Source organism: Rhagoletis zephyria, unplaced genomic scaffold, assembly GCF_001687245.7.
Source record: "Rhagoletis zephyria isolate East Lansing unplaced genomic scaffold, Rhagoletis_zephyria_1.1 Rzeph_scaffold_01005, whole genome shotgun sequence".
Classification (NCBI taxonomy): domain Eukaryota; kingdom Metazoa; phylum Arthropoda; class Insecta; order Diptera; family Tephritidae; genus Rhagoletis; species Rhagoletis zephyria.
The window spans coordinates 77570-132803 of NW_016158089.1; the positions used below are offsets into that span (position 1 = coordinate 77570).

At 36.6% G+C, this 55234-nt stretch overlaps 6 protein-coding genes across 15 annotated transcripts in view; 3 read left to right on the forward strand and 3 right to left on the reverse strand.

The window, feature by feature from the left end:
• The window catches only part of LOC108362409 (mediator of RNA polymerase II transcription subunit 15), a 21543-nt gene extending 19035 nt beyond the window's left edge, over positions 1-2508 (reverse strand). The window contains exon 1 of the mRNA XM_017615370.1: positions 2122-2508. The gene's annotated coding sequence lies outside the window, so the exon portion shown is untranslated. The remainder of the gene's footprint in view (positions 1-2121) is intronic.
• Positions 2509-4464: 1956 nt separating this feature from the next.
• Positions 4465-22393, forward strand: Chc (clathrin heavy chain). 10 transcript variants are annotated; one of them, XM_017615357.1, is made up of 9 exons: positions 4477-4614; positions 5988-6346; positions 12288-12495; positions 12562-12897; positions 13056-14878; positions 15045-17190; positions 17558-17724; positions 21677-21763; positions 21908-22393. In XM_017615357.1, exons 2-9 carry the CDS (start codon positions 6305-6307, stop codon positions 22127-22129), a joined length of 5031 nt encoding a protein of 1676 aa, XP_017470846.1. In that variant the 5' UTR covers positions 4477-4614; positions 5988-6304; the 3' UTR covers positions 22130-22393. The 10 variants fall into 10 exon arrangements, with proteins under 10 accessions (XP_017470840.1, XP_017470843.1, XP_017470846.1 ...); XM_017615351.1 differs by having other exon boundaries at positions 4465-4555; positions 12288-12897; XM_017615354.1 differs by having other exon boundaries at positions 4467-4555; positions 5991-6346; positions 12288-12897.
• A 6328-nt stretch (positions 22394-28721) lies between these two features.
• On the forward strand, positions 28722-30013 carry LOC108362415 (kinetochore protein Nuf2-like). The gene is made up of 4 exons (XM_017615375.1): positions 28722-28871; positions 28940-29394; positions 29476-29763; positions 29837-30013. The coding sequence occupies exons 1-4, from the start codon at positions 28759-28761 to the stop codon at positions 29992-29994; spliced, it is 1014 nt and encodes a 337-aa protein (XP_017470864.1). The 5' UTR covers positions 28722-28758; the 3' UTR covers positions 29995-30013.
• An 871-nt stretch (positions 30014-30884) lies between these two features.
• LOC108362413 (Structural maintenance of chromosomes 6) lies at positions 30885-39394 on the reverse strand. Its single transcript, XM_017615372.1, has 25 exons — positions 38978-39394; positions 38677-38905; positions 38224-38497; positions 37999-38125; positions 37631-37708; positions 37397-37569; positions 37117-37317; positions 36826-37019; positions 36424-36749; positions 36035-36351; positions 35757-35973; positions 35503-35673; positions 34808-34912; positions 34385-34720; positions 34336-34343; positions 34045-34238; positions 33643-33968; positions 33254-33570; positions 32976-33192; positions 32722-32892; positions 32027-32131; positions 31604-31939; positions 31298-31525; positions 31106-31236; positions 30885-30995 (listed from the first exon to the last, which is right to left on the reverse strand). Exons 1-25 carry the CDS (start codon positions 39200-39202, stop codon positions 30971-30973), a joined length of 5031 nt encoding a protein of 1676 aa, XP_017470861.1. The 5' UTR covers positions 39203-39394; the 3' UTR covers positions 30885-30970.
• Positions 39395-40744: 1350 nt separating this feature from the next.
• LOC108362412 (putative ATP-dependent RNA helicase DHX57) lies at positions 40745-45690 on the reverse strand. Its single transcript, XM_017615371.1, has 8 exons — positions 45505-45690; positions 44648-45429; positions 44038-44591; positions 43244-43970; positions 42898-43102; positions 42079-42835; positions 41821-42019; positions 40745-41757 (listed from the first exon to the last, which is right to left on the reverse strand). Exons 1-8 carry the CDS (start codon positions 45561-45563, stop codon positions 41192-41194), a joined length of 3849 nt encoding a protein of 1282 aa, XP_017470860.1. The 5' UTR covers positions 45564-45690; the 3' UTR covers positions 40745-41191.
• A 3350-nt stretch (positions 45691-49040) lies between these two features.
• On the forward strand, positions 49041-50040 carry LOC108362414 (uncharacterized). The gene is made up of 4 exons (XM_017615374.1): positions 49041-49133; positions 49189-49366; positions 49430-49608; positions 49705-50040. The coding sequence occupies exons 1-4, from the start codon at positions 49056-49058 to the stop codon at positions 50038-50040; spliced, it is 771 nt and encodes a 256-aa protein (XP_017470863.1). The 5' UTR covers positions 49041-49055.
• Positions 50041-55234: the final 5194 nt, after the last annotated feature.

The window sequence follows — 55234 nt, forward strand, 5'->3', positions numbered from 1 at the left end:
GATCGCAAAACTATCTTCAGAAGACTGCTGATAATCTGATAACACCAAATTTTTTATTTTACTATTTTTTATTTCTAGCGATTTATTATGGGTCCCTCCCCCCCCCTTTGCATGTTTTGAGGTTTTTAGGGGTCCTATAAAAAATAGTTTATTTAATGGTTAAATAAAAAATGGATATTATTTATTATTGAAAGTCTCGTGGGGAGAAACAAAGTTTTCCGATCGAAAAAATATTGGTTTTCAAGAATTCTGTACTATTTCTACGAAAACTTGTTATTTCATATACATACATAAAATACATTACAAACTTTGCGCACTTTGAGCAAAATGTTTTTTGATTACAAAATAAAAAAAAGGGAATAATTTTGTTCGGTATAAAACATTAAAATTACAACTTGCTTTTTTTTGGATCACCTTAATGTACACATGTACATAGATCAGGGTGATTTCGGTTACGTGGACGCCAGAGTCGTGGGAAGGGAAGATTCGAAGTCTGCTACTTCGGAAAAGGTTTCCAAGTTTTTTTATGTTTTAATAAACATTAAGAAATGTTCTGCCAGGCATACTATTTGAATTCAGAAATTTGGTATGTATGTACTTTAGACTGCATCACTCCCCATACAAAAAAAAATCGGTACAATTTTTCCATTGGAGTCATAAAACCTATTATATTTTAAGACGTCCACAAAAATATTTCGGAAAAATATTAAGATTTAAGTGAGCTGGACCGATTTGAAAATATCTCCAAAAATGGAGTTTTTTATGAATAAAAATAGTTTTGTCATCTGAAGGGACTTTTTTTAAAAAGTTATTTAAGAAACTATTTTTATTCATAAAAAACTCCATTTTTGGAGGTATTTTCAAATCGGTCCAGCTCACTTATATCTTAAAATTTTTCCGAAATATTTTGGTGGACGTCTTTAAATATAATAAATTTTGTAATCCTGGCGGAAAAACCGCAACATTTTTTGTTGATGCAGTCTAATGTACTTATGTACATACATACATATAAAAGTAGTATGTACACTGCCCTGCAAAAGTTTGGACTCACCTGGAAAAATGGTTTTGGTTTGTATGGACGGGTCGCTGCCAAAAAAACGTTGTTGCGACCGGGAAACGTTCGTAAACGACTCAAATGGGCAAAATAACATAAAAATTGGTCCATATAACAATAGAAACAGCTGATGGCATGATGTTTAATGTAATTCACATTAACAAAATAATTGTTTGTGGTGCTTTTAGACTTGCAATTGACAAAATAAACCCATTTAAATATATAATAAGATGGAAAATACTAGTTCTCAAAGAAAATTGCATCGGAAAATAACAAATAAATCAGCTGTTCATAAAACTAGCAACTTCTTGCTGGTTTTGCGTTTTCGTACTTTCTTGCATATTTCACTCATTGGGAGTAAATATTGACTTACTCTCCGAAATTTGGTTACTGGCAAGTTACTGGATATTTTTTGCTGGATAATACGAAAACACAGCTAATGTTTTTTAGTTTAGCAGCATAGACACCCAAACGCTAAATGCATGAAGAACTACAATCAGCAACAACCACTAAGTTGGCCGACAGGAGAAAAGAAGCAAAAACAAGTCAAGCATATAAAAATAGCTCAACAACAAGCCAAAGCCATTAAGGAGTTTGTATTGCGCAAATACAGGAAAAAACGAAGAAAAACATTGAATACAAAGAGAAACCAGAGAAGAGAAACTAGCAAAGGAATAAATTTGTGGTACTGCAGAAAACACAACAAATAACCAAACAAAATCAGAACCCCAAGTGCATTGCAGGAGACATCTACGCGCAGATATACGCATGGTTGTGTGGCCGTAAATATGTATTTTAGCAGGAAGATACAACAACAACCAACGCCAGCAAGTCAACAAGCAACCAGCGAAGCACAAAATTAAAGGAAAACCGCAAATAGAATTCTGCAAAACTATTAAAACAAAATGGGGAAATTTTGCAACGAATGCTGGCAAAACTTATGAAAGCTGAAGCCATTTATGCGAAACTATAATCTTGAAATATACTTATGAACGTTTAAGGGGCGATATTATATAAAATTTTATATGGATGCAAATGCACGCTAGCCAAATAAATTTTGTACTCACCTGAATTCATAAAATAAAATTACGTCCTTTTTATGGCCATTTGTGTTTGCACATTAGCTCTACCACAAATAATTGCATAAAACACAAGTTTATTCGTTTTTCGGTTTAATTAAATACACTTTTTATCTGATGCTGCTCTGCTCTTTGTAATTTCAGCAATTACATATTTATTGATTTTTCTCACTCACTATGGCGCTGCAACGTTGTTCGCTTTGGCACACACTAAATACATTTAAAATTTTATTCACGAATTTGTTGCGTCCCTTCGCCGCTGTACACTTTTCTCGCCTGTTTTTTTGCACAATTACAATTGTTTACAGCCTCGTTTGCTGGCTTTTTGGCAGATATGTTTGTCCGCACGCGCGGGATCACTGACTGCAGCCAACTTCACTATTGATTACACTGTAAAAAGCCATTATACAAGAATTAATCTCTAATTAAAATAAAGTAGAAAGATGAAACAAAATAGAAACGTTGATTAAGTACTGATAAATAAAGGGGGGAAAATATAGTATCGCGTTATCCTAACGAAGTGCGCGCTCACTGTTAAATGTTTGATAAATAGCCGATTTGGAGTGGCTAAAAGGCCCTACACACGGATCGATTTATCGGCCAACCAGTTGGCCAACCGCTAAAAGTTGGTGGTATATAAGCCGTGTGTAGGAAATTTGGTGAAAAAGGGTATAATTTGTGAAAAGTGTTGCGGTAGCAATAGCAAATACTTAAAAATGAGAAGCATTGCTAGCATAGCTCGGTGCTGTTGTGTTGGTCACAGCTCAAAAATTCTTACTCAAATGAAATCGACCAACTGGTTGGTGCGTTTGTAGGGAATTTCGTTAAGTAGGTTGGGCAACTAGTTGGCCGATAAATCAATGCGTGTGTAGGGCTTTCAAAGCGAAATTTCGTCTTGTTTCACAAACTGCTTGTGTGGATAAAGAGCGAAGTACAGCACACAATCGGCTTGTCAAACATACTCGTCCAATTTCGCCCTACATCATGCAAAAACATGACTCGATCAAGCAAAGAACTTAATTTTTTTTTCCTCTCTCGCTGAAAATTCCGTTGCGAATGAGGAGATTTTACGCAAGAGGCAAGGCGAATTCATATAAGGTTATTGATTTCGATACATATTGTGCACTTCAGCCATTCTTCACTTAATGAAGAAGAGGGAGAGCAATTTGAACACTCCCACTTTCTCACTCATTCATAAAATTATGATATCTGCCCTACAAGAATTGTGTGATGGAAACTAACACATTCTCATTTATCTTACTAACACATTTGCAAATTTTGCGTTGGTTAAAAAGAGACCACTAAATAAGGCCATAAGTTGGAGGAAGACGGAAGATCACATGTACACAAATGTTTACATCACGTTTTCCATATTGCTCTTCAAAAGCTGACAGAAGTACTTGATTGAGATCTCCATCACCAGTGATTAGCACATGCTCAATCAAAGGACTATCACTGTTCTTGTAGGGTGTGTACCGAGGCAAATCAAAGCAGCTGTTCCAGCAACACCACCAAGGCGAATTTATACAAGGTGGTGTTGATGGCGAATTTAGATTTTCGCCGCGGTACTTCCTAACGTCAAAATGATGTGTTTGTTGTAAACAAGGCGAATTCATATTACAACAAACACATCCAAAGCGAATTTATACAAGGTGGTACCGCTGGCGAATTTAGATTACAATATCAACAACCACATGTATTTTGTATTGCGGGTGTTATGTCAAATCTCAATTCGCCCCAAAATTTACATGTATTTTGTTTTTGTTTTTGATGGGTGTGCTGTCAAATCAGTAAAAGCAAAAACAAAATACATGTAAGGCGAAGTAATCAGCTGATTTTACAACACCACCTTGTATAAATTCGCCTTGAAACACATCAATTTGATATTAAGTACCGCGGCGAAAATATAAATTCGCCATCAGCACCACCTTGTATAAATTCGCCTTGAGCACCACCTTTTATAACTTCGCCTTGACAAGCGGTTTGATCATACGACAACATGGCGACCAAGGCGAGTTAATATGAGGTGAGAGCAGGAGTCCATGTATTTTGTTTTTGCTCTGGCGGCATAAATTGTCAAAATCTTTATTAGTATGTGTGGGAATTCAAACAAAATTTTTAAATTTGATATTAGACGCCTCCTTATATAAATTCGCCTTGATGGCGACCAGAAAATACAAAACACCCCTGTACATTCACAACACAAATTGCTTGAAGCCAAGATATTTCGCTTGATTTGTCAAGCTTGTATAGTGTATTTCGCTCTTAAAAGTATTCGATAAATCGAACAGTACTTTCTATGAATTCACCACGGCAAATCGTTCAAGCGAATTTGACATCAGTCAAAAGAAATTTTCTTGTCATTTTCGCTTTTCGGTGGTGGAGAAATCAATATGGTTAAACGCGTTTAAGTGCAATTTAAGTGAGTTTTAAATGCGAATTTAGCCAAATAACAATTAAAGAACATTACAATAATAAATGGTAATTGTGTGACATATGTAATTCTAGATAAAATAAGTGTAAATGTGCAGCGAAATCTAATTTCATTTGAGCACTGAAAAGTGGTTGGTCAAAAAGGAAAAGTGGAAATTTTTTCAATGTTGGCTAGAGAAAGGGTAGCCGACGCAAAAGGCAGGGGATCACAGTAGAGAACGAGACAATGCAGATAACTCTACAATGAAAAATTTGACTATCATTTGAAGTAGTTAAATATACATACTAACTTGCCATCTCGTTCTGCCTGTCGTGTAGAGGTATTCAATAATTAGTTCTGGTGCCTACGGTTGTTTCCTTTACTGACGCGGTGGGCGGTTGTTGACTGGCTATGATAGCATTACATAGTTTTTCGCCGTATTTTAGCTTACATATTCATGTTTTGTTTATGTGGCATACGTGGTACTTTTTACAGAGCATCCTGGCTATAGATTAAACTTATTTTTCCAAGAGGTTTTCATTAATCAAAAGAGATTTCAATAGAAAGAGATTTATGTGCATATTTTATTCATAGTTATGGAATATGTATATGCATTAATAATGTTTGAATTAGCTAGTTAAAGCCTAAAATTGTAAAATTGGTAATACAACTGGCCTAAAAAGTACATGGCCAAAAGTCAGCGATTAGGTCATTTTCCCCATAGCTCTAAATTTGAATTCACCACACTGCATTCCATATTCGCCATTTTTGCTGTCAGTGGTGCGCTTCTTGTTTTGCTTGTTTTTGTGTTGCTGTCAAACGGCAAAAAACGACGACGACGTCGACGAACAGCAACCGAGTACGAGTGCGAAGTAGCAGCAGCCGCTAATTTTCTTCATTGTTTTTTCAAGTATTGACTTTAGCAGAATTTACAACTTTGCATTGACTTTTTGCTATAATGAAGTGACGTTTAGGTTAAAAAAAATATTCATAAATAAATCCGTGGCATAGAAAATTCGTAAAATTAATTTGCTGCCTCTGCTGACTTCTACGCAGACCTTTTAGGAGGCGGTGACATCGCTATGTGAAGCAAGAGTTTTTACGATCTACCCACTTTCGGCCAGTCGCGTAGTTTTCCTAATTTATGACTAAAATATGTACATAGAGCCGTTAAAATTAATAGGACGATTATTTTGAACAAAATTTCAGTGTTTCATAATGAAAGCATGCTGGGCAAGCATTGTAAACTAAGGTGTGCTTTGTAACACCGAAAAGTGAACTCGAGGGTTTGATTAAATATTGAAATAGTAATTCTTTATAAAAATTGCACATACTTCTGCATTAGATTTGGAAGCTCTAAAAATGGTTGCGCAGCTTGCTGTTAAATTTTTTTCTAACATTCATTGTTTTTTCTTATTTTTCGTTTTCATTGCAACATCAGCAGCATAAGGTTCACTTAAGAGAAGAAATAATTAAATAAAGTAAATAAGTGCTAAAAACTAGCAGACAAAAATTATTATATGAAAAGCGGCCGAACGAACGAATCAAATAGGGAAATAAAAGACGCATTGCTCGTGATTCACTTGAAGAATCTGTATATTTAAAAGAAAACCCTTAAAAAAATAATCACGATTGCAACGAGTCACGCACTGTGATCCGGAAGCAACAAGAGAAGCAGTCAACCACAACTTAAGCTTGATTGCATCGTTGTTGCAGAGAAAATTTGTTTAGTGTGTTGAAAGTGTTGCAGAATCGAAAATGACGCAAGTTTTGCCAATACGCTTCCAGGAGCATTTACAGGTAAGTGCCTACTCAAAATTGTAAAATGATTAATTTGTTTGTACGTACGTGGTAGGTGATCAAGGAATGCGTTTTTATACAATTGTATTCGAGAATTTATCTGTATGTCTATCTTTTTTTAGGTACGAGAAGAACTTATAAAATTATAAATATGCATGTAGGTATGTATTTTAGGGGCACTGGAATGTGCCCGATTTCAAAATTTATACTATTCAGATCTTTAATAGAACCAGGCCAAGCTGCTACCATAGCCGCGCCGCGCCTTTGGTTGGATTCTATTAGTAGCTTGCCCATATCAGAAAAACATCTGCAGTTTTTTATTAACTCGTGAGAGACATTAGCTGTTGGAAGATCTTTCGCGTAAAACGTTTTCAGTTGCTTCACTGGCGACACCCCCATTTAAATTGTTTTAAGTAGCGCTGTAAAGCCGAAATCAGTTTCATTATCAGGCTACATGGCTATAAAAAGCTCAACACACAGTTTGTACAAACACACAGATTTCTACATACATATGTAGGTACATGCATATGTTTGCATGTGCATACATACATATTTAATTCCATAAAAAATCAACTTTAAGGTTTTTTATTCACAGCTTTCCTAGCAGCCGCATAAATGCACTCCGCACACCAAATCGCAGCTTCATTTTCATTAAATTACTGTGCTGGCATGCGCATACATATACTTTGTACAAAGCATAAAAATAAAATGAATTTGTGTCCAAGATTTTACTACAAGCTAGCTACTATTAGATAAAAAGAATTTAAGCGCATTGTAGATTGAGCGGAATAAAACAAAAAGCCAATTCGTCCCCGAGTGTGGCGGTGACTGGTGCGACCGGCCGCCGGCTTAATGCCTGCCGTTCATCCGCTTGCCTGCGACATTCCTACGCGTTGCTGCGCTACGTAGAGCCACTGCTGACATTCAATAAATTTATGCGCTGACGAATGTACATATACATATACATATGTATGTTTGGGTATGTGCCTGCGTGTATGCTTTTAGCACTCGTACAGTGTAAAAATGTGACTCATCAGATGCTGGCATTTGGTTGGGCGAACATATAGTAGCTTGAGCTTGAATTATCGTCGTATTCCATTTACATATTAGACTCTGGTTAAACCACTTTTTCTTTTATTTGTTTCATGGGCGATTTACTGAGTTTTTAGAGATTTTAGGTTGCAGTTTGATATCATCTTTCTTTCATATACATATTTACATCCAGTGGGTTGGCTGGATCTCTTAGATTTTTCCTTTCAAACTCAAAAAAACCCATACTTTCTACTGTCGGCATGCTCGTGTATTGAATATTTTACAACATTTATAATTATCTAATCTCTAATTTAATATTTTCTGTTTTAGTTATTCCTACGTCATCAATGGGCAAGCACTTCTCAAAAGTGGCTGCGACATAATACAGCCGACGTCGCCGGCTACTTGCTTTAAATTACATCAAAATTTCTTCAACTTTTGCTGCGGCTAAGTATGCGATTTACCTTTCAGCTTCTAAACCGGTTGGTTACCTTTTCTTTACGCCTCAGAGGACTTGTTGGTGAATGTACTCATGTCAGAGATGTTGTGGCAGACTGACTCATAGTTATACATACATATGTACAAACATGTACTTGGGTTTTTTGTTGTTTCTTCTGCCTTATTTGAAGTCATTTAACACTTTGTTTCCATTTGTTGCCTTAATTTTTTCCAGGCGGATTATAGTTAAGTATTTTTTTTTCGTTTTATCTTCTTTCTTAATTTTTTATTTTTTTTTTACTTATCTTGCCTTTCAACTCTTTTGCTGTCTGCCCGGCAGCAAAACATAGCCTTTGCCAGCTCATAAATAATATTGACCATTGCGGTTTGGATTTCTTCATTTTCTTTCATTGTTTCATAATTAAATTATTAGGTGCGCTCGAGAAATGAGAACACAGTTATTATGTGCGTGTACATTTGTATATAAGATTCATACAGGCATTTTCACATAGCTGTATAAATATATAGTATGTACATTAGGGTGGTCCAAAAATACATGTGCTATGCTTTTTAGTTGACCTACTGCGTTCAACAAGCAAACAACTATTCAATGGGAGTGTCTATTCGAGTAAGTATGCATAACGCTTACTTAAAATTCTAAACTGAATGTCGCTTCGTTATTAAATTACTAATCTATGTATGCAGTTCCACACTGTTTACCGTTAAATCTACTGGTTATACACGTACTCCCAATTGCGTTTGTATATTTTCACTACACTAAATTGGTTTCCCTTTTGTACAGTCGTACATTTATTCGCTCTACTCCACTGCACAATAACAATAATCACATTTTTCTGCTCCATTATTACCGCTGTTACCATGCACTATGTTTTTCACTATATGATAATGCGATCTGATTTTCTTGGTAGTTAAATTTGTGATGGTTAAATGTTTGGGTGATTTCATAAAACACGAGTCCCTTTGAAATTGAAGAATAGCATTGCAGCTATATACAAATGTATGTATGTACAATGATACTTGCCATTTTATTTTCTAACTACTATCTCCTACGGACGACTGGAAATATTTCAATAAGAAAATTTTCAATTTACAAAATGACTTCTTCGGGGTCATTAAGAACTTTCATTCACTAATTGAAAACTACTAGTGGTTCCTTTTCGAGAGTATTTCAAATGAATAATTGTATGTAAATACATATACATATTGGCCATATCTATAGCACCCCCATTCCAAACTGATATTATTTGCCACTTGTGTTTAATTATTAATTTTTAAGAGCTTTCGATTAAAATACAGTTCATTTACTAACAAAACCCATATAAACCCAAGTTATAAAATTTTTGAAAAGACTACAAAAAAATGCAACAAATTTTCACCTAAATTTCAAACTTTTTTCTCAGAAGTGTTAAATTTTGTTTCGGTACTCAGTTTTATAGCAAATTGAATTTTAGTCTAACAATGTGCAAGTTTCAAGTGGTTCATTTTTTAGAGTTATTTTTGTCGCATTTGCTTCCATATATGTAACTAATAAACACAATTTATTTGTATATGGAAGAAAACCGCAACACCTTCGGCGAAAAAATTCTTAAAAATCAACGGTAATTTTAAGCCACTTGAAACTTGCACATTGTTAGACTAAAATTGTATAGGCTATAAAACTGTGAACTCAAAACAATTTTAAGACTTCTGAGAAAAATTTTTGAAATTTTAGTGAATATTTGTGGAATTTTTTTGTATTTTTCTACAAAGTTATAAATTTGGGTTTATGTGGGTTTTGTTAGAGAATGAACCATATTTTAATTAAAAATTCCTAAAAATAAATAAATAAACATGAGTGGGAAACAATATCCCTTTGAAATGGGGGTGCTATTGTATTGGCCAATACTGTATGTATGTATGTATTTATGTATGTACATATGTATTTATATCCAAAAGCCGCTGATTGGTTGAACGCCACATTACTTTCTTAGCACTTTTTTATGCTATGCAATTTGTCGTCTTTCTAGAAAAATATTCTTTTCAAAAGCAGTTTACAAGCGCAGACACACACACACTTCGCCAGGTTATTTAGGTCATCGCAATTTGTGGCGAAGAGTCAAATAAGTTCACAGCCATAAGTACCTAAGCTAAAAGCAGTGTTGATTTTTTTACACCACGCAAAAAAGGTTGAATGTTGAACGGTAGCATAAAAAAGTGAAAAATTAATGTTCATTTGAATGGCATTTCTGGTTGCTAGACAAAAAGTCAATACCATCATTTGGAGTGGTGTATGAGCCGGTTTAGTAGCGTAAATATTGAAAAAATGCCGGTTGAAAAATAGCGCACTTTAAAAATTTCCCAAATGGGAAATTTTCGTTTTCATTATTTTTCATCAAACCTTTGCTGCAAAATTAAGATAATGTAATAAAAATAAACCTATAGAATATTTTCCCTTAATGCTAATAGGTATTTATAAAACATTGCGTAAAATCGACAAGAGATATTTCCTAAAGTGAAATTTTGATTTTCTTACTAAGTGTGGACTAAATCAAACTGCTTAATGCAGGTATTCGAATATCTGTTTCTATCAAAAGAACTTCAGTATATTACAGAATTATTTCAAAATTAAAATTTTAAACATATTCTTCGTCGTAATCTAAATTCGTATGCCTTCGAAATCTATTTCCAATGAAAATTCCCATTAACTCGTTTCATGCTTATCATTCTAGCATTTATAATGAAACAAAGAAACATGCAATAAAGCATTTCTGCAGAAGACATCATCCATCAGCTGCATTGCGCTATCGCAAATCAGAGAGCTACAAATCGAGTATAGCGAGAGCGCTAAACAGCAGAGCAACTGCGTATTATCTTGCTTACGCGCCAGACGGAAGTCGGCAAGAAAAACAAGGCAGTATTTACATACATCTCCTCATCCGGCGTTTGGCCTCTTACCGATGGCATTGGCATCGCAAATATCTACGTGAAAATGGCATAAAATGCATATACTTTGAGCTGTTCGGGAGCAGCTGACTTTTTTAAATTGGCAGTTTATTGCACTTGCAGAATACAATTTTTAATGTCTTCATCGCTTGTCTGCTGCGCTCATCACATCGCCTGCGGCAGATTAAGCCAAAAGAGATGGAGAGAGGAGCGATTCCATCGTATGGCTTTGGCGCAGTTTGGCCAAAAATGGTCTACGCTTTTTTCTTTTCCCTGATCGTTTTTCGTTAGGTTTTGATTTTATTTATTTATTTTTACTTGAACTTGTGCTTCCTTTGTGTCTGCCTTAATCAACATTTTCGGCGCCGCAATTCAGCACATGTCGCCTGAGGGTGCGGTCGCGGCATGGTGAGCTCGCTGACGGTGTAAACAAATATTGACCTTGAACTTAAAAATATTTGCTGTGTTATTTATAAAAAAGAGCTTAAGAGATATCAGGAATGATCAATGATTATTATTTTATTTTTTGATAATTAATTTATATAAACTGCTATCTATGGAAAGAAGAAAAAAAATGCACCAAATTAATATTTTTTTCAAGTATTCAAAAATCTTTTGGCCACTTTAAACTTGGACATTGTTAGACTAAAATTGAATTTGCAATAAAACTGCGCACCCAAAAAAAAATTAACATTTCTGAATAAAAAAGTTTGAAATTTAGGTGAAAATTTGCTGAATTTTTTGTAGTCTTTTACAAAGTTTAAAACTTGGGTTTATATGGGTTTTTTAGAGAATGAACTGTATTTTAATTGAAAATTCTTAAAAATTAATAATTAAGCATAAGTGGCAATCAATATCACTTTGAAAAGGGGGTGCTATAGATATTGCCAATACTGTATATATGTATTTTTATAAACTTTTCAAATATGATTTTGCCAAAACTTTGATTTTATTTTGAAAATGTGAGCAAATTTCCTTGATCACCAAAAAACCTACACACTTACCTACATATGTATGTACACTAAGCCGTCCGTATTACAACATATGAAAGAAAAAAAGTTGAACGTGTGTCAGCATTATTTAAATATTTATGTCGAAAAAAATGTGTGTAAATTTTGGGTTTTAAAAACCTTTTTGATTTATACCTTTACTCATTAAAAATAAAAATCTATGGATAGTATTTCCAAAATGAGTGAAGGTATAAATCAAAACGGTATTTTGAACCAAAATTTTTTAATGGTAAATTATAGGCCTAAGCGAGACCTTTTCGGCTACTTACACATTTTAAAAACCGGATATCAAATAAGAAAGTTATAGCAAAAAACGCTATTTAGCTTTTTTTAGCGGGTGCCTATAAAAAAAATTTTACACCCAAAATTTGTTCTCGATAAATTATTAAAATAAAACTGACACACGCTAAACGTTTTCTCGTGATACGCGTTAATGTACATCGTCTGATAAAACAACCATCCTTTCTGATCCATACCTATAAAATATTAATTTTTGTCTTTCTAAAAATTTCGTTCAGCTCACAAATGTCGGCATCAATCTCAATTCGATATCGTTCAGCACTCTCACCATGGAGTCGGACAAATTCATTTGTGTGCGCGAAAAGGTCAACGATACCGCGCAAGTGGTCATCATCGACATGAACGATGTCAGCAATCCGACCAGGCGTCCCATCTCCGCCGATTCGGCAATCATGAATCCAGCCAGCAAAGTTATTGCGCTCAAAGGTAATTTCAAAGTTGCTACATTTTTCCAGATTTCTGACAATTCGCTAAAAAATTCACTCTTTGTAGCTCAAAAGACCTTGCAAATCTTCAATATTGAAATGAAATCGAAAATGAAGGCGCACACCATGACCGAGGACGTGGTCTTTTGGAAGTGGATCTCCTTGAACACTTTGGCGCTGGTCACCGAAACCTCCGTCTATCATTGGTCCATGGAGGGCGATTCTACACCGCAGAAAATGTTTGATCGTCATTCATCGTTGAATGGTTGTCAAATTATCAATTATCGTTGCAATCCATCGCAACAATGGTTGTTGTTGGTAGGCATTTCGGCATTGCCGAATCGTGTCGCCGGAGCTATGCAGCTATACTCGGTGGAACGCAAGGTGTCGCAAGCTATTGAAGGTGAGTTGGTAGTTAACAAAAATATCAATAAGAGTAAAAAAATTTAAATTAAACATGTATTGTGTATTTCAAATAGTTTTTTTTTTAGCATTTCATGCGTGCTATTACTTTGTCTTACTGAAAATTCCTACTGTGATTTATTCCCCCATCATGTACAGGTCATGCCGCCTCATTCGCCAGCTTCAAGATGGAGGGCAACAAGGAACCCTCAACACTTTTCTGTTTCGCTGTGCGCACCGCTAGCGGTGGCAAGCTGCACATTATCGAAGTTGGAGCCCCACCAGCCGGCAATCAGCCCTTCCCCAAGAAATCGGTTGATGTTTTCTTCCCGCCCGAGGCACAAAGCGATTTCCCGGTCGCCATGCAAGTTTCCGCCAAATATGATGCCATTTATTTGATCACCAAATATGGCTATATCCATCTGTATGACATGGAAACGGCCACGTGCATCTACATGAATCGTATCTCGGCGGATACGATCTTTGTGACAGCACCGCACGAGGCCAGCGGCGGCATTATCGGAGTTAATCGCAAGGGACAAGTGCTCTCGGTGACCGTTGATGAGGAGCAAATCATACCGTATATCAATACGGTATTACAGAATCCGGATTTGGCACTGCGCATGGCTGTGCGCAATAATCTATCGGGCGCTGAGGACCTCTTTGTGCGTAAATTCAATAAGCTCTTCACTGCTGGCCAGTACGCGGAGGCAGCCAAGGTTGCTGCACTGGCACCCAAGGGCATTTTGCGTACACCACAGACTATACAACGTTTCCAGCAGGTGCAGTCGCCCGCTGGCTCAACGACGCCACCGCTATTGCAATACTTTGGCATACTGCTGGATCAGGGTAAGCTGAACAAGTACGAATCGCTGGAGTTGTGCCGACCGGTACTGGTGCAGGGTAAGAAGCAGTTATGTGAAAAGTGGTTGAAGGAGGAGAAGCTCGAATGCAGCGAGGAGCTGGGCGATTTGGTGAAAACATCTGATTTGACGCTGGCGCTTTCGATCTATTTGCGCGCCAATGTGCCCAACAAGGTTATTCAGTGTTTTGCCGAAACGGGTCAATTCCAAAAGATTGTTTTGTACGCCAAGAAGGTCAACTACACGCCGGATTATATTTTCCTTTTGCGTTCAGTGATGCGCACCAACCCCGAACAGGGCGCTGGTTTCGCTTCAATGCTGGTGGCCGAAGAGGAGGAGCCGCTTGCGGACATTAACCAAATTGTGGATATCTTTATGGAGCATTCGATGGTGCAGCAGTGCACAGCCTTCCTCTTGGACGCACTCAAGCACAATCGCGCGAATGAAGGTGCTTTGCAGACGCGTTTGCTTGAAATGAACTTGATTTCGGCGCCGCAAGTGGCCGATGCCATACTTGGCAACGCCATGTTCACGCACTACGATCGCGCGCACATCGCCCAGCTGTGCGAGAAGGCAGGTCTGCTGCAGCGTGCATTGGAGCACTATACCGACTTGTATGATATCAAGCGCGCCGTGGTACATACACATCTGTTGAATGCCGACTGGCTAGTCAGCTACTTTGGTACGCTGTCCGTGGAGGATTCGCTGGAGTGCCTGAAAGCTATGTTGACCGCGAATATACGTCAGAACTTGCAGATCTGCGTTCAAATCGCCACCAAATACCACGAACAATTAACCACCAAGGCGCTGATCGATCTCTTCGAGAGTTTCAAGTCTTACGAGGGGCTCTTCTACTTCCTCGGCTCGATCGTCAACTATTCGCAGGATCCGGAGGTGCACTTCAAGTACATACAGGCCGCTTGCAAAACCAACCAAATCAAGGAAGTGGAGCGTATATGTCGCGAATCGAACTGTTACAATGCCGAGCGCGTCAAGAATTTCCTCAAGGAAGCCAAATTGACCGATCAGTTGCCGCTGATAATCGTTTGCGATCGCTTCGATTTCGTGCACGATCTGGTGCTCTACCTATACCGCAACAATCTGCAGAAGTACATTGAANATATGTCGCGAATCGAACTGTTACAATGCCGAGCGCGTCAAGAATTTCCTGAAGGAAGCCAAATTGACCGATCAGTTGCCGCTGATAATCGTTTGCGATCGCTTCGATTTCGTGCACGATCTGGTGCTCTACCTGTACCGCAACAATCTGCAGAAGTACATTGAGATTTATGTGCAAAAGGTGAATCCATCACGTTTGCCTGTCGTCGTGGGTGGCCTCTTGGATGTCGATTGCTCCGAGGATATTATCAAAAATTTGATACTTGTCGTAAAGGGCCAGTTCTCGACCGATGAGCTAGTGGCCGAGGTGGAGAAACGCAATCGTTTGAAATTGCTTTTGCCGTGGTTGGAGTCGCGCGTGCATGACGGTTGTGTCGAGCCTGCTACGCACAATGCCCTGGCCAAGATCTACATTGATTCGAATAACAATCCCGAACGTTTCCTCAAGGAGAACCAGTACTACGATAGCCGCGTTGTTGGTCGCTATTGTGAGAAACGCGATCCCCACTTGGCATGTGTGGCCTATGAGCGTGGGCAGTGCGATCGCGAATTGATTGCTGTGTGTAATGAAAATTCGCTGTTCAAGAGTGAGGCGCGCTACCTGGTGCGTCGTCGCGATGCCGCACTCTGGGTGGAGGTGCTGTCCGAGTCTAATCCCTACAAGCGCCAACTCATTGACCAGGTCGTTCAGACGGCGCTCTCTGAGACACAGGATCCCGACGATATCTCGGTGACGGTAAAAGCCTTTATGACTGCCGATTTGCCCAATGAGTTGATTGAATTGCTCGAGAAGATCATACTCGATTCGTCCGTGTTCTCCGATCATCGCAACTTGCAGAATTTGTTGATCTTGACCGCCATCAAGGCGGATCATACACGCGTCATGGACTACATCAATCGTCTGGACAACTACGATGCACCCGATATTGCGAATATCGCTATTTCGAATCAATTGTACGAGGAGGCGTTCGCCATCTTCAAGAAATTCGATGTCAATACCTCTGCTATACAAGTACTCATCGAGCAAGTGAACAATTTGGAACGGGCCAACGAATTCGCCGAGCGCTGTAATGAGCCGGCCGTGTGGTCGCAACTCGCCAAAGCACAATTGCAACAGGGGCTCGTCAAGGAAGCCATTGACTCTTACATAAAAGCGGACGATCCGAGCGCGTACATGGATGTGGTCGACGTCGCCTCGAAGGCCGACTCCTGGGATGACCTGGTGCGCTATCTGCAGATGGCGCGCAAAAAGGCTCGCGAATCGTACATCGAAAGCGAGTTGATCTATGCCTACGCACGCACCGGCCGTCTAGCCGATCTGGAAGAGTTTATTTCGGGTCCGAATCATGCAGATATACAGAAGATCGGCGATCGTTGCTTCAACGACGGCATGTACGATGCAGCTAAGCTATTGTACAACAACGTGAGCAACTTTGCGCGTCTCGCCATCACTTTGGTCTATTTGAAGGAGTTCCAGGGCGCCGTAGACTCGGCTCGCAAGGCCAATTCGACACGCACCTGGAAGGAGGTGTGCTTCGCTTGTGTCGATGCCGAAGAATTCCGTCTGGCGCAAATGTGTGGCCTGCACATCGTCGTGCACGCCGACGAATTGGAAGATTTGATCAATTACTATCAAGATCGCGGCTATTTTGAGGAGCTCATTGCGTTGTTAGAGTCCGCTTTGGGACTGGAACGCGCACACATGGGCATGTTCACCGAACTGGCTATACTCTACTCGAAATTCAAGCCGTCTAAGATGCGTGAGCATCTGGAGCTATTTTGGTCGCGCGTCAACATCCCAAAAGTGTTACGCGCTGCCGAATCGGCACATCTTTGGTCCGAACTGGTATTCCTCTACGACAAGTATGAAGAGTACGATAATGCAGTGCTTGCTATGATGGCACATCCGACGGAGGCTTGGCGCGAGGGTCACTTCAAGGATATCATCACCAAAGTGGCCAACATCGAACTCTACTACAAAGCTATACAATTTTACTTGGATTACAAACCACTGTTGTTGAACGATATGCTGTTGGTATTGGCACCGCGTATGGATCATACACGTGCTGTAAGCTTTTTCTCGAAGACCGGTCACCTACAGCTGGTGAAACCCTATTTACGTTCGGTACAGTCGCTCAATAACAAAGCGATCAATGAAGCGCTCAACGGGCTGCTCATCGAGGAGGAAGACTATCAGGGTCTGCGTAATTCTATCGATGGATTCGACAACTTCGACACAATCGCATTGGCACAAAAGCTGGAGAAGCACGAATTGACCGAATTCCGACGCATTGCTGCCTACTTGTACAAAGGTGAGTGTGTGTTAAGCTTGGTAAGTGCGAGGGTAATTTTTGAAAGAGGAATTAACCGTCGGAGGGTTGGTAAAAGCGCAAAGGGAAAATCGACTTCAAGTTCGAAATTTTGTCCGTTTTGAAAGGTAAAAAAAAGAGAAACCGCCAAGAAACTTGCGTGTGAAAAATGCTGCAGAGAATGGTTACGTATAGTCGGAAATCCAGAAAATGTTAAAAAATGAAAGGAACTGATTTATTACTTGAAGTCACCAAAAACAGTTTTCAGTGCTCAGTTTTTCAGTTTGTTTCAAATATTTACTTTAGAAAAATATTTTTTTTAATCACAGTTGCTTTAAATTTCCATTTCCTTTCGTTACAATTATTCTAGGCAACAACCGCTGGAAGCAGAGTGTCGAATTGTGCAAAAAGGATAAACTCTACAAGGACGCCATGGAGTATGCGGCCGAATCGGGCAAACAAGAGATTGCTGAAGAGCTTTTGGGTTGGTTCCTCGAACGCAATGCCCACGACTGCTTCGCTGCCTGTTTATTCCAAGTGAGTAGAAAAACCTAAAATAACAAGGGGATTGAGAGTAGGATTGAGAAAAAAATGAATAAAAAAATGAGAGACGAGGAATTGGACAGGAAAGGTTTGGAAAAATAGAGAAGTAGGTATAGAACACTGTGTCCTGATTCACAGTTTTAACTGTAAATTACAGATTTTAGACAAGCTTACAGTAGTTAAAATTACCTCATAGTACAAATTACAGCTTTTTCGAAATTTACGATTTGAACGAATAAATTAAAATTTCCCTCTCGGTTTTTTGTAAGCAAATTTGTAAGATAAAAGACGACGATGAAGTAGCATTGTTTCCCAAATCAATTTGAATAAAATATACTACAAATTCCAGCACTCTCTGGTATTTTAAAAACTTAACCTTTTTTAAATTATGCAGGAGGTACAAATTTGAGGTATCGAATCAAATGTTAAAAAAAAACAGCAATTTACGCTAAATAATGAAATTGAGGCTCATTAAAACAAAATGTGATTTTAATATTCCGTTTTATATTATTTTATTTCAAATTAATAGTTTTTGTTATGTAATATATAAAATTAAAAAAAGCCTAAATTTTTAAAAAACTTCGTTTATGAAGGTTACAGTTTTTTGGTCGAAAATACATTTATTTCCGGAAATTAAAGTTTTTTCAATAAAAAGAAAAAATAACGGGAGGTCAAGCTAATATTGAGAGACATGTAGAGAAGAGAGGTAGAGAAAGTTGAGAAGAGGAGAAATTGAGAGAGATTAATTTGAAGAGAGCAGAATTTGAGGGGAGAGAGAGGGAAAATTGCGAAGCCAGAAAGACCCTGCGGGAAAAGGTAATGTTAGGGAATGCATAAAGTAATGGATAGCCCCTATAACCCATGCACGAAAAGATGCAAGAATGTAATGTGTCGCATGTTGCTATAGAATCTATAAATAGAATTTATAAATTTAAAAAAATAAAAAATTGAAAAAGTTCTATGGCACTAGGTTTTAAGCTCGTGATCAACGACACGGCAGTCGAACACGCATACATACATTCGACTGCAGCAACAGTTTTGATAACGTGAAAAAACATACTTGAGTTAGTTCTCAAATTTTTTGTTTTTTTCATTTTTTGTTCTTGTTTTTTTTTTCGAAATTGCACATCATCCGCTCGCCGACATTGCTCGCTTTTCGTTCAAACGTAGTTGTTAAGATTTTCTTGAGAGAAAAAAGTTAATGCATTCCCTTTTCCCCCTCGGTATAATTGAGAAGAGGGAGAGAAAAAAAGAAAATCAATAGAAACCGAGGAAATGGAAATAAATCCTTAAAATAACAAATTAAATGATTAGAAACTCAAAAAGAAAATATGCAGCTAGAGTGAGATATAGATAAATAATATTCAAAGAGGAAAGATTAAGAGAAAATAGATAGCTCTGTTCACGTAAAAAAAAATATATCCGGTAACATGCCAGTTAATTTCCAAGAATCACTCTCAATGAGAGATCTATCCGAAAAAGTACGAAAACGCTAACCTTGCAAGTAGTTACTACTTTTAAAATGTTTTAATTGAATCGCCCAATGTAGTCAACTTTACNGAGGAATTAACCGTCGGAGGGTTGGTAAAAGCGCAAAGGGAAAATCGACTTCAAGTTCGAAATTTTGTCCGTTTTGAAAGGTAAAAAAAAAAAGAGAAACCGCCAAGAAACTTGCGTGTGAAAAATGCTGCAGAGAATGGTTACGTATAGTCGGAAATTCAGAAAATGTTAAAAAATGGAGGGAACTTATTTATTACTTGAAGTCTCCACAAATATGTTTTGATTTCAAATATTTACTTTAGAAAAATAATTTTTTTTAATCACAGTTACTTAATCATTTAAATTTCCATTTCCTTTCGTTACAATTCTTCTAGGCAACAACCGCTGGAAGCAGAGTGTCGAATTGTGCAAAAAGGATAAACTCTACAAGGACGCCATGGAGTATGCGGCCGAATCGGGCAAACAAGAGATTGCTGAAGAGCTTTTGGGTTGGTTCCTCGAACGCAATGCCCACGACTGCTTCGCTGCCTGTTTATTCCAAGTGAGTACAAAAACCTAAAGTAACAAGGGGATTGAGAGTGGGATTGAGAAAAAAAAAGGAATACAAAAATGAGAGACGAGGAATTGGACAGGAAAGGTTTGGAAAAATAGAGAGAAGTAGGTATAGAACACTGTGGCCTGATTCACAGTTTTAACTGTAAATTACAGTTTTTAGACAAGCTTACAGTTGTTAAAATTACCTCATAGTACAAATTGCAGCTTTTTCGAAATTTACGATTTGAACGAATAAATTAAAATTTCCCTCTCGGTTTTTTGTAAGCAAATTTGTAAGATAAAAGACGACGATGAAGGAGCATTGTTTCCCAAATCAATTTGAATAAAATATACTACAAATTCCAGCACTCTCTAGTATTTTAAAAACTTAACCTTTTTTTTAATTATGCAGGAATTTGAGGTATCGAATCAAATGTTCAAAAAAAAAAACAGCAATTTACGCTAAATAATGAAATTGAGGCTCATTAAAACAAAATGTGATTTTAATATTCCGTTTTATGTTATTTTATTTCAAATTAATAGTTTTTGTTATGTAATATATAAAATTTAAAAAAGCCTAAATTTTTAAAAAACTTCGTTTATGAAGGTTACAGTTTTTTGGTCGAGAATACATTTATTTCCGGAAATTAAAGTTTTTTCAATAAAAAGAAAAAATAACGGGAGATCAAGCTAATATTGAGAGACATGTAGAGAAGAGAGGTAGAGAAAGTTGAGAAGAGGAGAAATTGAGAGAGATTAATTTGAAGAGAGCAGAATTTGAGGGGAGAGAGAGGGAAAATTGGGAAGCCAGAAAGACCCTGCGGGAAAAGGTAATGTTAGGGAATGCATAAAGTAATGGATAGCCCCTATAACCCATGCACGAAAAGATGCAAGAATTTCCCTACAGCGTTGTCATACGAAAGTAATGAGTCGCATGTTGCTATAGAATCTATAAATAGAATTTATAAATTTAAAAAAATAAAAAATTGAAAAAGTTCTATGGCACTAGGTTTTAAGCCCGTGATCAACGACACGGCAGTCGAACACGCATACATTCGGCTGCAGCAACAGTTTTGATAACGTGAAAAAACATACTTGAGTTAATTCTAAAATTTTTTGTTTTTTCATTTTTTGTTTTTGTTTTTTTTTCGAAATTGCACATCATCCGCTCGCCGACATTGCTCGCTTTTCGTTCAACCGTAGTTGTTAAAATTTTCTTTGNTTTTTTTTTCGAAATTGCACATCATCCGCTCGCCGACATTGCTCGCTTTTCGTTCAAACGTAGTTGTTAAGATTTTCTTGAGAGAAAAAAGTTAATGCATTCCCTTTTCCCCCTCGGTATAATTGAGAAGAGGGAGAGAAAAAAAGAAAATCAATAGAAACCGAGGAAATGGAAATAAATCCTTAAAATAACAAATTAAATGATTAGAAACTCAAAAAGAAAATATGCAGCTAGAGTGAGATATAGATAAATAATATTCAAAGAGGAAAGATTAAGAGAAAAAAAAATATATCCGGTAACATGCCAGTTAATTTCCAAGAATCACTCTCAATGAGAGATCTATCCGAAAAAGTACGAAAACGCTAACCTTGCAAGTAGTTACTACTTTTAAAATGTTTTAATTGAATCGCCCAATGTAGTCAACTTTACTACAACAAATATTCCCAAAAAATATAAAGTAAAGCAAAAACAATTTGTTTTTGTTTTGCATGCTAAATTATGGGAACAGTTTATTCACACGGCATTAGCGATAGGGCTGATGGTAAAATGGGATATGCAGCGCAATAGGCAGAGTGCATACGACAAGAGAAAGAAAAATGATAAAAAAAAAACAAATTTAGGCAAACTGAAAGATATGAGTGCCAGCAAGAGGTTTATTAATTCATTTTATTTATGCTTGCTTTTTTGCAGTGCTACGACTTGCTGCGGCCTGATGTTATACTGGAGCTGGCATGGAAACACAATATTATGGACTTTGCTATGCCGTATTTGATACAAGTGAGTACCTCTTTATAAGAGAATTCCACTAATTTTCATATCGGTGTTTTAAACATATTTGAGTACTGAAATTTTTAAAGGAATAGATTTTACGCGCCCCATATTACAACAAACTAAACCTAAACCCCTTCCCTTTCCTTACAGGTAATACGCGAATACACCACAAAAGTCGACAAGCTGGAACAAACCGAAGCGCAACGCGAAAAGGAGGACGAAACAGTCGAACACAAGAACATCATCACAATGGAGCCACAATTGATGATAACCGCTGGACCGGCTATGGGTATACCTCCACAATATGCCCAAAATTATGCGGCGGCGCCTGGCTATGCGCCAAATATGGCATATCCCGGCTATGGAATGTAGGCAATAACTACAAAACACACTTACACGAACACACCACTACACTACAACTTTTGAAAGCGAAATTTAAAAACTACAACAACATTTTCGAACATTACCAATCGCGTTGTAAGAGTATGCGCACACACACACGCCTGTGCGCCTGCAAAAAACGTAAATACATACATATGTACATATGTACGGCATGCAAGTCTTAAAAAACGAAAAACGCGAGCATAAAATGTCCCACATAAATGTAGCTGTAGTTACAACATTAAAATAAAAATANTGTAATTTTAGACCACGACTTACGAATTTTGATGTTCGAATTTTATTTTTTTTTTCAGAAATTTCACTTGCGAGTTCTGACATTCGATTTACAATTTATCGAAATCTAATTTCGAAGTTCGAAATTAGTCACTTCACTTCCGAGTGAATTTCTGCTCCATTCAATTTGAATTCTAAGTGACTTTGGTTGGAATTCATTCGGAAGTGAATTGCAGTACCTGAATTCAGAAATTCCAAAATTTTCCAAACAAATTTCAATTCATATGCTCGAATTTTCGATGAAAATTATGGTGTTGGAAAATATTAAGTTATCAGTATTCGAATTCGTGTTTCAAAGTATCAACACTTTCGTTTCCAGGATTTGTTCATAGAAAAAATTCAGATTCCGATACTTGCATTCGAAAGCCACTCCGAAATTTTAAAATGAACTGTAGCCCGTTTCTGTAACTTTTCTCTACCGATTATTTCTCTACTGGTAGAGAAAATACGTCACTCTCACCTACTAATTAGCAGTAGAGAACAGGGCGGCGAATTCATATCTCAATTCGCCTTGGTAGAGAATTGTTACAGAAACGAGCTACTGATATGAAGTATTTTGAATTTTTAAGCGAAACATTTTTTTTAGGAGTTTGAAATTCGAATTCGAAAATTTTCGATGTCGATTTTTTTAGAACTTTTTATCTTTTCTAATTTTTCATTTGAATCTGCATTTGTCTCGCGAATTTTGATTTTCGAATTTTTGGTGAAAAAAATGAGATAGAAAAGTATTCGAATAAAATTTCCCAAGTTCTATACATGAATAAATTTAGATCGCCATACTTGTCTTCGAAAATAACTTCAATACTTAAAAATCCTCGTTGGACAATCAGAAACATATCGAGCCCTAACCGCCAAAAAAGATGTAAGCGACAATTTTTTTTTGATGCAGAAATACATCTGGACCATTTCGTATCAAAAAGAAAATTTTGAAAAAATGTTCACAACTTTTTGGCGGCTAAGACTTGATATGAGCGAGAAAACACTGTAATTTATTTTTATAAGTTGAAATTTTGGAAGTTGATTAGGCCAAATTCAATTGGCGATCTTTTCACCTAAATCGAAAAGTTAATTTCAACCAAAGTTAATTTCGATTTATAATGGGGAAAAATACTTAATTCGAAGTTAGTTTTTCTCTCAAATTTCAGAATCTGAACTAGGCAGCTAAAATCAGTTAACCACATGATGTGAAAAATATTTTTTTTCCAAAATTTAAATTTTTGTATGCTTAACTTCGAAATTTAATTAATTTTGAACTCAGCTAGCTGGGGTTTTGATTTTTTTTTTTGGTAACGATGCTAAGTGTAATTGTGTTTAAAACTATAAAAGTGTTGAATTCAGAGTTTGTTTAATTCTTCGAAACTGAGTTTCAAAAATACTGATACATATATGCATGTAAATTTTCGTACATCTATTTTCGAATTTTAAATTTGAAAAACAAAAAACACATGAACTTGCTACTCGAATTTTTTTATATTTGCGTTATTTTTTATGAAAATTCGAGTTCCATAAATTTGGACCCAAGTTCGAAATTTCAGAATTGCTTTAATTAAAAAAGTTCTAAACATCTTTCTGTTAAAAATGTTTACTTTGAGTTTTTGTAGTTACATTTTTCGAAGTTAAAAATTTCGAAAGTTTTTTGAAGTATATTTTGCAATTATTTTGATAATTTGTACACTTCAAGTAAACGCTTTCACATCAAACACCTTTAGCCTCAATCATAATGATGATCATCATCACCAACATGAACTTTAACTGGATATTTAAAAAAATAATAACTTCTCTCTTTTTACAGTTACAAGTAAAACTAATGACATAACCATACAAACAACAAAATAATTACATATGTACATATGTAATCTTTGAATCCATTTGATATTTGGTCATCCCTGTGCCGCTCATTGGAATTTCATAGTGAAAGCTTACAGCTGAATGAACAAATAATTTAAAAAAATATGTTAAAAATGTTTAATGAAAAATCAATAAGTGCAACTAAATTAAAATAAAAAATAGCTTCTTGTTGTTTTAAATTGATGTTTAAATTAGTAAAAATTTATGGTTCGAAATTTTCTTCAATAAAATCGAGTGCGAAGTGTTTGTTATTTGCAGTCTACATATACATACAGCGCGTTTCATAATTATACGACCGTATATAACTCCAAGTTTTAAACTTTGTAAAAAAAAATAAAAAATTTAAAAATGTTCATCAAAAATTCACTTTTTTGTTCAGAATTTTTAGAAAATTTTTGGGTAGTCAATTTTTGAATACTGCAAATTTTTTCTCAAAATTGTAATTAAAAAGTGTGAAATTTTAATGAAACTTTGTGATTGTTTTTTTAACCGACTTCGTTGGGAGACTATTAATTCGTCGGAATATTTTTTGTATTTTACCGCATAGCTTCAGAGATAGTGCCATACTAATTTAGTTTAGATCCGATCATTGGATTATGAAATTAACGGTACTCTTCAATTTTTATATGACAACTGAAATCGGTTTGGTTCTTTGCTTAAAAATTGCTCGTAATTTTTGTAGAAAGTTCGAAGCTTGGATTTATATACAGCCTTATCGCCAACTCCATGTGAACGAATAGTTCTCATAATTTCAGCCAAAACAAAAACGTATTGGGAAAAAAGGTTTTTCGATTTCGATTTTTGGGAATATTTGTACACGTGAAATTCGCAATAAAGCCGATGGGTTTTTATGTAAAAAAATTTTAAGAAACTAATTGAAATTACATAATAAAAAAAAAAAAATAAATAGTCAAAACTAGTCAATATGTGGGGGTCGTATAATTATGAGAATCAGAGGATACATATGCACATGTGTATATATATTTTTTTTAATTTTTAGGGTATTTCAAATTATTTATAAAAAAATATATTAGGTATACTTCTGTTAGGAATTTTAGTTCTTAATTTTAAACTCATACGAAAATGCAGCAGCTAAATATGTACTACGAATTTGCAAAGTACGTAAAGAATTTAGTTTTTGAACACTTTTTTATTTTTATTTTATTTAAAAGAAAAGTTAAAAATTTTATTTCAAATTAAAATTATAGTTAATAATTTGAGCTTAGCGCTTCGATACAATACACTGTATGAAAGAGCCTGCCCTACCTTTTTAAAACTTTTGACTGGCATTTTTATCTGAAAGAAAGCTTTTGAATTTAAAATAAATATTCAATAAAAATATGCGATTAAGTAAAAACAACGTATTTGAGGTTATATACTACAGTTAGCCAACGAAAGGCGTTCGAAAATTTTTTAATTCAAGTCTTTTGAGAATAGGGTTGCCATATGTGCTTAAATTGAAGTTCTTAAAAATTTAGATCAAAGTGCACATAAGGTACGTTAATCGAGAGTTATTTAAGAACAAGGATTTAATAAAAAAACTGAGATTTTATGAAATATTTTGTACTAATTTTTGGTGGCCGAAAGCAAANAAAAAATAAAGTTAAATTTAAGAAAAGTAAATTTTAACGTTTTCTTTTTCCTGTAATATACATATGTACATGCATACGAATATATACATTTTAAAATATTGTTATTTACTGTCTATATTCAATATCTAAACATATTATAGTTCCCTGCCATTTGTAAACAAATTTAAAAAAAACAGCATGTAATAAAAATATGCAGTTACAATGAGGAAATCAATAGACAAGTGCGTGAAACTGGCTCGACAACAAAATAAAATAAAGAAAAACAAAAAATTTAAATACAACGTAAAAGAGTAAAGTATTAGTTACAACATAAGCAAAAATTATGAATATTAAGAAACGTAAAGTTTATTACAAGTAAAACCTAAAACTAAAATAATTTAATAAAATAAAAACTATACAACTAAATCCTAGTATTTGAAAATGCAGACAATTACGAGTATATACATACTACGTCGGAATTTTTAGAATGACATTCTATAAAATATCATTCATATAATTTTGTTGCATGGATAAGTGCATTTAAAGCGACTTTCAGTAATTTTACTCCCACAACAAATTAAATGAAATAGCGTAAAGGTTAACAGTTCTAATATTCACTGGTTCTCTTACGTATTATTTTTTGTTGTTATTAAATTAAAAATGCAAAATGTAACAAAAAAACGTTCACATTATTATTAAACAAATAAATTTAATAAAAACACACAATTAAAATTTAAGTAATATGTAAAAAATTTAGTGCATATTTAATTTTTAATATTTTCTGAAATTATGTTTTTTATTATTTTTGCTTTCAGTAAGTGGGCCAATTATGTGAAGGGCTTTAATTATTATACATAACTGCACACATACATTCACATAAATATATACTAAATGCAGTAATTAAAATATAATAAAAAAAAAACATGAAAAATAACATTTGCTTTTTTTTGTGTTTGGCTTTAATGCTTAAAAAATAACAGTAAGTGCGAAAAAATCCTGTTTTTAATACCACGAAGAATTAATTTAAAAATTTATTAGTTTTAATTTCAGAGTATCATTTAACATTTTTCCTTTAGAATTCCGCTATGCCGTTTTGGTAGACCTGCAAAAGAGTACTTTGATCTTAATTTGAGCTGAAATTGCCTACAGGTCCCCTAAATTCAACATGTTTCACATACCGAAACATGAGTCCACTTTTTGAAATGGCATTTGATGTCGAAAGGAAAGGACTTTTTTGTTCAGCTAAATAAACAAAGCTTATAAATAACCGTCATCGCACTCATGGAAAGGCCAGGCAACTGACTGCTTGTTGCCAAAGCAACAGCAAGAAAATTGAATTAACAAGCAATCAGAAATAAACTATTTCAACACGCCATATATTTTATTGCTGCAATTTAAAAAATTAAATTTAAAAATTTATCTATTACTATCAATTCAGTGGTTGGAAAATGCCACGTCTCAAGCCAACGACAAAAATCGATGTCATTGGTAATTTGGNAAAAAAACAGCATGTAATAAAAATATGCAGTTACAATGAGGAAATCAATAGACAAGTGCGTGAAACTGGCTCGACAACAAAATAAAATAAAGAAAAAACAAAAAATTTAAATACAACGTAAAAGAGGAAGTATTAGTTACAAAATAAGCAAAAATTATGAATATTAAGAAACGTAAAGTTTATTACAAGTAAAACCTAAAACTAAAATAATTTAATAAAATAAAAAACTATACAACTAAATCCTAGTATTTGAAAATGCAGACAATTACGAGTATATACATACTACGTCGGAATTTTTAGAATGACATTCTATAAAATATCGTTCATAAAATTTTGTTGCATGGATAAGTGCATTTAAAGCGACTTGCAGTAATTTTACTCCCACAACAAATTAAATGAAATAGCGTAAAGGTTAATAGTTGTAATATTCACTGGTTCTCTTACGTATTATTTTTTGTTGTTATTAAATTAACAAAAAAATGCTACAATTTGTCCTAAACAAAAAAACGTTCACATTATTATTGAACAAATAAATTTAATAAAAACACACAATTAAAATTTAAGTGAGATGTAAAAAATTGAGTACATATTTAAAACAAACAACTTTTCTGAAATTATGTTTTTTATTATTTTTGCTTTCAGTAAGTGCGCCAATTATGTGAAGGGCTTTAATTATTATACATAACTGCACACATACATTCACATAAATATGTACTATATACAGTAATTAAAATATAATATAAAAAACATGAAAAAATAACATATGCTTTTTTTTGTGTTTGGCTTTAATGCTTAAAAAATAACAGTAAGTGCGAAAAAATCCTGTTTTTAATACCACGAAGAATTAATTAAAAAATTTATTAGTTTTATTTTCAGAGTATCATTATTAAACATTTTTCCTTTAGAATTCCGCTATACCTTGTAACGGTTATTCCAGACCAACGACTGTGTATAGCCGCGACCTTCTAATCGAGGTTTTCAGTACTACTTTACGTACATACATATAAGAGGTAAAAATTCTGAACCTCAGGTGGCATGTACCCGTTTTGGTAGACCTGCAAAGAGGTTTCTTTAATGTTGTCGCTTACTTTGATCATAATTTGAGCTGAAACTGCCTACAGGTCCCCTAAATTCACCATGTTTCACATTCCGAAACATGAGTCCAGTTTTTGAAATGGCATTTGATGTCGAAAGGAAAGGCCTTTTTTGTTCAGCTAAATAAACAAAGCTTATAAATAACCGTCATCGCAATCATGGAAAGGCCAGGCAACTGACTGCTTGTTGCCAAAGCAACAGCAAGAAAATTGAATTAACAAGCAGCAATCAGAAATAAACTATTTCAACACGCCATATATTTTATTGCTACAATTTAAAAATTTATCTATTACTATCAATTCAGTGGTTGGAAAATGCCACGTCTCAAGCCAACGACAAAAATCGATGTCATTGGTAATTTGGATTTGAGTCCAGAGAAGGCTGTTGGCGACTATATCGAATCAAAGCAACAGAATGCATATTTTGTGTGAGTACTATCTCCTCTAATTGTTTGCCCAATGCGTTTAATATTCTAACATATTAACCAACTAAAAGCAAACCGCCAAATTGGGATTCAGCAGGCGATTCCATTGAGCTGCTCTACATACGCAATGAGCGCGAACATTCGGTCATGTTGCGTCTGCAGGATGAAATGCTGGAGAATTCTAAACGCCAAGCAGCCAACAATGCCAGTCGCATACGCAAACTCTACAAGATACAAGCAAATTTGCGTAAACGCTTTATAGAAGTGAATAGTTTTATCAAAGATTGCGATGATAAGAAACGCGTTGCGGAGAAGAAAGTGGCCGAGGAGACAGCATTGCATGCGGAGCTGGCAGAAAATATACAAAAGTTTAAGCGCGCTATAGCGGAGCTAAATGAGTTTCGTGAAGTGCTCAAGGCCACTGTAGACGAGTTGGAGCCGTATGAGACTGTTATACAGGAAGTAGTGGAGAAGTCAGAGATATTTGATTCGGTGAAAGATTGCATGGATCGTTGTGATGCATTGAGTGCGTACTGCTTACCTGTTTCTCTATGTGGATAATAGGTATTTTTCTTTTTATTACTTAAATTTTTTGCTTTAACTGCAGTGTTGGCACAAGTAGAGATATCGCGCTTGGAGCAGGAGAAATTTCTTGAAATCGAAGAGATGCGCAAACGAATGGTAAATGTGACCAATGAGGCAGCGCTTACCGTACTGGGTTTGAAGAACGATTTGGCTGAGCTGGAGCGTTCATATAATACAGCGCGTAGCGAATGTCTGCACTGGGAGCGTATTTTGGCGAACGCCAAAGATTGTGTGGCAGCGAATGAGCTGAATAAGGATCGGGCATTGGATGGCATACGCGATATTTATCGGATGTTACGACGCCGACAAGGTGAGTGCTGAAATGATGGTAAGATTCGAATTAGTTAAGATTATTTTATTTAAATTTGTATTTCCATTTTTAGGTCGTGATCCGGTTTACCAACGCCACGAAGTTGAAAAAGAGTTGGATTTCATCAAAGACGAGATCGAGCTGCTGAAGGAAGTGGTAAAAGAATGCAATAAGACAGTTGCTGCCAGCGCTAAACCAGGATTTGTCGAGAAGGTCGAAGGAAAATGCTAATAGTTTAAATTTTATATGAAAACATAAAAATTAGAGATTCCAAAAATACTAACACCTAAATTCATAAAAAATAAATACTTTATATAAGGCTCTTTAAATCTACTTTATTCTATGAATAAGGCCATAAACTAAAAACATATCCTATGGAAAAAAATAAAAAAAAATTCATAAAAAACTATACCCGCAATGGGCGAAAAAATATTTAAAATTTTATTAGGTACGACATCGACTTCAACTATAATACGCAGAAAATTTATTTTCCAGTCGCATGTCACTTATTGAAAGTAATATCTTTTATTATGGCTAAATCATATAAACGTTAACATTAAACGATTTAACAAAACATATGAAAATTTATAAACACACTTCAATGTTAATACATGTTTTTCTTTAGAAAACTATACCCATTAATGTATATTAGGGTGGTCCTTGAAATACCAACATTTAAATTTTGTATAGAGCACAGCATTATTTTGTTCTACGTACAAAATAAAGCCATCTACCAATCTTTTAAAATTGAAAAATTTAAATTTTTATTAAATTGTAAAAATTTTGACTCTGACCAGCTGTAACTCAGGATACTGAAACTTGCTCATATAAATTCATAAATTCGCTGAGTTATAGCAGGTCAAAGTCAAAATTTTTATATTTTTTTTTCTTAATTTTGAAAATTTCGACGATGGCTTTGTGCGTATATATTTTAAGGACCACCGTAATGCATATATGCCATACATAAATGTTTAGAGTAATGTGCATAATGACACGTATATCTTCATATAAAACTTATATATAAATAAAACGAAAAAAAATTCACGTGTAGTTAATCGATCATTAGTTTTCGATACTAAATTAAATGATACTGGGTACTGCTAGCACAAACGAATAGATAGAAAGGAAATTATTGAAAAAACGGGGCGCTGCCTGAGCGCAAACGTATACTTGTTCGAAGGATGGAATGAGTTCAGTTTAATTGCTGTTAGTTACGAATCGGCTCTGCCAAACTGTGGATAAAAATATACTCAAATTTAGTATAGCATAAAGGACTTTGTTGCAACAACTATAAGCTTTTATAACTAAAAATATATTATTTTTTAATTAACCAAACACTTACCGATGTATTCTTATGAAATCAGTGGCTTCAATCGACATGTCTTGCGGTGTTAGAAATACAAATTGCCGATTTGCGCGCTTTTGTCCTTCATTTTTCAGCAAAAGGGTCATATATTCGCGGTTGACCTCATCCTTTGAAAGGAAAAAATAAAATTAAAAAACTCAAAAAAAATTAAGGTTTAGTGAAACATACCGCAAAAACATCATATTCGTCCAGAAAGAAGAACGGATGATCAACGCAAGCCCACAGCGAGATAAGGAAAGCCACTGTTGTGTATGAACGCTCGCCACCGGAAAGTGCACGCGTGTTGGTTACAGCATCTTCGATGTGATTATCACGCGGCACCACAGAAATTTCCATTGTTTGCTCCTTGTGATTGACCTCAATGGAGCCGGTAAAGCGACGCTTACTCAGCACGTTCTGTAGGAGGTGAGAATAACAGAAAAAAATTGTGAAGGTATTAAAAATAAACTGCCGCGACAAGAAGCAACTACTCACATTGAATGTATACTGCAACATTGTCACCATATGACCCTTGAAACTTTTAACAAAGTACATACGCTTCGATTGTGATTGGCGCAGTTGCTCAGCAACCAACTTAAATGTCTTCAACGTGCTCCGATCAACGGTTAATGTACGCTTCGAACGCTTAATTTCCTCCTCGAGCTTCTTGGGATCCTCTTTGATCGGTGCACCTTGCCTTAATTTAACTTCACTTATTTTAATATCATCGAGTATATCATCGGGTGCACGTTCAGTATCTATACGTTCACCACGCTTGTTCGCGACTTTCAATTGATTGTCTAATTCCTTTTGTTTGCGTTTTTTATTTGTCTGCAAAAAATATTTTTTTTTGTGTTTTCAAAGAAAGGTTTTCGATAGAAATTCAGTAACTTTCTAAGGCATTTGTTTCGAACTCACCTCTTCGGTTTGTACGCATTCATCGATGCGCCGCTTTTTATCTTCAAACTTTTGGTAATTGGTCGATAAGTTGCGCAAGCGCATTTGTAATTCATTAGATTCGTTCTGTAATTTTAAAGTGAGGAAATTAAGTTAGACGAGAAATAGAAGGGTGAAGCATGTGATTCCAAACCTAAGGGCCATTAACTTATCTATTTTAGGTAATGATTTAACGATAGACATTCCAGCAGTATTAGAGGAAATGGGCGGTACAATGAGTAAAACTTTAATGTGTCAAATTCCGTGCGATAGAAGTGCAGTATTTAATGCAGTAAATGTTGCTGAAACCCCAGTGAAGTTTACGATTTTGAAAAACTGTTCACGGTTTTTGACCAAAACGCATAATGCCCGTGTACGGCGTGTTGAAGTCTTTTTCTGTTGGAACTTTCCCTTCCCAATCAACAGTAAGTCTTCTAAAATTTGTGAAGCCGTTCTTCTTGCCACTGAACCGAACCGAAACCCCGGTTGAAAGCAACAGAAAAAAAATAAGGTTCGATGACCAAATCCAAAGCACAAAAATGGTTCGAACCCTAGAACTAAACCGACCAAATTTTTCATCCGTTTCACGTCTGTGCTAAGAATGTCTCACATTAACAAGACACAAGCAAAGAAGATTCTCCATTTTTCCCCAACAAACATTACTTTAATTTGCCTACCTCTTTTTCGCGTATTTTCGCCTGTATTTCATTCAGTTTGTCCATATGCTTCCGCAGCTCAATTTCAACGTTTTGTTTCTCATTCTCAGCTAGAGTGCACTCCCTTTTTTTCTGTTCCAATGTTTGCAAATATTTCTGCAGTTTCTCTTCATTTTCAGCAAGCTCTTTTTGCTTTGATAAAAAAAAAATGCAAAAAAATTATAAAACTATGTTTTTGAAACATTCGCATATGCACCACAAAACTGCCTGCTTACCAAAACACAGGATTCATTTGTGTCGGGATATTCATAATTTTCCAAATCGGCAATGCGTTGCTCCAACTGTGTGACCTCCACTGTATGCTTCTGCATTAGTGCCAGTTTCTCTTTGAGCTGTTGTATAGAGTTACGCAAATCGCGTTCTGATTCTGCAAATGAATCTTGGAATCCCAGCCGCTCATTTTCGATTCTACGATACTCTTGTTCAAGTTGCCTTAAAAAATATTGATATTAAAGAACTTGTTACAAAAAAAACTATGAAGATTTTTACACACCTGATACATTCGTCCACATTTACTTGTATGAAACGTGCAGGTCGGATCTTAAACGAGTACATACGAAACCTTGGATCGGGATAATACTCTAAAGCCGGCTCTGTTGCTACAATAATTTTACGCAAATTATGCGGCACCTGCTCCTGTTGCATGGTAAAATTCTCTGCAACATGTTTGGTGTCCGTCAACAGAATTGTCTCAATACTCAGCTGATCGATTAAACAATTCATAACCACTGGGTCCCGACACTTGATGACATCGTAAAGTAAATAGGTGCCTGGCGGTGGACGTACACGACCGGAACGCACATCGTGCACCTGGCGATTGAAGGAATAAATAAGACAAATAAGTAGCAATATAGATACGTTTCTAAATATCTGCTACCATACCTTATTTGAAAATTTAGCCGTTACAATTGTCACTTGCATATTCGGTAAACGTTGTCTTATAATCGAATTTAATAACACACGATCGGCTGTATTGTTCACTATGAATGCACGCAGCAAACCGCCAATTTGATTCTCAACCACATCACGATATTTCTGTTCCGGCACATCCAGATAACTGCCGATGGGACCACGCGGGCGATCGCTGAACTTACGTGCGCGGCAATGGCGCTCTATTTCATCCAAAAGTGCTTGCATCTCTTGTCCATAAATCGAATAGCGATTCTTTTTGTTCGCTTGTAAATTTGCAATATCGCGCTTAAGCTTATCTGTCGAAAGCGAGAAATAAAATGGCAATAAAAGTTAAAAATAAGTTTTGTTAGAAATATGTGCGCCACCACTCACCAATTCTGCGACCGCAATTGTCCATTTGGAGTTTAAAATTTCTACATTCTTCCTCCTTTTGCGATTTGTTCTCTACAAAAATTTCATGCTCCCGCTTAGCTGATATACTCATTGCCTTATTTTCGCGATGTGTTTTGCGTAAAGTCTCCAGTTCAGCTTCATTGCGACGCCGCAGTTCTTCAACACCCATTGATCTATTGTAATAATTTTAAAAAAGCAGAAATCATTTTTGTTTAATGAGAGTGAACAACTTTTTCGAACCGGATTGTAAATAAAAATACGCGTACTAACTTTGAACGCTGTNAAAAATAAACTGCCGCGACAAGAAGCAACTACTCACATTGAATGTATACTGCAACATTGTCACCATATGACCCTTGAAACTTTTAACAAAGTACATACGCTTCGATTGTGATTGGCGCAGTTGCTCAGCAACCAACTTAAATGTCTTCAACGTGCTCCGATCAACGGTTAATGTACGCTTCGAACGCTTAATTTCCTCCTCGAGCTTCTTGGGATCCTCTTTGATCGGTGCACCTTGCCTTAATTTAACTTCACTTATTTTAATATCATCGAGTATATCATCGGGTGCACGTTCAGTATCTATACGTTCACCACGCTTGTTCGCGACTTTCAATTGATTGTCTAATTCCTTTTGTTTGCGTTTTTTATTTGTCTGCAAAAAATATTTTTTTTTGTGTTTTCAAAGAAAGGTTTTCGATAGAAATTCAGTAACTTTCTAAGGCATTTGTTTCGAACTCACCTCTTCGGTTTGTACGCATTCATCGATGCGCCGCTTTTTATCTTCAAACTTTTGGTAATTGGTCGATAAGTTGCGCAAGCGCATTTGTAATTCATTAGATTCGTTCTGTAATTTTAAAGTGAGGAAATTAAGTTAGACGAGAAATAGAAGGGTGAAGCATGTGATTCCAAACCTAAGGGCCATTAACTTATCTATTTTAGGTAATGATTTAACGATAGACATTCCAGCAGTATTAGAGGAAATGGGCGGTACAATGAGTAAAACTTTAATGTGTCAAATTCCGTGCGATAGAAGTGCAGTATTTAATGCAGTAAATGTTGCTGAAACCCCAGTGAAGTTTACGATTTTGAAAAACTGTTCACGGTTTTTGACCAAAACGCATAATGCCCGTGTACGGCGTGTTGAAGTCTTTTTCTGTTGGAACTTTCCCTTCCCAATCAACAGTAAGTCTTCTAAAATTTGTGAAGCCGTTCTTCTTGCCACTGAACCGAACCGAAACCCCGGTTGAAAGCAACAGAAAAAAAATAAGGTTCGATGACCAAATCCAAAGCACAAAAATGGTTCGAACCCTAGAACTAAACCGACCAAATTTTTCATCCGTTTCACGTCTGTGCTAAGAATGTCTCACATTAACAAGACACAAGCAAAGAAGATTCTCCATTTTTCCCCAACAAACATTACTTTAATTTGCCTACCTCTTTTTCGCGTATTTTCGCCTGTATTTCATTCAGTTTGTCCATATGCTTCCGCAGCTCAATTTCAACGTTTTGTTTCTCATTCTCAGCTAGAGTGCACTCCCTTTTTTTCTGTTCCAATGTTTGCAAATATTTCTGCAGTTTCTCTTCATTTTCAGCAAGCTCTTTTTGCTTTGATAAAAAAAAAATGCAAAAAAATTATAAAACTATGTTTTTGAAACATTCGCATATGCACCACAAAACTGCCTGCTTACCAAAACACAGGATTCATTTGTGTCGGGATATTCATAATTTTCCAAATCGGCAATGCGTTGCTCCAACTGTGTGACCTCCACTGTATGCTTCTGCATTAGTGCCAGTTTCTCTTTGAGCTGTTGTATAGAGTTACGCAAATCGCGTTCTGATTCTGCAAATGAATCTTGGAATCCCAGCCGCTCATTTTCGATTCTACGATACTCTTGTTCAAGTTGCCTTAAAAAATATTGATATTAAAGAACTTGTTACAAAAAAAACTATGAAGATTTTTACACACCTGATACATTCGTCCACATTTACTTGTATGAAACGTGCAGGTCGGATCTTAAACGAGTACATACGAAACCTTGGATCGGGATAATACTCTAAAGCCGGCTCTGTTGCTACAATAATTTTACGCAAATTATGCGGCACCTGCTCCTGTTGCATGGTAAAATTCTCTGCAACATGTTTGGTGTCCGTCAACAGAATTGTCTCAATACTCAGCTGATCGATTAAACAATTCATAACCACTGGGTCCCGACACTTGATGACATCGTAAAGTAAATAGGTGCCTGGCGGTGGACGTACACGACCGGAACGCACATCGTGCACCTGGCGATTGAAGGAATAAATAAGACAAATAAGTAGCAATATAGATACGTTTCTAAATATCTGCTACCATACCTTATTTGAAAATTTAGCCGTTACAATTGTCACTTGCATATTCGGTAAACGTTGTCTTATAATCGAATTTAATAACACACGATCGGCTGTATTGTTCACTATGAATGCACGCAGCAAACCGCCAATTTGATTCTCAACCACATCACGATATTTCTGTTCCGGCACATCCAGATAACTGCCGATGGGACCACGCGGGCGATCGCTGAACTTACGTGCGCGGCAATGGCGCTCTATTTCATCCAAAAGTGCTTGCATCTCTTGTCCATAAATCGAATAGCGATTCTTTTTGTTCGCTTGTAAATTTGCAATATCGCGCTTAAGCTTATCTGTCGAAAGCGAGAAATAAAATGGCAATAAAAGTTAAAAATAAGTTTTGTTAGAAATATGTGCGCCACCACTCACCAATTCTGCGACCGCAATTGTCCATTTGGAGTTTAAAATTTCTACATTCTTCCTCCTTTTGCGATTTGTTCTCTACAAAAATTTCATGCTCCCGCTTAGCTGATATACTCATTGCCTTATTTTCGCGATGTGTTTTGCGTAAAGTCTCCAGTTCAGCTTCATTGCGACGCCGCAGTTCTTCAACACCCATTGATCTATTGTAATAATTTTAAAAAAGCAGAAATCATTTTTGTTTAATGAGAGTGAACAACTTTTTCGAACCGGATTGTAAATAAAAATACGCGTACTAACTTTGAACGCTGTGCGATATTTTGCTGCAAATCAACTATTATCGATTCCAAATGCGAAACACGCTTTTTATAATTCTCGACGTCATATTTCAAGCTATGACAATTGTTTGCCTTTTCTTTCAATCTCGCATTGATGCTTTGGCATTTTTCATTTTTTTCACTGTATTCTGCCCGGTTAAGATGGATTATTTCCATACAGCGGCTAAAATGGCAACATAAAAAAGATAATAAAAGAATGTTGCAGTTACTGCATAAAAGGGTAGGAAAATATGCAATCTCACTCTATCTCAGTTTTGCGTTCATTTTCAATTTCATTTTTGCGCAGAGATTGCTCTTCCAATTTCTCACGTTCGCTTAGAGCCTCTGCAAGCGCTTCTTCCACTTTGTTAATTTCCTGCTCCAAGCGACTTACCAATGACCACTCGTATTCAGAACGTTTCTGATTTATTTCATGCTGTAATTATTGGAAACATTTGTTTTTGCTGTTCTCAAATATTAATTAGTGTTTAACATACTTTAAGTTGTGCAAATGATAACAATTTACGATGTTCCGACTCTAGTTCTGCGATCCTTTGTTGATCCTGCTCTAATTTCTGTAAAAAAAAAATTAAATAAAACACTAAGTTTTTAGCTTAACAAGTAATTTTTATGCAACAAATACAACCGACTTCAATGCTCATATAAAAATTTGGGAGTACCGTAAATTTCTTCATGGCATAATGATCGGAACTAAACCAAATTAATATCGGACCACGAATAATCGAAAACTATTTACGTGGTCCAAGTTATCCGGTGACATACATTAACAAAATATTCCGATGAATTGATAACGTTCCTTTTTTATTGAAGTCGGTTAAAAATAAAAATATATGTACACGCAAACCTTTTCTATATGTTTCAAACGTTGTTTGTGATCCTGATATTCATAATAGCACTTGTACAGCTGATCCTGTATTGAATCGAGCTGTGTGGCTTTTAAAAATAGTTGATAATTTTTCTTTGGTTCCATGCTGTAAATATGTAGAAAATTAGTTTTCCATATACATACGTACATAAATATGTACTACAGAGCCCATTAATTAATTTTAGTTCCACCCATCTTACTTACTCCTTCAAAAATTCACGCGCACTATCTTGATTCATTACAAATGCCGGGTTATCAACTTGTATATTGTGTATTTCTATGATCCGCTTCAATTCGTCAAATTTATCTGATACAACGCGTCCATGTGCATTCTTAATTTTGTAATTACTAGCTGTTTGTGTGATGTTACGCACAATTGTTATTTCATCGCCATACTCTTCAGGTCTAAAAGCCTCAGGACCCTCATTGGAGATGGTGATTTCGACGCGCGCTGTACTTTGACCGTTTCTTATTAAACCTGAGAAAACATTTTAAAAATATTAAAAGGAGAATTGGCACTTCAAAATTACTGCACAGTTGCAAATAGTTGCCAGAAGCTGTGCAGTTTCTGCGAGGAACATGTCCTTTCATGTTTAAATGGAGGTTATGTATCTTTTAGCACTTTTAAAATACAAATATATTTATGTAGTCACTCACTGTGTAATGCCGTCGAGCGATTAGTGGCTCGTGCACGTCCACCCATTCCGACAACAAGTGCAGCGAGTATAGCGCTTTTGCCGCAACCATTGCGTCCAACCATAAAATTGACGCGCGGATGCATTTCGATGCGATAATGGGCATGACACATAAAATTTACCAAAACTACCTTATTGATCTTGCCACAACGAAACGTATCTAGCGCTATTTGCGAACTTGAAGCGTTTGACTATAAATTTGATAGAGATACGTAAGAATTTGAATTCCACAGCGAGGAAAAGGTAAAGCGTTTTCAACTCACTTGTCGTACTTCAATCCGCTTCTGCCTCTTTGCTTGGCTACATGTTGGTATGTTATCCTGTGCCACTGCGTTATTTGCTAGGGGATCAGCAGCAAGCTCATTTATTTTGCGTTGTTTCGCACTTGTGTGATTTCCCTGCGTAGCTGCTGTGCTAATGTTGGTACAAACAGTCGAAGCATCGCTGTTCTCTTTGGAACGCCGCTTGCGGCAGAGGCTCAAACTCATCTTCCGTGTTGTTTTAAGCACTTTTTCACTATATCCACCGGTTTAAATTATTTATTTATTTACTAAATGTGCAGAAAATTGCTTAGCAATGGAATTCCGTAAAATGCTACCCCCTTTGGCGCAAACAAAAATTTTCAAGCGTTGCCAAGTTGACAGCTGTAACATGTTAGAGATGTAATAATGAAAAAACCAAAACAATTTGAATTATCGAGTTTAAGAGCGAAATACACCACACAAGCGACGAAATATCCCATTACTTCACATGGTGAAACCAAAGAACGTAAATGTATAAGAAGAGACAACATGTTAGGTTGGTGTTATGCAGAAACTTTGTTTGGCAAACTGCGTGCAATTGTTGTTGTAGCAAACTCGGAGAGAGCGAGTTTGGCGACTCTCACAGCAAACTAATTTTGTTTGGTCAAACTGCAGCAAATTCGGTGTTGTCACATACAAAAATTTTAAATTGTGCGCGTTATGTACATCTGAAATTCTCATTTCGTGTTGGCAATAGCCATGAAAACCATAATGAACGTGCAACCCTGTGCCAAACTCGACATAACCACCTCCGAGCAAACTAAGCAGCCGCCATTTAATTTGGCAAACAAAAGTTTGTCTGCATAACACCGACCTTATAATTGTAGCGAGTGTGAACATCAGGAGCGTGCTTTCTCTTTTGCCCAACTACGTTTTTAGACTGGATGAGTATAGTGTACTTTATCTGTCCTGATTACTTCAAGCTATTTGTGTATATATTTTTCATTACAATATATATATTTTTGGTTTAATCCTTTTAACAAAAAGAAAAAAGGTATTAAAAAGTCTAAAAATATGTAACCTTATGGCGACTTCCGTATCTTGCCATAGGATGATTGGGTTTCAGAAACCCACGTAACTGGCCGTCTCCACAGGATAAAGTTTACATCTTGATACATATGTATGTTAGAATATAAATAGCCAATGGAGACCTCTCATTGTAATTCAAGAGCAATATATATCAGAGCTTATCTTGCCATCTATTGCCGATGATTTGATAGTTTGACAGTTACATTTACATTTGCATGAAAACTTTGTGGCGGCAACATAATTGAAGCCATCTTAGAAATGCTTATATCAAGATATAAAAAGCCCACACATATGTTGCCACTGATATAACGTAAATCTAGCAACCAAGATGACAGTTGGACTGCAATAAATTTTATCCTGTGGAGACGGCCAGTAAGGTCATAAAAATAAGTGCAGTGGCGTGTTGTGCTGCAGCCGTGGTGTATATTTTTAGGCGCAGTACTACAAAAAGGAAACGCATGCCCAAGGTTGAAAATTTGCAGGGTACACCTGATGATACATTTTTTTCATTCCGTTATTCGAAAAAAATGTGTTTGATGATGGATGCGTTTCCGAACGTTCTTTTTTGCAGTTATTCGAACATTTTTTTCTTTTGATGATGCATTTCCGAATGTTTTTTTTTTTTTAGTTTGCATTAAGCAGGTTTTAAAATTTCAAATTAAATGGAGTTTTGAGTAGAAAGTTTATTAACCCATTAAATTTTAGTATAATTTACATTGTCTATTTAGGGAAAAAATAACAAATGTACGAAAATAAAACTCACCTCTGATAAAATAATGCGTTTTAGTACATCAGGTTTGCTATTAGGTTGTACATGACACTACATTGTAAATTTCCATGCTAAAAGATACTAGGTCCGTTAAGTACGTTGTGGAAATGGTCTGGAATTTGCAGTTGGAATAGCATTTGCTGTAATGAAAACCGCGAGCATTTGGTTGTTGTGAATTTACAAGTACAACGAATATGCAAATGCAAGCGAATATGCACAAGATCCTGAACGGCCCTACTATATTTAGTATTAAAGGAAATAACTAAGTGGTTTACAAAACCTTACAAAATTTTATCACGTTTTTTGATGATTTTGTTTAGAACTCACAAACACACTCACATACAGATTATCTAATACATTCACACATTTTCTTCTACTTAATTATTATTTGTTATTAGATGTACAATCGTTTTAATTATCTTCAAACCATTTTCATGATTTAACAAATTTAGACAAGGATCACTGATTTTCTCCTCAAGCAGCTTAAGTAACTCCAAACGCAAACACTGTATCATCTCAGCTGTTTCATGCGTGTGCGCTTTCAAAATGATCCAACCCTCTTCGAGCAGGAACAGGAAATCGCCGCTATGTAATTCAATTTTGAAATCACTGCCCGCGAACAGCACCAACGGCACCAATGGCAGCATAGAGCATTCACGTATGAATATGCGTGAGGTTTTTACTTTCTCCTGGTAGATGAGGAAAGGTGATTGAAAAGTGCCAACAACCGAATTCACCGAAGATGGATGTATGGCGACAAAACCATCTAGTCGTGTCTTGAAGCGCAAATCCTTCGCTGAATTCATTTTGGCCATTGCACCGCCAACAGTCGAAACGTAACTGCGTTCCGGTGTCAGCACCTTTACGATGTTGGGATAGAGCGCAGCGTAGAGTAGAGATATTAGCAGGCGATTATTGTCGCCATTTACATTCAAATCGGCACCTACATGTGTGCAAAGAATTAAGGGTTAGAACGTAGATATGCGTAAAGTTAAAACTTATTTACCAGTCAATTCGAGAATGTTGTCGGTGGCGTTCTTGCGTTTTCTCGGTATATTCATAGGTACGAAACCAATCGAAACAAGGAGTTCCAAAAATTGGTATTTGACCTCCGAAATTGTATCCAATGTTTTCAAAGAGAGAAAGTGCTCATCTGCATAGTTCCGGCTGGCGTAAAAGTTGCGCCGCGACACTTCTAGCCATTTCTGAAAGGTTAAATTGAAATTAATCTTTCTTAATAAAGAAAACTTAGCTCTGTGTTCACCTTATAGGCTAACAACATGGTCAAATGATCGCTATTACAAATGGCGAATTCCCTTTTCCGCTTCTCCGCTTCCGTACGCTTATTGAAAGGGCTCACAAACGGCGATTTATGACTCAAGCATGCGGCTATGGTGAGTACACTGTCCAAACATTGGAAGATCGCGCCATACAACATAAGCTTGCCAATGCGCACATCTACCGGCAGCGCTGCCAGATGGTGGCCCAGCGACGTTAAATTCTGCGCTTCATCTAAGGCGCCGACATCTTGCAATCTACGCACAGCGGATAGTATATTTTCCTCGGTGGGTGGCTCGAGCGTGCGACCCAACACCTCAAGTGTATTCTTTTCGCTGAAGCAGGGCAGCGTTTTGATGCGCAGCACCAGCTGTTCCAGCGGTACGCGATGTATTTCCGGCACTGGTTGTGCTAGGAAATTGTGCCAGAAACGGTGACCACTGAAGAGATGTATACAAACACCTGGCATGACACGACCTGCACGACCCTTGCGTTGTAATGCATTTGCGCGCGATACCCACACCAATTCCAGCGATTCCATATTACGATTGGCGTCGAAACGCTTTTCCTTCATCAAACCATAATCAACCACAAATACACAATCGTCAATGGTGAGTGAGGTTTCAGCAATATTGGTGCTAAGCACTATTTTTCGCTTGCCTTTAGGTGCGGGACGAAAGATAGCCGATTGCTCTTCGCTGGAGAGAGATGAGTGGAGTGGTATGACGATATAATTGCCGCTTCTAGAATGAGAAAATGGAAATTAGTATTTCAGTTGAAACTTTTTATGAGGTATCAAAATTACCTATTCCCAAATAGCGCGCTATCAGCGAGCGCTTCATGTACTGTCTGAATTTCTTGTAGACCAGGTAGAAACACCAATATCGTGCCTTCCTTAGGCCAATTATGCTCCCCTTCCACAATGTATTTCAGCACAGACTCCACCAATTCGGGATTGATTTTCATTGGCTCCATGAGGTAGATACTCTTACACGTTTTCTTTGAATAATCTGAATAAAAGAAAGAGATTTTTGAGTTTTTTTTTAAGTTCAAGGCAATTAAATAAATATTTAAACTTTGTATTTGTTTTTTCTTGCTTAATATAATTTAAAAAACTGGCCAAAATTTTCCCTTTAACGACTCCCACTCACCACTGTATCGTCCGTACATTTGCGCCAGAGTAAGCTTATCATCTTTGATGCTCTTTGCCGGTACTGCCCCCTCGGCTTTCACGTCTGAATATTCCAACTCTCGCATTAGTTCTTCCTCTTCTTTTTTCGTGATCTTTCGACAATAATGTGAATCACATTCCATTACATAGTCACACACCTCCAGTATATCCTCGAGGAACAATTGTTCTACATGGAATGTACGCCCGGGTATGTCCAGCACAGGCGCACCACCAAAGTACTCCGAGAACAATTTCGCATTTAATGTAGCAGACATTAGTATCACTTTGAGATCAGGCCGTTCTTTCAGCAGATCCTTTAGTATCATTAGCAAAAAATCGGACTCCTCACTGCGCTCATGCACTTCGTCGACTATGACATGCGACACGCTGCTAAGCAGCGGATCAGCGGTGAGTCTTCGCAGCAATATACCAGTGGTGCAGAAGGTTAGACGCGTGGTTGATGAAATTTTGTTCTCTAGTCGTATTTGATAGCCCACGGTTTGACCGACACGTTCTGTGCGTTCATCGGCGACACGTTCGGCAACACCAATTGCTGAGAGGCGTCTTGGTTGCGTGCACACCACTTCGACGTGTGGCATTTTGTTCGAGGCGGTGAGTCTGGAAGCCTGGAATAACCAGTTATCTAGGATGAATTGAGGCACTTGTGTGGATTTGCCGCAACCAGTTTCGCCGGATATAACAATAACCTGAAATTATAAACAAAAATTAATATTAAAGTCCAATGGTTTCGCATTTAAAAAACTGCGAACTTACTTGCGAAGTTTCTATTAGCCCCAAAATTTCCAGCATTTTTTCAAATGCAGGCAAACTGCGGCGCCCAGTCATCATTTTGCGATAACGCTCATCTTCCTGTCGCTGCAAAAAGCGTCGCATCAGCACGCGATCTTCATTCTCCGTCTGCTTAGCTGATCGTTGCTGCTCAGTGTGGGAAGTTTGACCGCGTTCATAATGTTTAGGAAGCACTACAGGCATGCCACCATTCGCGTCAGTTTCACTACTATCACTGGTGGCGAAAAGCGATTTCGCGTCCGAAGGAAATGGATAGTCGTCACCAATTGGTAATTGTACATAAGCCTCCTCGTTTAGTAGTGCCTCACTTATGCTATATACACAGCCCATGCCATCAGCGCAAATGTTGCGTGCCTCACGATATAAGCGACGCGCCACAAGTAAAAGTAAATCGCGCGGCAAGTCGTGGCAGGTTGTTTTGAGGTAGATAAATGGCGCTTCATATGGATAATTTGTATCGGGTGGGAAGCGTATTTCTAGGAAGAACCAGTTGTCCTCTTCATTCTCATCTTGGAAACCTATAAAGATTAGATAAGCTGATTAATAAAAAGGGTATAAGAATACGATTTTTTACCTTCTTTCTTTTTACGCTGCGCCTCTTCTTCATCCACTACCGGCGCTACGTGTGCAAATCGGCATTTGCCGCCGAATTTACATGTGCCATCGCGATCGAAGTTACGGCAACGCGCTTTTCCATTTACAGTTGATTTCACCTTCTGCTTGGCGGTTTTCTCTGGCACTCCGGTGCGCTTACGTCTCTCCGACGGGCTGTGTATCAACAGGTGGTCTACTTTGAATTTTAGACTCCAAACTGTATTTTTCTCTTTCTCCTCAAAAACTTCATCATAAATAGATTCCAGCGCTGATTTCTCATCATTTCGCATCTCCAGCAGTTCGCCTTTATTAATGTCATTATTTAACAACACACTATACGACTCATTCGGCTTTGTCTCTGGTATACGCATGTATTTGCGATAAAGCAACAACAATGCGGCATCCGTATCACCACCACAATGGTCGTACGCCTCGACACAATGTAAGGGAGCGAACCCATAATTCTCCAGCTTTAGCAAAGCGAAACGCCTTAATCGGTCTTCGGGTGTCTCCGTTTTTTCGCTATTGGCTGAATAGTTGGTAATGCTTTGCACAACCAACGTGCCTCGGTCTTCCCAATATGCCTTCTTCATGTGACCACCGCGATCATTATAAAACGAAGCATCATTGAGACGAAAATCTGGTCCATGTATTGCACGCAGTGTTTCCATTGTCATTTTTTGTGAAGCCTCTGAGAGACGCAACTCCTGCAGTTCAGTCTTGATCTCAACTTTGGCGGGAGCTGTTTGGACAGGAGCATTCCTTATATATATATATATGGAGAAAAAACAGTTGAGAATGTGAAAAATATGCGTAATGCCATAAGAATGCACTCACGTCGTTCTAGGATCGGAAAGCGGGCGTAGATACCAGGTGTCGTCATGTTCAGGTTCCATTATGGTGATGGCCAATTGAGATTAAATTTAGGACACTTTGTTTCGTTTGCTGGTGTAATAACAAAAATGATAAATAAATTGGAATTTTGAGAAAAAGGAAAACATATGTGCCCTAAACGTGTCAGCAGTGAACAGCTGGCTCAACTGCTGCTGACCACGAGCGTTGCCGTATGCGCGTTTAATTTAATAAACGAACGGAAAAGGAAGCAAGAGACCGGAAGTATTAAAAAAAAAACAGTTTAAATTAAATAAATTCCATAAGGGAATTTATTTCTGGTTGAAAAAGGCTAAATAGGTGGTTTAATATTAATCACCGACGTGTCCAAAGCTTGTTATAAAGTAGAGTTTGAAGCGTGAATTCCACGATAATTTGCCCTGACCGGCATATATCGATTCTCCCATGCAACCATGCACTTGTTTACATCTGCTAACGGTTAGCTTATGGGGGCCCTACACGGTCAAATTGTCTCATAAATTTGCGTCTATGGGCTAGTGAGATTTTTTACGGATGTGTCACATGCACAGCGGGGTTTATGCAATTCAACATATGCGAGCGAGAAGAAAGAATTGACACAATCTTATTTGAAAATTTGTTGAAAAAAATTTCTATAAGATAACCGAATGCTAATAAAATAAAAGGAGAAAGTGGATTTTATCAACACATATGTTGACTGGTTAAACAATTTTTTGATTTCTTACAGTTATGCTCGCCCTAAACCATGTTGTCACACATGTTGGATCGTGTAGACCCCGCTTATGAGTTTAGTAGCTGTTTAACTAAAACCAAAGATCTGTTCGATGAATGCACTAAAAGTGTAGAACAGTGCAGTGCAGAAGAATATCTCATATTAAGCCCCAGAGAACACATACGTTCAGGGCAAGAAAAAGGCTCATAGAACGCTTTTTCCTGCCCTAGAGTATTCTAGTGCCTTCATCGAACAGACCTCAAAGTAGTTTTGATTTTCATCAAAATCGATGGTCCATTACAGGACGATCAAAGGTGTGATTTGTTCAAGATGTTGGTTTTTTTTTATAAAAATCATTCGTCCGAATTCTTTTCTTGAGTTAATTTTTATATCTTTTTACAATTTGTATCTGATTATATGACAACGCAATATATGCAATGAAAAATGCACTAATTATGACTTTTTTCTAGTGATAAAACTTCAACATAAACGAAAAATTATAGTTTAAAAGGTTTTTTGACACCTGTAAATCAAACCATAAAATTACACCGACACTTAATTTGATCAAACACTTTGACAGTGTAAAGGCCCCTATTACAAGTCAGCTTTCAAGGACAAAAACTTCGCGTTCCCGCCTTGCAATTAAACAATTTTTTGCCTTGGGAAAATAACTCTTGCCAACGTTATGAATTTTGTGGGTGCTTTGAAATATGGTTGCAAACCAGAGGTGAGCTTTTTAATAAATTTATACGCTGGCTATATACCTTTTATGTCGACTTACAGGTCGAGGCCGAGCGCTGCATGAGGCAACTGCTGTTTAGATCGAGGTCTGAAGGCGAACTTAGCTTAGAATTGACAGCGGATTTAATTAATGAATTATTCAAAGCAATTGGATTGCATACTAGCATTACAGTGCAGCAATTGCAAGCAGGAAACGGATTCGATTGGGAAGCAGCTGGCTGCCGCCACTACATGTTCCATTGCAATACGATTTTCTTTAGCGCCTTCGAGCGTTTTCTTAAGCAGCTATGTCGTACTGCGAGGGACGAACAAGAAAATGCAAGCGCAGCTGTGAATGCCGAACCGATTTGGCATTTATTGCAGCTGTTGGCCGTTTGGTGCAATTGCTACACGGATTTGTTAGAACAGGAATTGGATATACAAGTGCAGTACTTTCAAGAACCGCTTGCGCGCATAAGTTTGTTCACAGTTAACTGACTTTATCTTAGTTTTTAATTTTTGTGTTATCGACAGACTATAGATTGTTCCTTGGCGTGCATGAAATTAGGAAGAAATATCCCACCCGCTTTGACCATTTAGATGAAATTTGCGCACGTTTGCTGGATAGTGCTCTGCAGGGATTATTGTAGGCTTGAATTTTGCATTTTAAACAACAAATATGTATAAAATTGTTTTCTAAAATTCGCAGCTTTAAAGAATGTCATGCAGACATTTCTGATGGCCTCCTCATTCTGGCGGAGAAGCATTTCGGTGTAAGCGAGGCTTTTGCTAATGACGCTTTCAAATTCTTTTACTATAGCTTCAGTGTGGAGGTAAAAGTCCCAAGCAAAGTTTATTTAACAGTATACAAATTTTTAATTTTTTTTTTAATACAGCAACACAAAGCAACTCATTGTAATATTTTTAAGTGCTTCACGCGAATGCTGCACAAATTTTCAACAGAGCAAGATTCAAGAGTCTACCGCACATTTTTAAGTTTTCTTATTGAAAAGGATATGCAGGACATTTTCTATACAATTTTGAAATTGGAGAAGACTAAGCGCTTACTATTGGCAGCTCTAAATTTTTTGAATGAGCTCCAGAGGTAAAAATTATAATTTAGTGAAAGCCTAATAATTTTTAAATTTGCGTTTTAGGCAACTACTTGACTTGGATTGCTTCTCGGAAATATTTCTCGAGGCTATACTTGGACTGACATTGCACGCTGATGAAAACCTTTCCTTATTGGCCGCTGAGCTCTATATAAACATGGCCCGACGCAAGGCAAACACAGATGATTTTCTTCTAAAACACATTCTTGAATATTACTTTACAGAAATGGTGAAGTGACTTTGTGTTATTTAAAGTAGTGAAATTTGTATTACTCAAGCCGATTTTTGTTTAATATTTTGTAGAACACTATTGATTTGCTGCCACACTATATCGCTGCTATATGGCCCAATTTTTCTTATATGAAGTCTTTGGACATTTATTTTGAACTGGTAAAGGATCAGAGTTTGCCGTTAGAAATGCANTATGGCCCAATTTTTCTTATATGAAGTCTTTGGACATTTATTTTGAACTGTTAAAGGATCAGAGTTTGCCGTTAGAAATGCGCTATTTCATTGCGCAATTTACAATTGTAATTTATAGCAAAATGATATCGAATATCGGTAAAATTTAAAGTTTGTTTTCACATTTTCAAGTATTTTATTAATAATGGAGCTATCCTTTCCAGAAAAATATGCACCGGAAATTATATTCGTGCTCCGAACGCTGCCAACTCTCTTCACACTGTTAGATAGTCAGTGCTTGAAAGGCATTCTACTGCAGTTATATAGTATCACCGAGCTGGAACTGCTACGTGGCAGCTATGGTGCTGTTAATGAGGTATTGGTAAAACAAAAATTAATATATAATTCGATTTGAACGGTTTTTGTACATTACCCTCCCATAGTATTTTCTTGATTTTGAAAACTACTTCATATCGGAGTTCAAAAGTGACCTGAATTTTAAATATCCTTATCTACTAAATTTATTTATGCAATTTACACGCTTCATTGAAGAAACTAAAAATTTCGATAAAATGGAAATGTGTGGTGTTTATGCGTACACACAATTTGTGGAAATAGAACGCTCACTGCCAGCACCTGATGACAAGAAGGTATAAAATATTTAAAGAAATTTGTAAAACGGCTTAAAACTTACACATTTTACAGCAACCTCGCGTGGCGCAAGTGCGTGCCTACTACAATATTTTACAAAAGCTCTGCGTACTGCTGCAGGTGGACTACGATGTTTTGGACACCTTGGAGTCACTAGTTCGTACGCTGCATGCAAGACTTGTGGAAAAGCCACAGCTACAAGAGCTTTCCAATAAACATGAGATTTTTATTGGTAAGACAAATCCGCTGAGCACTAAACTCAATATTTTACATGTCAATTTCTCAACAATTTCAGATGTATACGCCATTGAGTTGCTGGTGAATGGCTGCATTAAACTATCACGTAGCAAAGATTTAACGAAAAGTTCAGAACAGTGGCTTGGTGTTCAGATCCACGCATTGGAAACATATTTGCTCGATGCGTTGACTTATGTGGGGGTTAAAACAATGGCGCAAATGTATCGCCTGAAAACGGTAAGTGATATTAGTTAGGTACATATGTATTTACTTAGATATAAAAATATGTACTATAATTTGAGTTCAAAAGTAATTGTTTTCATTCAATTTCAGTGCTTCATTTGCCTTGTTAATTTATATTGTACTTTTCATAATACCACTGGCGTCTACAAGCTGCCACTCAATCTGCGTTCATACCACATATTGCTGCAAACTTTGTTGGCCGGCTGCTTGCAGCGTAAACCACAAACATCAGCAAGTGTGCAAAGCATAAGCGATGAGTATTTAGAACTAAATCCAAAATATGTTTTGCAATATCAGAAGCTAATGTTTGAAAAATTTACAAAATTGCATTCATCGAAATATGTCGAACTACCATCGCCGGCCGCTTGGAAAATATGCTTGCATTATGGATTAGTGAGTACAATCATTGTACCTCCTGTTGATTAGTATGCATAGTTTGATTTCATATTTCGTTGCATACATTTAGGATAAGCCTAAAAATATGTAACACATAAATATAAACGAAATGATATGTAGATAAAAAACAATTATGTACGTGCTGAAATAACAAGCATACCTACCTATCGATCAGCAAATATTAGATATTTGGCTTAAGATAAAATAAATTAAAATGATGAGCAAAATAATATGAGGCTATGAGAGCAGAAGTGGCCTAGCGTCACAATTTTAATTTTTTTTTTTGACTTAACTTTTTAAACTAGTTTCAAATGTGATACATTTTAAAATGAAGGTCGCTTACTCCTTAATTTGATGGTATGCTAAGCAGCTCTGTATCTAAAAATAAAGGAATAATCGACTTTTATTTTAAAATGTATCACATTTGAAACTAGTTCAAAAAAAAAAATTTTGAGTTAGGCAACTTCTGCTCTCATGGCCTCATATATGCACATAAATATCTAGAGCCAAGCCATAAGAACCAAAGAAACCGAAGAAAAGTATACAAGGTTATAGGCGTGTTTTGGGTGGCCTTCACTAAAACTTCTGACGCAATTTATGTAATTCAGTGAGGTGACAAGTCTAACAAACCTATGCAGAGCATTAATATATTCAGTATACCGGGAACGGCAGGTGTGCTGGACGCACCCATTCGATGACAGCTGTCATAAATGGCGTAAACGTATAATTGTCATATTTTATGGATGCACCTAAGTTATCAGTAATCAAAATAAGTATGTGTTTTTTTATCTTTAATAAAATAAAATTGAAAAAAGTGCTTTTCTTCTGTTTTTTTCGATAAAGAGCGCGAATTGCGTGCACTTGCTTATTTAAATATGTACATAAGTGGTATATACATACATACATAAGTTTTATGACATTTTTCAATTTATCAAAATTCATAAAAATATTTGCATTAGTGTGATGCAATATTTAAAATATATTTTAATTGATTACCGGCAATCGATCAAATTGTAAAAACAGATAAATAATAAATTGGCGACATATGTATGTACATTGATTTTTACGCAAGCCCTGAAAACCAAGTAATGTGCCCTAGCTAAGCACTTAAGGCGTAATCAAGTGCTAGTGACATATAAACAAGTGCGGTAAATATTTAAATTAATTAGTGATGTGAAAGTGTGCGTATGTGTGTGGGAATTTCCGCCGGCAAAGATGTTAGTGCAGCTTGGAACATGCAACGCTATGTTAGTATTAAAGCTTTACGTTTCTTTAATATGTTAAAATTTACAAAGGGAAGATGCTTTATGTTTCATGTGCTTATGCATACTTATTTTTTAACAAGCTTTTTAATTTATTTTTTTTTTCTTTGTGAAGTTAGTTATTGTAGATTTTCACTAAGACCAAGGTTAAATTAATTTGCGAAAAAACAAAACTCGACACTACCTTTGGTTGTTGTTGTAGCGGCTACTCAGCCCTGCCTTGCTTGGCTTGTCCCTCAATCGTTGTCGGCAAGCTCAACTCACGGGAGACCCAGGTAGCGTACAACTCCGACTGGGTTTGCCCATAGGGACAGAGTTGTTAGTTGAGTGCTTTAGAGGGCATGTGAAGAGATATATCGATTCGTGGGGTCTCCGCATGCCAGGCACTCGTTGGGCACATCTGCATCTAATTTTCTTAGGTAGGAGTATTAGCCTGCTGCAGTAGCCAGAGCGAAGTTGGGCTATGGTTGTGCGAGTTTCCCGAGGCAGACGAAACTCTGTCTCGTTCACGTCGGGTGGAGTGTTCCCAAAATGGCATTCACAGGTCGTGAGCGACTCGTCATCCGTCGTCCAATCCCGTATGCGTGGCCTGTCGGTATGCTGTCGGGTCCAGAGGTTGTTTTATAAACTGGCGACCACACCGGCGCTGCATAGTTTAGAACCGGCCGGCCAATTGCCTTGTTATGTTGCCATCAACGTTTCTTAGTCTTTGCCCTACGTACTGTCCGGCTAGCGACCTGACGACCGTCTGGTGGTGAACAGGAACATATCTGCAAAAGGTCGATCGCTCTTGCAAAGCCTGTACTACAAGTTGAAGCAAACCGTATTGAACCTAACCAGCTAATCTCGAGAATCACTCTGCAACATTCTCTTAGCTGTGGCATGAGAAGCCTCTCGCGTACAAATCTCTATACATCACATCGCGGACGCAGGCGACGAAAGCGGCTCTTGTGTTTCGAGAAGTTCGCGATAGACATAGGAGAATAAAATGCGTGTGTAGTGGTCAATGGCAGAATCTTCTGCTCTGAATTATCCGCGGCGCATTGGAGCATGAGAGGCCTATGTTGGGACAGGGAAAGGAGCTTGGATTCACTTCGCATTTGCAATTGGCGTTAGTTAGCTTAGAAGACTGGCGTGCTGTTTTGGACTAGGCCGAAATCGCTTACGCGGTTAGAGTACAACTCCACAACAAGCTTTTCAGGCGTTCCGCGTTTTACAGGCTTTCAGTCTAAACAATTCAGCTTGTTGTGGAGTTGCACTCTTAGAGCCCCAATAAAGAAAAGTCTGACCTCATTCACCCAGGTGGTAAAAAGGGTTGCCGAGGATTTACGTAGGGGAGAGGGGAGAGGGTTTGGCTTCTTGCAGTGAAGAAGCGAGTTAGCTGTTTACTTTCGAGCGAGAGTCATCAATTCCATTCCCGGACGTCATTATAGAGCAGTCGTCAACATAAGAGACCATAGAGACTCCCTATGGTGGTTGAGGGAGCTTTGGAATATAATAATTAAACAGCAGCGGAAGCACCACCCTGTGGAACCCCTGTGTAATTTTCCTCGGTTTGCTGGTTCGCTGGCCACCGTTTGAGTCCCTAACTTTCAGTATTTGTTGTTGCAGCTGTAAGATAATGCAGACTATTTGTGTGAACATCAGTTTAAAAGGGCATTTTTTATTTTTGTTTTATATATTTATGTTATGTTATATTATTATATTGTTATGTTATATTATGTTATTTTGTTATGTTATGTTATGCTGTTATGTTATATTATTATGTTGTTATCATGTTTCGCTATTTTATTATGCTATGTCATGTTACGCTATGTCATTCTATGATATGTTATTATGTTATGTCATGTTACGTTATGTCATGCTGTTATTTTATTTTATTTTATTGTATTTTGTATTGTTTATTTTGTTTTTTTTTTATTTTATTTAATTTAATTAACTTCATTTTATTTTACTTTATTTCCCCTTGTTTAACAATATTTTTTTAAATTTATTATATTATATTATTTTGTTTTGTTTTACTTCAGTTCATTTGTTATTTATTTTTTTTTCATTTTTACTAATAAATGCTTGCGAAGAGAAAATTTTTTTCCAAAGTTCAGTGCCCCAAGTTTAGTACTTGCCCATCAGATCTCAGTTCCTAACATCCTAACGTACCACCCTAATATCAGTTAACTAAAGCACGCTAAAAAGAAAGTATTTCAATTTGAAGGCAATTTCCATTTTTTTTGCGAACTTTGGAGTTACCTTTTAACATGTTTCGTCATATCTTTGGCATTTACAATTGGATCTTAAAAATTAAAAAAAGCAAACTCCGAGGGTCGGCCAAAAAATTTTTTTTTTTAATTTTCTTACAAAAATGTGAGGTTGTTCATGCTTGCCTGGTTATCAGCTTATGTGGTTATGCGGTTATATGTTTTATTCAGTTTACAACAATAATATACGCTACAAAATATATAATTTTTAACCAGATAACCTGATAAGGTAAGCGTGAACAATCTCAGTACTTTTGTCTCAGGGGCGACGGCGAACTTTTTTTGTTTGCTTGAAAGAGGGACGGTCTAATGTACATTTGTATGTACATATGTATAAGTATATGTAGTATAAAATTGTGACGATTTTGTGATCTCGTTACTTTGACAGCTGTCAGGGTGAAGCCCCCCCTCCCCCCCTTCACCAAGAGTCAAGACCATAAATCAATTTTTAATTATAATGTGCATACATATAATTTTTTACATCAGTCAAGAAAATCATCAGAAAAGGTTAAGCTAAAACTAGTAAGTATGTTTAGTGAATACGTTCCTACTTAATTTTTATTATTTGCTTTTTTTACTATTTTTAGTAAGTAGTTCTTCAACTGCTTACAAATTTACGCTTGCGACTTGTTAGTTACGCGTATTTTATTTCATTTAAAGTTGTTAATAGATAAACCAAACAGTCAATGAAGCCTAAAATTACTTAAATAACAATTTGCTTAAGTATCGATCACCCGCATCGCTTTTGAACATACACACAACACACACTAACAACAAATGTAAATCTAGGCCAGCAACAAGTGGCCGTGGTTGTAGAAAAATGTTCAAAAGTATGAAAATTACTTTAGATTTGATTTTGAATTAAATAAAAAAAAATTATAGTTTAAAAACTAAAGAGTCGATTATGGACGGCAACGCAACCACAGTTGGGTTGCCGATGAGCAACGCCACAGAAATGAAAATGTATATTATGAATAGCAACTATAGTTAAGTTCTATAAAGTTGAAGGTAATAAATATTTTGAAGGACCAGTTTCTCTACCAAACTTCTATTAAAACGGCATCTTGATCTACACCTATAGCTAAATAACTAGTTAAACGTTAAAATATTTTTTGGGAACCCAATGAAATGTTGCTTCAAATGGAAAAGGGCCTATACCGACTTAGACTACTTTAATTGAAAAACACAGATATGTACATCCACCCCTGCACGATCATTCATTCAGTCAAGCTAAACGTCCTTAATTGCACATTACTTTTTCCTTAATTTAACTTTTTTATATCATAAGCTTTTGATTAATTTAATAATATGCGTTTCGCATTGCCACCAGCAATTTCCGCTTCCGAATTTCAGCTTTGCCATCTTTTTCCAAGTGGCAGCCGCGTTCGATGTACGACAACATAGCCCTGCAATTTGTTTCCTAGCAAAAGTCACTAATATCTCTAACAATCGATTGGTACCCACTAGGGATGTTAATTTTTTCGCTTTTTACGATCCCGGGATTTTCGAGATGTCGTTATCACAATCCCGGAATTCCGGGATAAGTCCCGAGATTTAGATATTCATTACTTTCCAAGAAATGGAGTTTCTATTATTGTCATCAGTTTAAATTACAAATCCCAAAAATCCCGGCATTATTTGCCAAGAATCCCGGGATTTTCGGCACCTAAAAAAGCCCGGGTCCCAGGATCCCGGGATTAACATTCC

Coding starts and splice junctions, on each gene's coding strand:
- LOC108362415 (XM_017615375.1), top strand. CDS start 28,759: ATGCCACGTCTCAAGCCAACGACAAAAATCGATGTCATTGGTAATTTG. Junction 28,872..28,939: donor CAACAGAATGCATATTTTGT/GTGAGTACTATC, acceptor ACCAACTAAAAG/CAAACCGCCAAATTGGGATT. Junction 29,764..29,836: donor GATGTTACGACGCCGACAAG/GTGAGTGCTGAA, acceptor TTCCATTTTTAG/GTCGTGATCCGGTTTACCAA.
- LOC108362414 (XM_017615374.1), top strand. CDS start 49,056: ATGGAAATGTGTGGTGTTTATGCGTACACACAATTTGTGGAAATAGAA. Junction 49,367..49,429: donor TAAACATGAGATTTTTATTG/GTAAGACAAATC, acceptor CAACAATTTCAG/ATGTATACGCCATTGAGTTG. Junction 49,609..49,704: donor AAATGTATCGCCTGAAAACG/GTAAGTGATATT, acceptor ATTCAATTTCAG/TGCTTCATTTGCCTTGTTAA.
- LOC108362412 (XM_017615371.1), bottom strand. CDS start 45,563: ATGGAACCTGAACATGACGACACCTGGTATCTACGCCCGCTTTCCGAT. Junction 43,103..43,243: donor AATGTACGGACGATACAGTG/GTGAGTGGGAGT, acceptor TCTTTTATTCAG/ATTATTCAAAGAAAACGTGT. Junction 42,836..42,897: donor AGCGCGCTATTTGGGAATAG/GTAATTTTGATA, acceptor TTCTCATTCTAG/AAGCGGCAATTATATCGTCA.
- Chc (XM_017615351.1), top strand. CDS start 6,305: ATGACGCAAGTTTTGCCAATACGCTTCCAGGAGCATTTACAG. Junction 6,347..12,287: donor GCTTCCAGGAGCATTTACAG/GTAAGTGCCTAC, acceptor AATTTCGTTCAG/CTCACAAATGTCGGCATCAA. Junction 17,725..21,676: donor TCGCTGCCTGTTTATTCCAA/GTGAGTAGAAAA, acceptor GCTTTTTTGCAG/TGCTACGACTTGCTGCGGCC.
- LOC108362413 (XM_017615372.1), bottom strand. CDS start 39,202: ATGAGTTTGAGCCTCTGCCGCAAGCGGCGTTCCAAAGAGAACAGCGAT. Junction 37,318..37,396: donor GAACGCAAAACTGAGATAGA/GTGAGATTGCAT, acceptor TTGCCATTTTAG/CCGCTGTATGGAAATAATCC. Junction 32,893..32,975: donor CAAATGAATCCTGTGTTTTG/GTAAGCAGGCAG, acceptor TTTTTATCAAAG/CAAAAAGAGCTTGCTGAAAA.